The following is a 62620-nucleotide window of genomic DNA, read 5'->3' on the forward strand; positions in this document are numbered from 1 at the left end:
ATTATTAGTAGCCACTTTCCTCCTCCTCTTCCCCGTGTATTTTGGGACATTATTTCTAGTAATGTAAACTTGAGCAGCTTTCATTTTACTTTCTTTTTTTTTTTTTTTTTTTTTCTCAACAGTTGTACCAGGAGCACAATTATGAGATGGCCACAATGTGCTTTGAAAGAGCTCATGACGCCTACTGGGAAAGAAGGTCTAAAGCTGCTGGCCTTAAAGCTATGGCTGATCGTATGCGCATTTCAAATCCTGAAGAAGCCAATTCAATCCTCAGGGAAGCTGCTGAAATATTTGAAGCTATAGGCAAGGCAGATTCTGCTGCCAGATGTTTTTCTGATTTGGGGGAGTATGAAAGAGCAGGTATGGCTTTTTTATATGAACTAGTTCGGGAACCTGCTTCTCACGTGTTACCGTGTGGGAGGAACCTGAGCAACATATTATTTACTGCGTGCTGAATTTATTTATTTATAAATTTAGGTGTCTTGAGTTTATTTTAAAATCATTGAAACGAACTCATTTTGATTTTAATACAACAACAAAAACAAACAACAACAAGAAGCCTTAATCCCAACTCATTTTGGTTTTAATCATTGGCAATAAAATAGACTGACTCTTCTATATAGGCATAGGTTCAAAAAATAGATAGAAAATAAGGGGTACATTTGAGAAATAATATTTGAGAGGCTTGCAATAAATAGACGTTTAAGTAAAAAAATGTAAAAACTAACAATATAACAATATAAGATTTCAAAAAAAAAAAAAAAAAAAAAAAAAAAAAAAAAAAAGAAAAAAAAAAAAAAGGTAAAAACTAGACGTACCATAATGCACTGTTCAATCAAAACGTATGTTTCGGTCGAATATTATACACACAGATAAATGGAGCGTAGTTAAGAATATTATATTTTGATTAGGACAAATAAAACATAAAACTAAATAGGGTCTACATATGAGAAAGAGAAAGATAAAGATAAAGATGTTTAAGTAGGGGCATCTTTAAGCAAATTATTCATGTGGAGGAAAAAAAAAGTGTATATCAAGGGTTACATTTGACAATAGTATATTTTACAGTATTGTAGGAAAACATATTCAAGTTAGTAATAAAATCATTTGGTTCCCTATGTTATTCCAAAACATCTCGAAGGTACCCTATCTTTTTGAATTAATCAGGCAGAAATGTATATTAATCAGCATATATTAAAATATATGAAATTGAGATCAAGTCGAAATGGTATGGATGAAATTGAGAGTACGCATTCACGCTTTAGATAAATATTTTGAAATGAACAAATTAAAAAGAAAACTAATTAACGTGTACCTCTTAAAAGGAGAATGTTTAAGTAAAGCCATATTTGGGAAAATTATTTCAGTGGGGTATTTATAAAGGTCTTTTTTGACCAAACAATTTTTTAGACGATTGTAAAAGAATATTTAAGTTGGGACGTATTTGAGAAAAATCATTTTAATAGGGCTAAATTAAAAGAAAAGTGCTTTAGGAAAAGACGTATTAAAATGTAAGATTATTAAGAAAAAAAAAAAACGAAAAAAGGAAATATAGACAGTATAAAAACAGAGGGAAGAACAAAAAAAAAGATGAAATTCAAACCATATAAAAAAATTAATTACGGCTACAATGAGAAGGATAAGGGCATATATAAGAAAAATTATTTCAGTAGGTCAATTAGAAAGAAAAAAAAAGTTACTTATAGATAATATAACATATTAGGAAAAATAAGGAAACGAATACTTAAATGTGGCCGTATATCAAATTGACTATTATATATTAGAGAGGAAAAAATATTTTGATTAAAATAAAAGAGAGAATATTTAAACAAAAAAAAAAAAAAAACAAACAAACAAAGATAAGCAAGAAGACCAAAAAAGGTGGGGAGAAAAAAAAAACCTCAACACAAGACAAGACCAAAAAAAAAAGAAAGAAAAAGAAAATTTTCTTCCATTGAAGATGAAACACCAAGTCTCCTGTGACTCTTTTATATGTGTGTAGAGATAGAGAGGTAGCCATAAAGATAAGATTAAGATTAATGTCAAGTATAAAAGATAATTTGAGAAAAAATAAATTTAAAAATAGGAGAATTTGTTAATTATAAAATAGTAATTTGAAGTAATCAAAATTGAGCAGAAACTTCGAGAGTAATATGAAAAAATTGTGAAAATATTAAAGTTACATTTAAAGTTTTAGATAATGAATGGAAATAATTAAAACGATATTAAAAAATCTTAGAATTATATGCGTCAGCTTTTTGTATTATTATAAAGGGAGAATATAGTAAATAACAAAATTAAGTAAATATTAGATTTTAATACTATTTGAAGTAAATAGCAGTTTACAGCGTAAATATTTCATTTACAACTAGTAAAAAGATTTTTTTCATGTAAATTTTCTTTTAGGACAAAAAAAAAAAAAATTTCCACGTAAATAAAGATTTTTTTACCACAAATTATTTTTTGCCAGTCGTAAATGAACCATTTACACAATGAACTGCTATTTACTCCAACTAATTTTAAAATATGTTATTTACTTAATTTAGTACTAAAAAATCTACTATTTACTACAATTTCCAGTTTTTTTTTAAGTATTATAAAATAAAAACGACCATATTTATAAAAACGTCACATTTTGATCGAAATCCAAGAGGTGAGATTCGCACTTCTATATAGTTAGATTATATTAGTGAAGTCATCACAGTTCTTTTAAAGAAATTTAATACAGTTTTACTCATTAAATTAAGTGGACCCATCATCCTTGCAATCTATATGATAATTAATAATATAAAAAGTGCAAGAAACGTTTTAAAAGAATACAGAAGTATGTAGGCCCCAAACCATTTTCTACAAAATTAACTAGAAAGAGTGAAAAGCTCAGAGCAAAGCAAAGGAAAAAACAATGAAGGAAAGAAAGAAAAATGATGAACAACACGTGGATGCATGTGAAGGAGGGGAGAGAGAAGCTTTGCTCATTTATGTATGTTAGAGATTAAAAATAAAAATTAAAGATTACAGATTAAAGATTCACCATAGCTCTGTTGCAATGTTCACAATGTCATGTAACAACAATGTGCACAGTAACCCTGCGTATAGTTTTGAGTCTCGCGGCATGGTTTTGTTGCGACTGGAGTTTCTATTTTTTTTTTTTTAATCATGTCTAGAATTTTTTAAATAAGTTTTAATCTGCCTTATTTCAACTTTTCTATTTTCTGAGATTTAATTTTTATTTCCACCAAGTCACTATGCTTTTATATGTATGCAGGTCGCATTTATTTGGAAAAGTTCGGAGAATCTGAGCTGGTAAGAGCTGGCGAATGCTTTTCTTTGGCAGGGTGCCATGAGCTTGCGGCTGAGGTTTATGCCAGGGGCAATTATTTCTCGGAATGTCTGACTGCTTGTGCCACAGGAAAATTATTTGACATGGGTTTGGAATACATTCAATATTGGAAACAACAGTCAACAAAGGAGGATGGCGTTGCAAAGAGAAGCGACGAAATAGAGAAAATTGAGCAGGTGTTCTTGGAGAACTGTGCGTTGCATTACCATGAGATCAAAGATTATAGATCTATGATGAAATTTGTTAGAGCTTTTAATTCCATGAATTCAATACGGAACTTCCTGAGACCATTGGGTTGCTTCGATGAACTCATGTTATTGGAAGAAGAAGCAGGGAATTTTGTGGAAGCTGCAGACATTGCTAAGCTAAAAGGTGATATACTGCTCATGGCGGATCTGCTTGGTAAAGCTGGGAAGTTCAAAGAAGGAGCTAATCTTATTCTGTTTCATGTGCTTGGGAACTCCCTCTGGTCAGCAGGTAGCAGGGGCTGGCCCTTAAAGCATTCTAAACTGAAGTGCGAGCTCTTAACGAAAGCGAAATCATTTGCCGTGAATGATACAGACACCTTCTCTGAGTTTGTTTGCACAGAGGCTGATATCATGGAAAATGAACACAGTGACCTGGTGACCATGATGAACCAAATGATCGCTTCTCGGAGACATAAGAGTGTTAGAGGTGAGATTCTATCTGCTAGAAAAATTCTGGACGTTCACCTTTCTTCGAAAGCCGACAAGTATTTCTTCGAAAAGGAATTGGTGTTTGATCTTAGCAAGCATTCTGAAGATGTGATTTCCAACACCCTGGTCTCGGCAGAATCACTAGTCTACTTTTGGAATTTTTGGAAGGACAAGATCATTAGCATTTTTGAATATCTGGGATGTCTTGAGACCCAAGATGCCAGTGAATTTAGAAATTATGGAGAATTCTGTCTCAACTTTTTGGGTGTTTGGAGGCAGTTTACTAATGCGAATCCGATATATCTTTTGCTCAGTTCTGAGGCTGATTGGGCTAGAGATGTGGAGAAAAGACCAAGTAGTGGAAAACTGGTTTCTCTTGATGTTCACCAGTTGGTTTCTGCTGCTCGGAGGTATTGGTGTTCGGAGGTGCTCTCTGTCGGATTTATGGTACTAGAAAAGCTCACAGCTCTCTATTCCTGCCCTCAGATCACAGATTTACTATTCTGCAGAAGCAGGATTCTTACCCTCATCCATGAGGTTGCAAAATTTATTTTGGAGTCGACATTTCTGAAGCTGAGACATCATGATTCTGAAAACCTGTTAAAATATATCAGAATGGCAACTGACAGTATTGTTGGTTACATATTCCCCATGTGTTTTCAGAAATCATTGAGAGGGAACATGATTTTCCTCCGAAGAACAGACGCTTGTAAGAATTTGCTGAAACAAGTCGCGGCTGAACATGTCAAGAAGCCTAAAAATACGTTATCTTATGGGGAAATTGGCAGTATTGCAATGATTATTCTCGGATCAGGAGAAATCAATAATGAACTACATGAGCAGATTTCGAAAGTGTTGGACGGAAATTCACCATGGAAGGCATTCTTTGAGAATCTATACCGGTTGAGAGGATCAAACTATCAAGGCGATTCGACACACGCCTCTGAACCTAGAGTTGCAAGTGAAATAACAAGCGAGGCACATCTTGCTTGGAGCTTTCGAGAAGCTTTATCAGAAGTGTTCAATGTCAATTGGAGGATGGCACATGACTACATTTCTCCCGGCTGTTTCTTGTATCTTGTTGAGCGCCTATTGATTTGGTCATCTGTTTTTGCTGGTTCCTTTGTGGCCACCAAGTCCTTGTTTGTTGAATGGCTAATGTTCCATGAGGAACATACTAGCAGCACCAAGTCTATTCCCTCGTCAGGAGCTGATTCGCAAGCGTCTACACTCGAGTTCATGAGCAGTGTAGTTCACCAATGCCTTCACAACAAGCGGGATATGATTGACTGGATAAGAAAATCTACCACAAGGGTGACTGGGTACTACTCTGTACTTGTGTTGAGATTGGTTGTCGTAACATGTCTACTTTATGCCAATTTTGGTCCGTGTATAGATTCGCTTCTCGGTTCGTTGAAAAAAGACTACATAATGGAGCAACTACCATGGGAGCTTTCTGTTGCCCTGCAGAAAATAAGGAAAAACCGGCCTCCAGATTTAAATGTGAAGTTGATCGCTGAAGCTCTTAAGAGTATCGGTAACCCTTTGGTTATTGTGAGCTTGGGGGGGTATTGTTCATTCAGCTCGTGTCCGGATGCAATATGTCTAAACATGAAGGGAGATTATTGCAAGAATGACATCTTAAGAACACTATTTCCGGAAAATGTTGAGTCTCAAAAGGTTCCAAGTGGAGCTTCCGCTGTCAAATCCGTTGACAAGGGCGAGTCGTCAAAGGTTTTCCAAGCTACTGGTGCTCCTCAAACACAAAAGAGCAGTCAAAATATTGAAAACAAGGAAGAGGACAACAGGAACTCCGAGTCCAAGGACAACAAAAATGGTCAAGAAGTTGGTGCTGCTCAAAGTTCTCAGAGCAAGGGAAAAGGAAATAACAAGCCAAAGAAAAACAAAAAGGGCAAAGGGGGACGTCAAAGAAGTAAATAATTGTTTCTTGAACTGCTTGCTAGTTATAAGTTTATCTGTAATATGAATATTTGCCTTCAGACTTCTACAAGAGATATTTATGTTTTGTGTATGCCATTATCTGTTATTTCCTTAGTCTTGGCTTACATTTTCACCTGTTCAGTTTTTAAGTGGGAAATCAAAAAGTCTTTCACAACAGAAGAATAGACCTAAGGCAGGAGGCGTGGATTTCTTGAAGATCCACTTGAATACGTTTTCATCAATTTTTTTCCTTAATCTTTCGTTCCATCCATTTTAGTTATGTAGAAGGTATATTAAGCTGTCTTTTTAATAAACAAAGTGTATTCCTCAATAAATAAATAAATAAATCACCTTTTTTAAGCATCTCTAAGTAACTATCTAAATTTTAGGTAAATTTTAGTAAAAATAACTAAAAAGTTAAAAGTAGCTAAAATTTAGCTAAAATAACTAAGAAGTAATTTTAATTAGTAACTTTTGGGTGTACTACTCCAACTTACTCCTTATTTTAGTTGAACATAGAATTAGGGTTGTTCATGGGTTGGGTTGGTGCAGGGTATGACTTTTTCTTCCCCTGCCCCAAAAGGTGCAGGTTGCACATATTTGGCCCCAACGATGTTAGAAAAATTTCACAACCCAATGATGTTTGGGTTGAGTTGGGCCGATGCGGGGTGGGTTGGATGGTCAGTTTCAACATTCAAAGAATGAAAGACTCTGTAATGACTGAGAAAATCTCAGACCTTAAATAATACAATTTACGTATTTAAGCAAACGATTTTCCTAGAAAATATTATGTGACTGAAGGATTTATGAAATTAATATCTGTATTCCTAAATTCTGTAGCAGATTTCATGCTAAGTTCATGTTTTCGATCAAGTAAATTCGATCAATAAATTCTCACCGTACTTTAAGGCGGAATAATTTTCAGTATAAGTATAGTTTGAGAACCTTAATTTTAAGAATCTCCAAACACAGCATGATGTTAGCAGCGTACAAAAAAACGCACTGACATTTTAAAGAAGAGAAAATCCTTAATTGCCAGACAGCTAGGTTAAAGTCACAAGATAAATACCCATAATAGAAGGGTACAATGTGAGCTCGGGAGTTGACATTGTCAGAAACAACGTCATTCCCGGGATAGAATGCAGAAAAGTTAAATTTAGAATTTGTTCAGTCTAGAATTAATTTCAAGACTTTAAACAGTTCAAGATATTACGCGAGTAAGAATTTAATGTGATCTCAAAGTAGTCGAGGATTTAACATTGAACTGTAAATAAGCAGTAGGAAAGGAACCGTCAGAAACTAGAATTCATGTCGGCTAAGTACTTCCTTACTGTCAGTATGATTTTTATCTGACTCAAAGGAAACTTAAGAGAGTAGACAAAAGTACTCAGATTTATTTTTCTCTCTCCTTCTCCACTTTGGCCGGCCATGAATAGCAAATTAGAGCCAAAAACTTAGCTAGTTGAGTGTGCAAGTGGATGACATGGTAAGGTGATGGGATAGTAGTTGTTGAAGGGAAAATCATGGCAAAATTGCTTCTTCTTTTCTCCATACACAACTGGCCAAAATTGGGGGATTTGAACCAAAAATTTGGTTGAATAAAGGAGTGGAATTGGAGTTAAATGATGATCACAAAGTTGGTTATAAAAGGAACCAACACATGATAGGTCTCATTTTTTTCCTCCTTGCTTTTCTCTCCACCTCCATATCCGGCCACACCCCTTCTCTCCCTCTCAAATATTTTCTTCCACTCTCCCAATCTTGAGCCACTAGCAAACCATAGAAGAAGAAGGAGGAGATCAAGGGATTCTAGGAGGAGACTAGTCAAGCATTCCTCCAAGGGTAAAAAAAACTCTAAATCCTCTCTTTTTCATGTTTTAGTAAAGTTTGAAATGTAGAGATATTCCTCTCAAATTTCCTTATACTTTCTAGTTTCAAACCATTAACAAATCTTAGAAGAGTTCAAAGGTATTTCAAGAGAGAGAGAGAGAGTTCCTCAAGAGTAAGTTCTTGAACTCTTCTCCATTAACTTCTAACCAACTTTAAGCTTGAATTTATGGATGTAAATTTGTGGTTTTTAAGGAAGATAAGTTATAATAAGGGTGTGTGAGTTTTATGTTGGTTTTATGTGCCTTGAGGTTAGTTGATGTGGTATGCTTATGTTTGATTTAAGTTGCTTAGTTTGGGTTGAAGGAAAAACTTTTCGGTTACTTTGAACGAAAAAACGAGGACCCTAGAGCGAGGTTTTTTGATGTTTCAAAGCTTGAACTTATAGAACTCGATGTTTTGAACATTTTCTATGACTATGACAAAACCCAATTTTAACTCTAAAAGTAAGTTTGAAGCCAGTTTACGAAAATGGACAGGCTGTCCAACACAGTTTCGGAAAAGAAAAAAAAGGGGATTGCTGTAGCAATCCTACGGCATTTTAAAAGAAGAATTGCTGCAGCAATCTTGCAGCATTTTAAAAAGATTACTCCAGCATTATTAAAAGATTATTACTGCAATCCGATAGCCTTTTTAAAAGATTGCTACAGCAATCCTACAACATTTTAAAAGATTGTTGTAGCATTCCCACAGCAAAAGAAAAAAAACAGCAGCCATTGTTTTTAACCAAACGAGGCCTTTAGATGATGAATTTCAACTTTCTTCAAAAATGAGAATTTTAGATCTCAACAAGACGAAGAATTGTCACGAAGAAAAAAATTTTGAAATCCGATCCTAAGATGCAGTAAAATGCAGAATTCAGAAACTACACAGTTTTAACGAAACAAAACTAACATAGAGTTGGTTTTAACAAAAAGTTATCAAAGAACCCGAGATGTGATCTCAGTAAAATACTATGGTGTTAAACCTCATTTTAACAAAAGTATTCATAAAGAAAGTTTCCAAGAAAAAAATGCTTTCTTTTAAAGAACTTGGTGGTTTATTGAGCAAACCATCCCGACGGGCATCTACGAGCCAATACGATAGGTCCTTAGAATTTTGAAGGTTTGATGTGGGTCCAATGCCCGCATTAATTTAAGAGACTCTGTTAGAGTATAAATTTCAGCGGGCTAAGTGTTAGAATGTCATGTATAAGTTCTAGGCCGAATTGAGCCTTAATATCATAATAAGCCCAATGAGGAAAATTATGAAGAATAAGTTACTAGATTGGGTAAATGATTTTCAATTTAGACATAAGTACGTTAAGGGCAATTAAGGAAAATAAGATTTTGAGGATTTAATAAATTGATCATTATAGTAAATTATCCTTCAGTAAATGAAAGGAATACATGCCTCAAGTAAAGGGCTAGATTTCCTTCATAAGTTGTTAAAATAGAATAGCAAACGAAGGATAATCTCACACTCTCAATGGGTGTTCATTTTCAGAAGTAACCAAGTAAGAGAATAGGCTGTTTGGCGAAGAGTGGATTCCAGCTCTGTAAATCAGGTAAGTAGGAATCTCGCCTACAGTATGAATAGATTTTAAAGAAAAAGTTACACATGTTATATATGCATGTTTATGCTTTAAGTATTATATGCGATGCTATGTCATGCTGCATACACTTAAGCAGTGCACATGAATTATATGTGTTTGAGTACATTTCATGTTATAGTAGGCTATGCTATGTCATATTGCATACACCTTAATAAGTCAAGAAGAACTTATAAGAATAATCTAAGTTGAGTGACATACTAGCCTCCGACTCAAGGGAGGTAACTCAAGCTCTGACTCAATGGAGAAAAGAAAAAAAAAATAATAATGTCCTCCAACTCAAGGGATGCATTTAAGTTATAATCACGGTGTCGTGGGGACCTTGCAAACTGTCACGTCCCAATGATTGCGCGTAAGTGGTATGCGAGCACTCGGGCCCACAAGAAAGAAAGAAAAGATCAGATAAGATAATAAGACTATGATAAGACATCATAATTAAGCATAATCAGGTCATGCATATTTATTCATGTGTATACAATTATTTTGCGAGAGATAATTCCTACTTGCTGAGCGAAAGCTCAATCAGATATGTTCATGTTGTAGGTGAGAAACCTGTCAGCAATTCTTGAAGGGCATTGGCGAGCGACAGACGAATGGTGGAGATGGGAATGGATACCACTCACACTTAAATCTTCTGCAGTAAGTTAAAGTAAAATCATGTATATATATATATGATGTAATACTCGAGATTTAATTAAGCCGTAAGTCAATAATAAATAAATTTAGTAAATTAAAATCATGCACCACATTTACTATTTATTCTAAAGTTATTTGTTGACATTATATTTTATTATTATAGCTATCGTATGATTTTATTAAACTTATAGCTTTGCTAATCAAGTTTTCAGTTTTAATGTGCAGTGCAACTAGCTCGATGTGGGAACTCAATGTGCTAAACTTATGAAGAAAAAGAATTATATTTATTATGATTATTTGATATGATATTTTACCTCTATTATGATTGCTTTAATGATGAATAATTATTTTATATTTTTATTATATGGTTTTATGTAAATATGTTGAGGACTTAGTTGCTATTTTGAGTTTTTTGTGAGAGAAGGTTATGTTAGCAAATTGAGTGAACTTTAGGCACCTAATTAAAGAAGAAAAATAAAGGCTTTAGAGCTGATTTTATGAGGTTAGGACAATGTTAGAGGCTTAGAAAAACTTAGACACTTGTCCTACTATAAGGTCAATTTATTTTTACTTGGTCTCTATTATGTTTACACTTCATTTTTTGGTCCATTTCAGCAAAAAAAGCCTAGAACTCCGACCCTAACATTTTCTTCTCTCTTCTCACTCCTTTTCTCACCCAAAACTCAGAAGCAAACCTAGGTTTTCAAGAGAGAATGAGCTAAAACTCAACCAGCCCATTTCAACTCGTTTTCAACCTAGAACAAAAAATAACCACCAAGAATTTGAGCTTCTATTCACTTGGAAACATGTTTTTCTTTGAGGTAACTTCTTTCTTATGTTAGAAACTAAGATTTCAGAGATTAAAATGTTGAAATCCTACTTGAGATTCAGATTTTTGATGGGATTTATCATGCATGTTGGTTGTAGACTCTTAAAAATGGGTTTCTTGAGGTTTTGGCTCAAATATTAGTTACTGGGTGAAATTAATGATTTTAGCTTGATATTATTGATCATTATTTGAAGATAAACTCTTATTAAGATGATGATTCATGCAATTGAGAGTGGTCTTTGAAGATTAAGATCTGCATGCTAGGTATTTGATGAAATGTTTAAATATGAGTCCTCTGTACAGCCTACGTAGATTCTGTTTTCATGCTATATCTATAATTATGATTTTGACTGATCTTATATTTTTCTATTAAAGTATACATCTCAAGCTTTACGTGAGTTTTTGAATCACTCTAAACGGATTTTTCTACATTTAGTTATGAATTTTATAAGTTCAGTTAAAAAACTTCCATTTTCTTGACGAGATTATACTTCAATCTGGATTTCGGGCTGTTTTTGATTAGTTTGAAAAATCCGAAACCTATTATGTAGTAGCTCTAAAAAGAGTGTTTTGAGTCTACTTTTATTTGCCACTGGTCTCATAATATTTTGAGTTTTGATGAATTTTTTATGAATATTTTCGTAACAATGCATAGTTATGTGTTTTGTTAAATGATGATATGAATGTGATTTTTAAAAGCTATGGTTTTTAAAGGTTAATTAGCACATTGAAGGCTCCCCACAACCAGCTAGTTTGTGCTTGCAAAGTGGTGATCAAAATTCAGGTAAGTAGAGTTTAAGCATTTTCAAAACTGCATCACAAGACCTATTTGATGAAATAACTTGTTCAGAATTGTGATTATGCAAATTTATTCTCTTATTAAATTCTTATATGATTATGTTTAAAGAGTATTCATGATTAATTATTTTGAAAGATATTATGATTTATGCTTATTATGTTTTTATGTTGTAAGAGATTTTATGGTATGGTATATGGATGAGAGGCTGGGTAAGCATGGGTGCGAGCGACCGGTACCCCAAATTAGAGAAACTATCTCTCTGAGACAACTAGAGAAAAATACTAGTGGGAATTCTCCTGTTGATCACAAGAGAAAGAGGTTCTAAAAATCCCGCTAAGTGTTTAAGAAAAGAAAATTTGCCAAAATTAGATAAAGTCCTGTATAAAGAGGCTTACTTGGAACTGAAGTTCTGTATCATACCTAAACTAAGAATAAGTATGAAAGTTTATGAACAATGTTTAACAAAGAGATTTCAACCATGGAGATTTTAGATACTTACTTTATTTGAAATCTACTTACTGAGTTATTTTTACTCATTAGTGTTACCTTGTGATGCAGATGATGTTGTTGTTACTGAAGAATAAAAAAAAAGAAAATGATTTCCAAGGTTGGCTGAGTACTCCAAGTCCTATATCTAGCATCTTGTTTATATGTACTTCTAAACAATAGATGGGCTCAAAATATATATATATTTTTTGTTACTACGTCGCTTTTGAATGACTGTTTAATGTCTAAGATTTGTGGTTGTAATCATTTTGCGCACTGACTCATTTTGTTCAAAAACCTTTACAGAAAATCTTCTGATGAAATCAACCACAAGTTTTCGCATCTTAAAAATGACATTGTTTTAAGTATAGAAAGTATGTTTTAAGTAGCACCACCTCGCTAAATTCGGCCTTAGACTGGTTTAGTGATGGAGGCGCTACACATGATTCAAAAGTTTCAAGCACGTATGTTTAAAAGTATATGTACATATGTATGTTAAAAGAACCAAGGTTGTAGCTAACAACCTTAGTCTTGAGTTTTTAAGTTTTAGAACGTTACAACAGTTTATGCAACAAATAAACGAATCTTAAACATGACGATTTAAATGATTGATTCTAAAAGGACTTTAAGATGTACTTGAATTTATGATTTCTCACGAAATCCGTTTTAAAGTCAAATTAGATGGCCAGATTGAATTGGCTAGTTTTAGATTGGCTTTTAAAGAGTGTTTGAAACAAGAGTTCAAACGCTGCCCAGTTTGAAGGATATTTCTAGAAGGTTTTATATTAGTTAAAATTAAGAAAAGCTTTAAGAAATTTAGTGATTCATTCTTTTGCAATTATAGTTACGAGTTATGAAATCATTCCTTCTTATATTTAAAAAAAAATATTCCGTAAATTTTAAGAAACCCCAGTAAGTACAAGTTAAAATTTAAGTTACGGTGACGGCCACCTAGGAGGGTCGCCACAGTTGGTATCAAAGCCGGTATCCTGCCATCCTACTCCACGTCGTCACGCATATGCTTCACCATGGTCCAAGTAAGTTAAAGTATGTTTATGCTAATTAGATTATAGTAGTTAATAGACGCAAACGCTTATTTAACGAGCAACTAAAATTTAATATGTTTGCGCGATTAAGATCATCCTATCAAGGACCATTCGAGTCTAAATGCCCCAACAGTTACGGTGTTGTAATCCTTTGGGCTGGCAAGATGATATCTAGAGAAGTGCAATCGTTTAAGGTCACTCCTTTAATGATCGTTGCTGGACTATGAAGCCAAGCAAAGTATTGAAGCCAAGCGAAGTATTGGAGCCACATACAGCAGTTTGAAAAGAAACTACCACCGACACTCCCTTCGAGGAAGCCAGTATGACTGCATCGCTAGTAGCGGTTTTTCAGCCTGGATCCATAAAGAGGATCTGAATATGTAGCATGAAGGTGATGCTAATAAGGAGATGGATGATGTAACACCGCCAAGTTAGATGTAGGTCACGTTCAATGACTATCTATGTATATCCAGATACGGTATAGGAAATAGAGCTTCAACATTAAGCAATACCAACTTATGGTAGATGTTAAGTGACCCACTTAAGATATAATACACAATGATTTCTAGCCTTAAAATATTAGTGATCTCATAGAAAGCACCTATATGTATAAATGTGTTGATAAGTAACTCACAAAAACTATAAGTTAAGACAAATGCGAAAGAGGTTCGAGATGTTGAGAACCTCATTCGGATATAGGCATAAGAACTAATGCAATGAGTTTAGATGTAAGTAGCAGTTTAAGTGATAAGAAAAGAAACCGAAGGTCATGAACATATTGAGGGAGGTTGTTCTAGGTTAGTTTCTAACTAAACCAATCCCTCTACAACAACCTCAAGAGGAGATATTCTCACTCTATTTATGATTGAAGAATATAGTTACGGATTTGTTTAAAATCCGCTAAAAGAATTAAGATTGCATTAGGTAAAGATGATAAAGGTAAAAGTTACCTTTACGGTGAAAGTATTGATTGACAGAAAATAAGTCATTCCACAATGTAGTAGGCAATTAAGGTATGACAATACACTACCATAAACTTATCTATTAGAAAATCATGGATTAGATGTGCTAAGTTGACACGATACTAGGGTGTCCACGAATAAAGATATGTGATCTAAATTAAGTGATTAGAAGAAGAATAGAATAGTATGAAATTCTCTAATAAAATGGCTAAACTTTTCTTATGACACAGTTTTTACCCAGTCATCGATATGCATAGAACCCAACTTATGGTGATTTATTATTCTCGTGAATAGTAATTCTCAAATAAAATAATAAATGTGCTCATCTATGTATCTACTCAATGAGATTAACTTGGGTAGGTGAAATCTCTTGATAAACGGGATTATAGCTTAAGAAAAATAAGAAACCTCATAATCAAAGTGTGAATCATTATAAGATATTATGAAGTCACAAAATTATAAATCAAACTCTTAATGGAGGATATGAAATGTAATCCTTTTAAAGAGTCAAAAAAAAGAGGGAGAAAATCTCTTGCATAAGTAAAGGAACAATAAGGACTAACAACTTAGTCAATATGATAAGTACGTTAAAAGTAAGATATTGGGGTATCCAACGTAGCAATGATTTAAGGATTTTATTTTATATATACCTCACCCGATAATAAATAGGGGAACTTTATTATCAATTTAGGAATATAAAGAAAATGAAAGAATTTTTTTTTTGTGTAATCATTTTTACACTAAAAGGATGACCTTATTGAGTTTAGAGGTCGAGGATTAGGTTAAGAATGATGGGTGTATAACCATTAAGACTATGATCTATGCTCTGAGAGGTACAGGGATCGAAAGATGGATGATCCTACCTAAGAATAAGGATGTCAACATAAGGTAATACTTCAAAATATACCTATTTTAAGGAGAAATTACTTGAATTTTTCTAGAGTCATAAGTTTAAGATAATTATTCTTTGAGAAAAGTAAACATGAGATGGAATGAGCTTAAGAGCTTGATTATATAAAAAGTAATTTAGAAGAAGAATACTAAAGTACGGAGATGGTATCTCCTTAAATGAGTTCATACTCTTGAGAGTAGTTTAAACTCGACACCAAATAAGAATGAAAATGGTAGACCCGTTCGAAAGACTCATAAAGCCTAAGACATAACAATTGAGTGAGTGTCACATCGTTAAAGGTTACATTAGTAACCCCAAAGGAAAAGATGATGTAGCTAGTTGCGTAAGCAATAACTATCCTTCCAAGAATTGAAGGAGAGTTATGAATGTTTGTGATAGAAACATAAACAGTTAAAGCTCCAGAAAAAAAAAGTATAGGTTATGTCAAATGAGACCGATACACGTATTCCTTAAGGAATTAATTATTTGAGGAAACCAGTTATTAAGTCTAAAAGAGAAATATAAGGTCTGTAAACCTCAAGTAGTCATTTACAGAACTCAGGAAACAACACAACCTTATCTTGTAGAAGTATGTGTTACAATCAATAGTACCAAATCTGGACTCATAAGGGTCTCGTTACCCTATAAAACAAGGTCTAGACAGGGAAGATGCCCAAATATTCGTGACATGATATGTTGTTCTGTCTTGAATTCTACAATAAGTTAGAACAAGAAAGTATTACAATACAGTTTTTGCACGTAAGAAGGGATTCAATGTACCTCTGAGTTAGTACGTCACGTGAACTATCTGTTAGAGGAAAGGTAAAGCTCCAAATTAAGTATATATATATACACATATGGAGAATAGTTAAATTGAGGCACCACAGTTTTGATAAGATACTGCTTAGTGATTATGACTAACAAAGTAGAAGTGAGGATAGTCCATAATCAATGGGGAAAACTATTAGAACAAAGTAGAGAGCCTCTAGAAATATTGACAGTAAGATTGCTCCTTCTTCACTCATACTCCAAGAGAAGGGTGGAGTACCCAGAAGAAAAATAGAATAAGTTAAATTGAGAGAAGATAGGTTCCCCAAAGTATTAGAACAAGTATATATAAATAAGCTATAGTTACTACTATTGCTAATGATAATGATTTGGATAATGGAAACCCATTAAGAAAATGTTAAGATGACATATTCTTGAGCCATTCCATATATCAAATCATGATCCAGATAAAGAAATGCAAGAATTAAGAGTAGAAAGCAAGTTGAGATCATGGATTAGTAGGAAAGATACCTCATAGAAAGTAAGGTCAATAATCTTAGTAAGATCCTCAGGAAGGAACGAAAACATTACAAACCTCGACTTCATCCTAATTTTAAAGATAAAATTTTTATAAGTCTAGTGAATTGTAATGTCGAGGAGAATTATTAGATAAATAAGTATACTTATTTATGGAGTTTTCCATAAATAAGTATACTTATTTATGGAGTTTTTCATAAATAAGCTGTGCATTCTACAGGTTTAAAACCTTTAAGTACACGTGCTCATATTAGAATGACGTGTAAAATCTTAGTATGACAAGATATACTAGGAAAAGCATAATAAGTATATCTGAGTATGTTTAAGAGTACCGTGAGACATGAAAGAAATGACATAATGGCACACCAGTCAGATGAGAATATTGGCTATGAGAGTGCAAAGTTTCAAGTAAACTATTTGACTTCAGATAAGTCGTCACGTTCTTAACGGTTCGGACAAATTGACGAGCCAATAAGTAAGCACTCAATTAGTAATAACCAGGAATATTTTAAGATCTAAGCAATATTATGAGTGTAGAATTATAGAATTATGAAATAATCCCATGATTCAATATGTAGTATTACATTTTGTACTACATAGTACCCCCAGAAACCACAACGATGAACATTTTAATCCAAATTATATAAAAGTAGTACAGCACCCTAAGGATTAGGGAGTTTTTCACGACAATTATATCGAAAGGATATTACTATAACCCAAGGACCAAGATCAGATAGATCTGATAATGGAGTCTCAGTCGAATCAAGGATAGAAATGTATAGTCTAAGTTTATGTTAAAAAAAATAGTTTCGAGATCAATCACGACTTATGCTAGGCAATTGATTGACTAATCCTAAAGATTGATTCGGCTGAAGATTGAACTGACAATTGAGACTAAGAAGAGTGATTAGTCATTTTAGAGATAAATGATCTCATCCAAACCACTAGTTACCCTAACAGAAGAAGGATGTTGCTGAAATTGCCTTGATTGATAGGAAGTTAAAGTAGAAGAACAACATCCAGCAGGAGAATTGTAAAAGATCTACATTCTAGAATATAAGTGTGATTAAATCACGACAGAATTCGTGGTAGGGATGCCTAGAATATCCGATAGCAACAATGCGATTTGGATAATCGGAGACCGATTGACAAGATCTGCACATTTTTACCAATCAAACTCAGTTATTCTATTGAGAGACAGCCATTTCATGAGTGTACATGGCATAATGGGGTCAAGTTAAAGTTTAGTACAGCTTCCCACCGCGGACAGATGGCCAATCTGAGAGGACCATCCAGACCCTAAAAGATATGTTGAGAGCATGTGTCATGGATTTTAAAGGGAACTGGGATAGGAAGTTACCTTTGATAGAGTTTTCCTATAACAACAGCTATCACACGTCAATAGGAATGACACCTTTCGAAGCTCTATACAGAAGAAAATACAGGTCCCCAATCCATTATTATGAACCTGGGGAGAAGCATATAGAAATAGTATACTTTATCAGGAGAACCACAGAGGATGTGAGACTTATCACAAGGAGGTTCGATACAGCTCACAGTCGCCAGAAGAGCTATGCGGATAAACGCCGTAGACATATAGAGTTTCGGGTAGGAGACTTAATTCCCCTGAAGGTGGCACGGATGAAAGGAGTAATGAAATTCGGTAAGAGAGGGAGACTAAGCCCAAAATACATCTGACCAGTTAAAATCCTAGAGAGGATCTGTAAGGTCGCGTACAGACTAGCTTTGCCGCTAGAAGTGGCTATGGTACGCAACGTCTTTCACGTATTGATATCGAAGAAGTATACGATAGATCCATCACATGTAATGCACCAGGAACCTATCGAAGTGCACGCAGTTCAGATCCTAGCTCGCGAGGAGAAAACCTTAAGGAATAAAGTAATTCCTCGGGTTAAAGTCTTGTAGTGAAATCATAATATTGAGGAAGCTACTTGAGAACGCGAACATAATATAAGGAAAAGCTACCCCGAGTTGTTCTAATTTTTAGGATGAAAATTCTTAAGGGGGTAGATAGTAATGACTGAGAAAATCCCAAACCTTAAATAATACAATTTACGAATTAATATCTGTATTCCTAAATTCTGTAGTAGATTTCATGTTAAGTTCATGTTTTCGATCAAGTAAATTCGATCGACAAATTCTCGCCGTACTTTAAGGTGGAATAATTTTCAGTACAAGTATAGTTCAAGAATCTTAATTCTAAGAATCTACAAACACAACATGATGTTAGCAGCGTACAAAAAAAAATGCACTGACATTTTAAAGAAGAGAAAATCCTTAATTACCAGACAGAAGGGTACAATGTGAGCTCGGGAGTTGACACCATCAGAAACAACGTCATTCTCAGGATAGAATGCAGAAAAGTTAAATTTAGAATTTGTTCAGTCTAGAATTAATTTCAAGACTTTAAACAGTTCAAGATATTACGCGAGTAAGAATTTAATGTGATCTCAAAGTAGTCGAGGATTTAACATTGAACTGTAAATAAGCAGTAGGAAAGGAACGGTCAGAAACTAGAATTCATGTCGGCTAAGTACTTCCTTACAGTCAGTATGATTTTTATCTGACTCAAAAAAAACTAAGAGAGTGGACAAAAGTACAAGGGGTAGGATTTATTTTTCTCTCTCCTTCTCCACTTTGGCCGGCCATGAATAGCAAATTAGAGCCAAAACTTAGCTAGTTGAGTGTGCAAGTGGATGGCATGGTAAGGTGATGGGATAGTAGTGGTTGAAGGGGAAATCATGGTAAAATTGATTCTTCTTTTCTCCATACACAACCGGCCAAAATTGGGGGATTTGAACCAAAAATTTGGTTGAATAATGGAGTGGAATTGGAGTTAAATGATGATCACAAAGTTGGCTATAAAAGGAACCAACATATGATAGGTCTCATTTTTTTTCCTCCTTGCTTTTCTCTCCACCTCCAAATCCGGCCACACCCCTTCACTCCCTCTCAAATATTTTCTTCCACTCTCCCAATCTTGAGCCACTAGCAAACCATAGAAGAAGAAGAAGGAGATCAAGGGATTCTAGGAGGAGACTAGTCAAGCATTCCTCTAAGGGTAAAAAAAACTCTAAATCCTCTCTTTTTCATGTTTTGGTAAAGTTTAAAATGTAGAGATATTCCTCTCAAACTTCCTTATACTTTCTAGTTCCAAGCCATTAACAAATCTTAGAGGAGTTCAAAGGTTTTTCAAGAGAGAGAAAGAGTTCTTCAAGAGTAAGTTCTTGAACTCTTCTCCATTAACTTCTAGCCAACTTTAAGCTTGGATTTATGGATGTAAATTTGTGATTTTTAAGGAAGATAAGTTGTAATAAGGGTGTGTGAGTTTTATGTTGGTTTTATGTGCCTTGAGGTTAGTTGATGTGGTATGCTTATGTTTGATTTATGTTGCTTAGTTTGGGTTGAAGGAAAAAATTTTCGGTTAATTTGAATGCAAAAACGATGACCCTAGAGTGAGATTTTTTGATGTTTCAAAGTTTGAACTTATAGATCTCGATGTTTTGAACGTTTTCTATGACTATGAGAAAACCCAATTTTAACTCTAAAAGCAAGTTTGAGGCCAGTTTGTAAAAATGGACAGGCTGTCCAACACAGTTTCAGAAAAGAAAAAAAGGGGATTGCTACAGCAATCCTATGGCATTTTAAAAGAAGAATTGCTGCAGCAATCCTGCAGCATTTTAAAAAGATTGCTCCAGCATTATTAAAAGATTGCTACAGCAATCCGATAGCCTTTTTAAAAGATTGCTACAGCAATCCTACAGCATTTTAAAAGATTGATGCAGCATTCCCACAGCAAAAGAAAAAAAAACAGCAGCCACTGTTTTTAACCAAACGAGGCCTTTAAAAGATGAATTTCAACTTTCTCTAAACATGAGTATTTTAGATCTCAATGAGACGAAGAATTGTCATGAAAAACAAATTTTCAAAATCCGACCCTATGATGCAGTAAAATACAGATTTCAGAAACTACACAGTTTTAACGAAACAAAACTAACATAGAGTTGGTTTTAATAAAAAGTTATCAAAGAACCCGAGATGTGATTTCAGTAAAATACTATGGTGTTAAACCTCGTTTTAACGGAAGTATTCATAAAGAAAGTTTTCAAGAAAAAAATGCTTTCTTTTAAAGAACTTAGTGGTTTATCGAGCAAACCACCCCGGCGTGCACTTCCGAGCCAATACGATAGGTCCTTAGAATTTTGAAGGTTTGATGTGGGTCCAATGCCCGCATTAATTTAAGAGACTCTGTTAGAGTATAAATTTCAGCGGCATAAGAGTTAGAATGCCATGTATAAGTTCTAGGCCGAATTGGGCCTTAATATCATAATAAGCCCAATAAGGAAAATTATGGAGAATAAGTTACTAGATTGGGTAAATGATTTTCAATCTAGACATAAGTACGTTAAGGGCAATTAAGGAAAATAAGATTTTGAGAATTTAATAAATTGATCCTTATAGTAAATTATCCTTCAGTAAATGAAAGGAATACATTCCTAAAGTAAACGGCTAGATTTCCTTCATAAGTTGCTAAAATAGAATAGCAAATGACAGATAATCTCACACTCTCAATGGGTGTTCATTTCAGAAGTAAGCAAGTAAGAGAATAGGCTGTTTGGCGAAGAGTGGATTCCAGCTCTGTAAATCAGGTAAGTAGGAATCTCGCCTACAGTATGAATAGATTTTAAAGAAAAAGTTACACATGTTATATATGCATGTTTATGCTTTAAGTATTATATGCGATGTTATGTCATGCTGCATACACTTACGCAGTGCACATAAATTATATGTGTTTGAGTACATTTCATGTTATAGTATGCTATGTTATGTCATATTGCATACACCTTAATAAGTCAAGAAGAACTTATAAGAATAATCTAAGTTGAGTGCCGTACTAGCCTCCGACTCAAAGGAGGTAACTCAAGCTCCGACTCAAGGGAGAAAAGAAAAAATAATAATAATGTCCTCCGACTCAAGGGAGGCATTCAAGTTATAATCACAGTGTCGTGGGGGACCTTGCAAACCCTCACGTCCCGATGATTGCGCACAAGCGGAACGCGAGCACTCAGGCCCACAAGAAAGAAAGAAAAGATAAGATAAGATAATAAGACTATGATAAGACATCATAATTAAGCATAATCAGCTCATGCATATTTATTCATGTGTACTTACAGTTATTTTGCGATAGATGATTCCTACTTGCTGAGTGAAAGCTCAATCAGATATGTTCATGCTGTAGGTAAGAAACCTGTCAGCAATTCTTGAAGGGCAATGGCGAGCGGCGGACGAATGGTGGAGATGAGAATGGATACCACTCACACTTAAATCTTCCACAGTAAGTTAAAGTAAAATCATGTATATGTATATATGATTCAAAGGTTTCAAGCACGTATAAAAAATATCTAACAATTTAGTTAATAGTTGGAGTAGAAAAATGTATTAAAAAAAAATAGAGAGAGTTAATCATAAGTTATTTTAGTTAAAAATAGGAAATAGTTAATATATTAAAGATGTTCTTTTGTTGGTTTCTTATCACTGTTAGCCCATGAACATTGGACATTATGACAATTTAGTCCCTTGACTTTTAATTTTAGTATATTATTTGCTGCCCTTTCATTTATTTATTTATCTTCACTTTCATTTATTTATTTATTTATTTATTTATTGGAGTTTTAATCTTTGCACTATAATTTACCAATGATTTCTAAAATCTAACAGTGCTAATGTGTGTGTTGCGTTAACTTAAAATTGTATAAAAATATAGTTACGTTATGTGCAAAATGTTCGATTCAGTTATGTTGAAATCCATTGAGAATTAGAACATTTTGCAATTTACATCATTTTTAGATAAACAATTCAATTATTTTGAGATGCGAGTAGAATTATTTATATATCCTTGTCAATTTTAATGTCAAAGATCAAAATTTTGAAAAATAAAAATTTCCGCACTAATTTTCGTAAATTAAAAGTTCAAAAATCAGAGTGTCACAGTGCTCAAAGTTTAGGATCTAATAGCGTTAATAATCCTAAATTAAATGCAATAATTAATAGTATACTTTTGCAACAATTAAAAATCAAAGGTGTAGCTCGTGAATTACTTTAAAGTGGAGGGTTATATTGAAAAACCCAATATATAAAATAAATGAAGAATAAGATAAGACTTAGAAGGTCAAGGGACGTACGGATTCACCTTTCGGAGGAGCTGCTAAGGTAATATCATCTGACCAAACAAACATAATAAAATAAATTTATCCTGACGCTACATAATACTACATAGTACATGGTACATATTATAAAAACATTAACGAAATTATTCCTAGTCTAGTGGCTCTCTTTGCTTTTTTCATTGTCTGCTTCGTAAAGTAAAGAAAATTCTCACTCTTTAAACTTTACTTTTCTCTCTCTAGCTGCTACAAAACTTTGTTGCTAAGAAACCCATTTCCATTTTCTTCTCATCTCTCTTTCAAAAGGGTTGTGAGGGTGTACGGATATTCACAAGTAAGAAGAGGATCAAGCTGTTTGTGTAGTGTGATATGATGAGAGTTATTGTGTAAGGAAGAGAAGAAGAAATATGGAGAAAGGAGAAGCTTCACACAAGAAGAAGAAAACTGCCGCTGACCGCTTTACTGATATTGTGTTTTCTTGGTCTCTGGAAGACGTCTTCAATGAAAATCTTTTCAAGGACAAGGTTCTCTCTCTCTCTCTCTCTCTCTCTAGCTATTAGTTCGTTCTTTGTAGTTTACATTTCTCATCATGTGGTAGTCATGATCAGTACTAGGTTTGTTTCGTTTTATTTTGTGGCGCTTTTTTTTTAAAATGAACATTTCTCTTAGTCCGACAGCTATTGAAACTGTTATTTTTTTTTTCTTTCATCCAAATAATGTAAAAGAAAAACCATTATGTTGGGCTCCTCTTTTTGTTTAAAACATAGTTTTACATAGTATTTCACAAAGATCGATTTTTTTTTCTTCATCCAAATAATGTCAAAGAAAAACATAGTTTTACATAGTATAACATTTTTGTCGCTTGATACAAGAACAGTTGCTACTTTCTTCGCTGAGAAAAACCCATAACGGTAATATTAGTTTTTTAAGGTTTCCATACATACGAGACTATTAGCTTTTTCAAAACGCTAGTGAGATTGTGTAGTCATATGTCCGCCTAGTAATTGGTAAATACATCAAGTCAATTTCGAGAACTATATATATATATATATATAGGGAGGAATTGTCCCCAATTCGGTATCAGATTAGAACGACACATGTATATTTCTTCTAAAAATATGTATATTTCTTCTTCGGCACATGTATATATTTTTTTAAAACATGTATAATGTAAGAAGACATCTATAATTTGTCTAAACACCTATATAGATGTTTTTAGAGGAAATATACATGTGTCGAAAAGGAAATATATATTTTAAAAAAAAATATACACGTGCCGCTCTAATCCGGTACCGGATTGGAGACTTTACCCATATTATATATGTGTGTGTGTGTGTGTGTGTGTGGAATGTTGTATTGGATTCGTACGTAGTTGAAAATCAGTTTTGATGTCTAGTGTCTTAAAAATATTTTTGATGTTTAATTTTCAGTTTTATAACCACGTAAAAGGATTTTCGTACACATTAAACCACAAACAACACTAATTAGATAAGAAAATACTTAAAGTGAGCGTACACGATTTACGTATGCATACCAAGTGTAGACTAAAGTTAGATATGAAAAGGCTTTTATGGTTGCCATGATTGTTATGGTTCCGGATGCAAATCAAGTTTTCAAATGCATGATTTTCCTATTATTTTGTGGTGTATTTGAATGAAGTAGATTTTGAGGTTTAAAATGGTATTGACTGAAATAAATGATGTTTGATCATTATAGTCATGAAAATAGGGTAAGAGGTTTTAGTTCGTTTATCATTAAACAGTTAGAAGTTCAAAGGTTTCTATTTTAGCAAAAACACAGCTTTTCCTTAGGTGCATTTCAAAACTTCTTTTGATGCATTTTGGGGCTCATAGACTCGCTGTTCGACTGAACTCGTTGACTCCGCACTCTATTTACCATATTACAAACTTCAAATTATCATTCATGAACTAACAATGTTCCTTTTGTAGGTGGAAAAGATTCCAGAATCGTTTCGATCGGTTAGGCAGTACTTCGCTTCTTATGTCAACCCTTTATTGGAAGAAACTCGAGCCGAGTTGCATTCAAGTATGGAAACGCTATATAGAGCACCATTTGCTGAGGTTATCTCTTTTGAAGAAGCTAAACCATATGGGACAAAAGTATATCAAGTTAAAGTTAATTACTGGAGAAGCAAGTTCAACAATGGCCGCGGCAAGGAACCTTACAAAACTTTGCCCGGCGATATCCTTGTTTTGGCACATTGTAAACCAGAAACTGTTTCTGATTTACAAAGCTTAGGAAAGTCGTGGGCCTTTCTGTCACTCATTGATATCAGAGGGGATGGTGGTACTAATTTCAAGGTCAAGGCATCAAAAGAGTTTGAAAACAACGTTAAGACGAAGAGTCCGTTGTATGTCATTTTCTTGGTGAATGTAATCCCCCAGAAAAGGATATGGGAAGCATTGCATATGTTCAGCAATCTGCAGATAATAACTGAAACTCTGTGCAACAATTCTGCGGTAAGCCTGTCAATGACAAATTTTCACACTTTTCTCTTCTTTTAGAATTTGATTTACCAACATGGATTCTTTACATACAACTGCAAATTATTCATCTTTTTTCTAATTAATGAGCAATCATGGTCATAAGTTAAAAGAATTGCAAAGACTAGGTAGCCACTCGCAGTTTCTTTCCGACTCTCTCAGTTAACTTTCTAAATACCTTTTGTTTCAAAAAGTTTCGTGCCCCACATATTTCATATAATTTCCGAAACAGATCAAATAATGGGGCATTCAGGGTTGAACTATTATTACCGTGTTCGCATTTCTTGGACTTTGAAAATCTCAATTCTGCATAACAGGTTAAGAAAAAGTGTGATGGCCGTTGCAAGAAAAATAATGGCGTCGGGGATGAGAAGATGGTGAAGAGTTTATCTTCCGAACTCAATGAGTCCCAGACAGGAGCAGTTGTTTCCTGTCTTCATATGATGCAGTGCAAGAAGAAATCTGCCGTGGAACTTATATGGGGTCCACCAGGGACGGGAAAAACTAAAACTACTAGTACTCTTCTCGTTACCCTCTTGAGAAGGAACTATAAAATCCTCATTTGTGCTCCCACAAATGTTGCAATTACTGAACTGGCTTCTCGGGTCCTGAAGATGGTATTGGATGCGCAGTCTGACGACTTGTTTTGTTCATTGGGAGATATTCTTCTCTTTGGTATCAAGGAGAGGCTCAACATTGGTTCAGATATGGAAGAAATATACTTGGATTATCGAGTCGAACAGCTCGCGGAGTGCTTTGGACCACTCGGTTGGAATTATTGTTTCACTAACATGATAAATTTTCTCACATATTGTGTTTCTGAGTACCATATTATCTTGGAAAATGAGTTAACTGAAGGAGAACAAGGCGGTGAAAGTAGCATTGAGAAGGGAAGTGTGAGTAAGAGTGAAGTTGCCAAGAAAAAATTCAAGTCATTTCTAGAATTTGGGAGAGCGAGATTTGGTTTTAACTTCTTGGAGCTCAAAAGATGCATCTCTAATATCTGCAAACATACAACAAAAAGTTACATTCTGAAAAAAAAATTTAAAAGCATGGTGTCCCTTATGGGCTTACTTGATTCTTTCCAATCATTGTTGTCTCAACCTGATGTAGTCTCTGAAGAACTGGAAGAGCTCTTTTCTCATTCAGAAGTAGTTGGAGAGCTTCCTCATTCATCTGGAGAGAAACCGTCTTTCTTGCTGTTTCAGAAGAGAAACGAATGTCTCTCTCTTTTGAGAACTCTTCGCGGTTCCCTCGCAGAACTTGATATGTCAAGTTTTAAGAGCCGAAAAGCAATTAAGAAATTCTGTTTTGATAGAGCTTCATTAATATTCTGTACTGTGTCGTGTTCTTTTAAGCTGCATAATATGGAAATTAAGCCAACCATTTTGGTTATTGATGAAGCTGCACAGTTGAAAGAGTGCGAATCAACAATACCTCTTCAACTTCCAGGTCTCAAGCATGCCGTTCTTGTTGGTGATGAATGGCAATTACCAGCAACTGTTAAAAGCAAAGTATGTTTGATCATTTCATTAATTTCTTTACACTTGTGCAGTAAATTTTTACGCTTTCTTTTCTTTGGTTAGTGATTCAAATCTTATTTTTCTAAAAATAGGTTTCTGAGGACGCTGGATTTGGAAGAAGTTTGTTTGAGAGGTTGAGCTCACAAAATCATCCGAGGCACCTCCTGAGTGTGCAATACAGAATGCATCCATCCATAAGTATTTTCCCAAATTCAGAATTCTATCATAACCAGATCCAGGATTCAGCTATTGTGAAAAGGGAAAGCCATGGAAAGAATTATCTTCCTAGACCAATGTTTGGTCCCTATGCTTTTATCAATATTATCGGTGGAAGAGAGGAAAAGGATGATGACGGACATAGTCGAAAAAATATGGTGGAGGTAGCTGTTATCTTGAAAATACTGCAGAACTTGTACAAAGGTATCCACACGATGTTGCTTTTTGGGTGCACTAATATGTGAAAACTACATTGCTTTTACTACTGGGAAAACAAACATTATGTCCTCATTAAGTGTTTCTTGTAGATCATTAGTCTCTTTTTCTTTGCTATGTAGAATTATGATGAAAGTTTTCAGCACATAGAGAATACAGTTGGCTAAAATGCATCCAAATTTTCTGTTTTTCGTGGTTTTTGAGATGGTGCTCTAAAGGTAAGAAATTGTGATCTCTAAAAAGATTGTGTTTCTTATTCTTTTTCCTTTTCTTTTGTGTACAGTATGGCGTAAGTCACAACATGAGCTCAGTATTGGTATAGTGTCTCCCTACGCTGCTCAAGTAGTTGCAGTTCACGGAAAACTTGGGAAGAAGTATGATAAAATTTGTGGCTTTCAAGTAAAGGTGAAAACAGTTGATGGGTTCCAGGGTGGGGAAGAAGACATAATAATAATGTCGACTGTGCGCAGTAGCGGCAGTCATTCGTTGGATTTCGTCTCCAAACCTCAGAGAACTAATGTTGCTCTTACAAGGGCAAGGTATGGCATTATGTTAAACCATGTCGAATATGTTCTTGCATGCTTTTTATAAAGTTTGGGTTTGGCAAATAACAACCGGCCCTTTTCATGTTTACAGGCACTGCCTCTGGATTTTGGGCAACGAAAAAATTTTAGCCAATAGTCAATCCGTCTGGGCGGCTATTGTCCTTGATGCAAAAAAACGCGGATGCTTCTTTAATGCCGACCATGACGGAGACTTGGCCAAGTCTATAACAGAGGTCAAGAAAGAATTTGGCCAATTTGAAGACATGCTTAATCCTGACAGTATACTTTTCAAGAGTTCTAAGTGGAAGGTATATTTTTCGGTAGTCAAATGTATATATACTGGTTTTAGTCTGTATTTACCAACTTTTAACCACTTGCAATTGCTCTTTTAGATTCAAGAGTTTTATCTAATACATTCTTTTTTTTTTAAATCCCTTTCTATCCCGAATTCTTAGGTCTTTTTCAGTGACAACTTTCTGAACTCATTCAGAAAATTGACATCAGTTGAAACAAAGAAGTCAGTTATAAACCTTCTACTTAGACTCTCTGATGGCTGGAGACCTAGGAGGCAAGTTATAGCATTTTGTGAAAGCCCTTTGCAGATAAATAGTTTTAAGGTTGTAGGTTTGAGTGTTGTCTGCACTGTCGACATAGTATCAACAGATTCGGGGCACATGCAAGTTTTGAAGATCTGGGACCTGCTGCCTCCTGAGAATATTCCGGAATTCGTAAAATGCCTAACCTGTACTTTTGAGAAGTGCACAGAAGCTTTCATCAACCTGTGCAATGAAAAATGCTTGGAAGGGTATGTTGCTTTGTGTTTGAAGTGATTCTGAGCACATGTTCCTAAAATTTAAAGCCTTCTTTATCTGGATAAGTGATCATGAATACACAAGCCGTCTTCCTTTATTGCTTTCCTAATGCTTTCTCTATTTTCGTGTTTGATTGTTTATCCTCAGAAAGATACCGAAAGTTTGGCCAACCTCTTTGGACATTGTCCGTTTCAAGCATCTTTCCATGAATGAAACTGGAAGTGATTTTGTTGGTGTTCCTGATGGTAGAGGTTATACTGAGAATTCAAGAGTTGGTGAGAGTTCACTGCCAATGAAATTCTACTCCCTGTCAAATTGTGTAGTGAATCACATGTTATCTGATCGCGATGCCAGAGAATTGGATCTTCCTTTCCAAGTATCGGACCAAGAAAAGGAGATAATCCTTTTTCATAGAAGTACATTCATTCTTGGACGGTCAGGAACGGGAAAAACTACCGTCTTAACCATGAAGTTGTTTCATAAAGAATACTTGCATCACCAGACTATGGAAGGACTTTATGGAGTCAAGAGCAATGTATTTGGACATGTTAATCAAAATAGTGTGGTTGAGAAGAACTCAGAAAAAACTAGGGGAAATGTTCTGCGCCAACTTTTTGTAACGAGTCCTAAACAATGCAATGCTGTGAAACAGCGGTTTTCCTACTTGAGAAGGTATGCAAGATATTCATGAAATGCTACTTTTAATATTAATTTAGAAGTCTTAATTTCCATCACTCATGTAGAGAAGTAGGAAAAAATTCTGACCAATAAATCTTGGACGCTTTAGGATCTACAATCTCTATCCTCAAAGTTTTGTTTAACCTATACAATCTTACTATTTAGTGTTCTAATTTTTCTTGAGTGTGGTGTTATAAATCTCAGATAAAGTTTCATTCTGTCGAAAGCCATAAAGTTAATTCTTTTCAAGTATGAATAGACACCCACTATTCAATTCTAGTGAACTCTGTAAGCTATTTCCGACTATTAGATTTGATAAATTATATTCTCTTGTGGTTATACACTAAGAATATGGTGCATAAAGATTTGATTTCCAACTCTTTTTTTTTTTTTTTGGTTCTGCAGCTTTTCTTGCAGCGGCAGCCATTCATCCGAAAGCAGTCTGATTCATATGGATGACATTGATGCTGAAGAAACTGAATCTAAGAAAATTCCTGATTCTTTTCATGGTATTCCCGCTAATCATTACCCTCTTATCATAACATTCCATCAATTCTTGATGATGCTCGATCGAACATTGGGCAACTCCTTCTTCGAAAGTTTCATTAATATGGCAGAACTTTCTAGGAGCCAAATGTGCACATCAAGATCATGCGTGCTTCAGTCGTTCATAAGAGCCAAAGAAGTCAATTTTCAGAGGTTTTGTTCACAATACTGGCCTCATTTTGACTGTCACCTGACAAAGGAGCTTGATCCTTCTGGAGTTTTTACTGAGATAATTTCTCATATCAAAGGTGGACTGAAATCCATGGAAGCAATCGATGGTAAACTTGCTAGGGAGGACTATGTTGTACTGTCAGAAGGATGTGCCTCTAGTTTGATCGGTAGGAAGAAAAGGGAGAGAATATATGATATATTTCAGATTTATGAAAATATTAAGATGGAAAAAGGTGAATTTGATTTGGCTGATTTTGTGAATGATCTCCATCGTCGACTCAAACGTGAAAGATATCAGGGTGAAGGAATGAATTTCCTATATGTTGATGAGGTGCAAGATCTTACAATGAGTCAAGTTGCTTTGTTTCGACATGTATGCAATAATGTTGAAGAAGGTTTCACTTTTTCTGGTGACACTGTTGAAACAATTGCAAGAGGTATTGATTTCAGAATCCAAGACATACGATCATTGTTCGACAAGAGCTTTGTATTGGAACCCAAAAGGGAACACAAGGAAAGGAAAGATGATGGTCGAATGACGAACATTTTCCATTTGACTCGAAATTTTCGGTCCAATGCTGGTATCCTAAAGCTGTCACAGAGCATTATTGAATTACTCTATCATTTCTTTCCTCTATCTATTGATATTATGGAACCTGGAACCACAACTGTAATCGGTGAAACTCCATTTTTGCTTGAATCCCGGAGCAATGAAAGTCCAGCCTTCACCCTCTTTGGAAAGAGTGAGAACACAAGTAGAAATGTTATCAGTTTCGGCGCACAGCAGGTGATTTTGGTAAGAGATGAAAGCGCTAGACAGAAAATAAAGGACTATGTTGGGAAACAAGCTCTTATCTTAACCATAATGGAATGCAAGGACCTGGAGTTTCAGGTGACTGCTATAGTTGATCTTTAGACAGTATTTTACTTTTATATTAAACATGTTATTTCCAATGAGGGTTTTTGATTTTCTAGTCTGGTGATATCTTTTATTCCACTCTTCTTCTGCCACTTCCTATGTTTGCGCCGACCGTAACAATGTATTTTTCGCAGGATGTATTATTGTACAACTTTTTTGGATCATCCCCTCTGGGAAAACGGTGGAGAGCCATATATAATTATATGAAAGAGCAAGATTTGTTTGATGATATGTCACGTAGTTTTCCACTTTTTGATGAGTCCAAACATAGCATTTTATTGTCCGAGCTGAAGCAATTATATGTTGCTGTTGCAAGCACAAAGCGGAGGTTGTGGATTTGTGATAACACAGAACTATCCAAACCTATGTTTGACTATTGGAAGAAGAAGCTTCTTGTACAAGTAAGGGTACTCGATAATTCTCTTGCACAGGCGATGCAAGTTACAAGCAGTCCCGAGGAGTGGAGATCACAGGGCCTCGAGGTTTGCTTTTCTTTTTCTTTCCTCTTCAGCAACAAGAATAATGATTCTAAGATTATGGCCACAATATGTTTACTCCTAGCATAATTGCGTAATTTAGGATTTATTAGGAGTAAGATCTTTAAATAGACTTTTAGAAACTGCATTTTTACTGTGTACCTTAATGATTATTATTGAGTATACAGATTTCCTATCAATTGTTCTCTCTTCTTCCTATATTCTTCTTCTCTCTCTTTCTTTAATCTATGTTAAGTCATACACCACATTATGTTTTGATCACTCCTTCCCACCTTAAGCAACATGTACCATAGTTTTAAACAACGCAAACTTATCAAAAATTCAATCTGCTTGTCTACAGTTGTATTATAAGGACAGCTATGAAATGGCCACAATATGCTTTGAAAAAGCTGGTGATGCATTTTGGGAAAGCAAGTCTAAAGCTGCTGGCCTTGAAGCAATGGCCGACCAAATTCGTTCTTCCAATCCCAAAGAAGCCAATTCAGCCCTCAGAGAAGCCGCCGAAATATTCAAAGCCATCGACAAGGCCGATTCCGCTGCAAGGTGTTTTTATAATGCAGGGGAGTATGAGAGAGCAGGTATAACTTTCTAACACAAACTTTTGTAGCATTTCATTGTTCAAAGCCGTTGATATTGTTTAAAATGAATCTTATTCAAACTTAAAAGTAAAATTTAGCACTCAAAATATTTAATACTTCCCTTTTAACTTCAATTCCAAGGAACAAAAAAAAAAAAAAAAAAAAAAAAAATCCTCGACGTTTTAACTTAAATTGAAATTACAGAAATTTTAAGATCCAGAAATATCTTTGGGGTTAAAAATTTTCAGAAAAAATTTCACTTAAATTTCAGTAATATTGGTACATTTATCTATTTTGGTGAGATCGTAGTGTATTTTTTTGCAAAATTTAAGCAAATATTGAAAACATCCAAAAAAAATTGCAAAATTAAGCAAACATATGTATATTTTTTTTGCGTCACTTTATCAGTGTTCGATTAGCTGAATAAAAGATTTTCATCACATAAGCATGCTTGTACACTTTGCAGAAAAGCGTGTCATAGTGCCAATGTTGCTTGAATCATCATGAATCGTGTTTGAGCCTTATAGGACTTTATTTTGGTTTAGAGATTTCTATCTAATATCTATGAAGTTGTTTACGTAAAACTTGTTTATTTATATATTCTTTTCAAGGTTAATCATGTCCTAAAATAGATAGAGAAATATTAGGCTTTAAAGCAAATATCCATAGTTTCTATAAATTTTTCACGAAATTTCCAACAATATTAATATAGTTTCACCAAAACTGATATCTCCATCCATATCGATATTTCAAATTCATCATCCGTTCATGGTTTGAGATAACATTTCAGCTCTAGTATTGTGTTAAGTAACTTATCACAACTTATCCATGCAGGTCAAATTTATTTGGAAATATATGGCGACACTGAGCTGCGAAGAGCGGCGGAATGCTTTTCTCTGGCAGGTCTCTACAATCTTGCTGCTAATGTTTATGCTAGAGGCAATCTTTTCCCAGAGTGTGTGACTGTTTGTGCCAAAGGAAAATTATTTGACCTGGGTCTGGCGCACATAGAGCGCTGGAAACAACAGGATAAGAAAGAGAGTGATGTGACCAGGAAACAACCAGAAATAGAAAAAATTGAACAGGAGTTTCTGGAATGCTCTGCTCTTCACTATTATGAGGTCAAAGATCATACGTCCATGATGAAAGTTGTCAAAGGTTTTAATTCCATGAATTCGATTCGTATTTTTCTGAATTCATTGGGCTGCTTTGACGAACTTGCGACATTCGAAGAAAAATCAGGAAATTTTGTGGAAGCTGCAGAAATTGCAAAGCTGAAAGGAGATGAACTACTTGCGGCAGATCTTCTTGGAAAGGCTGGTAAATACAAAGAAGCAGCTACTCTACTTCTTTCCTATGTACTTGCCAACTCACTCTGGTCGTCTGGTAAAAACGGCTGGCCCTTAAAGCTGTTTAAAAAAAAGGATAATCTTCTAATGAAGACCAAGTTATTTGCCAAGAATGAGACGGAAAGCTTTTACGAGTTTGTATGCACAGAGGCTGACATTTTGGAAAACAAGAAGAGTGACTTGTTGATGAAAAAATGTCAATTGAATGCTTCCAGGAGACACAAGAGTCTTGGAGGTGAAATCTTATCTGCTCGAAAAATTCTGGACGATCATCTTGCGTCGATGTTCATGCAGTATCTCTGTGAGGAGGATTCGGTGCTTGATCTTGAGAAGCATTCTGAAGACGTGATATCTGAAAACCAAGTCTCAGTTGAATCACTGGTCTATTTCTGGAAGTTTTGGAAAGAGAAGGTTGTGGGTATTTTTGAATATCTTGAACGTCTAGAGACCGAGGATGTTTGTGACTTCAGAAGCTATGGAGAATTTTGTTTGAGCTTCTTGGGTGTTCAGAGGCAGTTCCATGACCAAAATATAATCTACATCTTGCTCAACCCTGATGCTGATTGGGCGAGAAATGTGGAGAAAAGATGTGTTTGCAGTGATGGAACGTTGGTTTCTATCGATGTTTGCCAGTTTGTTTCTGCTGCTCAGATTTACTGGTGTTCGGAAGTACTCTCGGTTGGCTTCAAGGTACTACACAAGCTAGGAGACCTCTACAGCATCGTGACCGAGAATTCTGATATCATTTTCAGGAAATGCAGGAATCTTACCCTAATCTATGAGGTTGTGGGTTCTCTTTTAGACTCCAAATTCCTAAAGATGTCGTGTCAAGAATCAGAGGATCTCCAGAAATTTATTAGACTATCAACTGATGAATTTTGCAGCCACATATTCCCTTTAGATTGGAGGAAATCATTGATGGAGAACCTTACTCTCTTCAGAGAAACTGACTTTTGTAAGAATTTTCTGAGGCAAGTCCTAATTGAATACACCAACCCGAGGAATAATCTTTCAGGGAAAATTGGAAGTATAGTCATGGTTATTCTCGGGTCTGGCAAGCTCAATGCTGAGCTGCTCGAGAGGATTTTCGAGAGTATGGGCCGGAATCCACGGTGGACGGCATTCTTTGAGATTCTATCCAGGTCTAGAGGATCATACTTTCCAAGTCAGTCTCTGATCAGTAGATTTCATGAAGCTTTGGAAGATGCATACAATGCTAATTACAGGGTAGAGTTTAACTGTATATCCCCCGGAAGTTTCTTGTATCTAGTTGATCGCCTTCTGATTTGGGCATCTTCCCATCAAGGTTACGTGGTTACTACAAAGGCATCCTTTGTTGAATGGCTTATCCACCAAGAAATACATGCCAATAATACCTGGTCAAGATCCAATGCATCGGTAGATTTCCAACTGTCCCTTCTAGCCGTCCTTAAGTTTGTGATCAGTGTCATCAAAACATGCCTCTGCAATAAGGGATATCTGATTAAATGGATCAGGAGATATACCTCAAGGGAGAACGAGTACTACTCGATACTCGTGTCTAGGATGGTTGTGATAATATGCTTGCTTCATGCGAATTTCAATATGTGTTTGGATCTACTTTTTGATTTGCTAGGGAGGAGCTACATCACTGAACAACTGCCATGGGAATTTTCTGATGCCCTTAAGTCACATATTTTAAGCTTGAATCTAAATGTGCTTGCTGAAGCATTTCAAAAGATTGATAACTCGTTGGTGATTGTGACTTTTGGGGCAGATTATACAAAGCATTCATTTCCAAGTGCTATAGTTGTTGATATGGGGGTACACCATTCCAAAAGTGACATAATGAGACAACTCTTCTCGAAAAGCGGTGAAGCTTCAGAAGGTGTAAGCCGAGCTGCTACAGTCGAAGCAAGCTATTCTCCCAGAGAAACAGTTTCTACAGGCAGTTCTGCTGCAGGAAAGAAGAGTTCTGATATTCTGCATTCTGACTTTGAGTTGGCAGCAGAGCAGGTCGATCACACTCAGGACAAGCATGAAAGTAACTTGTTAATGGATTACGTGTGCTTTTGGGAAATATTTGAAGGGATAAACTCTCAAGAAAATGGAAGAGATGAAAGAAACTTCACATCAAGTGCTCAAACAATCAAGGTAGCCTACATTTGTTTCACATGAGATTTTAAATCAAACAAAAAATTAAACGAGCGTTGAAAATGATTTTTCCTCATTGTCTACCATCATTTTTAGGTGGAAGTGGAGAAATATATCCGCCTTTTAACCGCTGCAATGAATGGAAATCTTCCAAAAAATCTTGGCTATGAAGAAAAAACCTCACGCGGGGATGTGGTCAACATGGTATACGAATTGAAACACCTTTCAGCTGCATTGAATGCAAGGTCAGTTTATAGACTTCTTTCCCTGCTGGGATTAGCTTTATAGAATTGCTTTTCTTCGAAATCTCAACTCTGCTCCAACTCAAAGAGGGGGAAGGAGTATTATAATTGTTTTTTCATGAATAAGTAATATGTTTCATTTTTCCCTTTCCTCTTTCCCCACTGGGTACCAACTTCAACTTTTTCTCTTTCCCTGTCTCCCTTTATTCCCTTATTAGGAACATGCCTCTAGTGAAAGAACTTTCTAAGAAGTTGCAATTGAAAAGGCCGAGAATGGAGCATGTGTTGGGTCAGCTATTTCACCAGCATAAAACAGATGAGGAAAATACGACAGCGAAGGAGGCTGTTTCATCAAGTCATCAATGTGAAAAGAAAGATATCAGCGCCACGCCTGAGAAGATTAGCGAGTCTGACAAGGGCAAGTCGAAGGTTTCTCAAGCTAGCACTGTTCTGGAAAACAAAGCGGAAGTTGCAGCACCGAAACCAAAGGATAGCTGTCACATTCTCTAATGTGGGGAACCAATTATGGAAGCTGCCTTCTCTTTTGACAAGTGTTAGAGAGGTTACTAATGCTCTAAATATGAGAATCCAGGTCTATAAGCCTCTAAGAAACTCCTGAAATATCAATATTTATTGTAAATGAACATTAAGTTTACTTGGTTTGTTTTGAAGTCTAAAAATCACAATCTTCCAGCTAAAAGTAATACATTGAAACGAATTCTGTGTGTTGAAAGTCTGTAATTCAAGAATCCCCAGCAGTAACCATTTCTGCATACAGGGGCATATATATTTATGTTATTAAACAGACAAAATTAAAGCTATCACTATTCTTTTTATTTCTAACAATTTCTCATAGAAAAATGCAAACTATGTTGCAAGACTGGTCCTTTCTTATCATTTCAAACTCTGAAAAAGACTAACCAAATAGGCAGCCTCGAATCTCCAGAGATTCAGATTCAATTCTCATCGGTCCCGAATAGCTTCATCCTCGATAATGGACTCCGCAAGTAGCCTTCCACTTCGAACTTATTCGGAGAAAGCTCGCGGTATTTCCCGAACTGCTCTCGCGCCTCCGCATTCCTATCCAACAAGCTGTAGATCATCCCCCGACAGAAATACGGCCGGAAATCGGTCGGGTCCTCCTTGGTCAACTCCTGGTAGATCCTCAAAGCCTCCTCCACGTTCTTCTGCAAGAACTGTATCTGCGCCATAATCAACTTCACATCCCGAGCTTCCTTCGCCTTGTTCTCATCCTCTGCAATCCTCAGAGCCTCCTCCAACCGCCCGATCACCGCCTGTCCTTCGCCGTTCCGGTCCATCAGCAAAGCGTTCTCAAACAGCGCCTCGAACGACAGAGGATTCGCGGCGAGAATTTCTTCAAACACCTGGCGTGCACTCTGAATTTCACCACTTTCAGCCAGCAGCCTCGCCATCAGAAACTTCCACTCGTTCTCGGCCGGCTGCGCCGCGACCAGCCGCTTCAATATCGTCAACGCCTCGTCGTCCTCGCCGCCCTCGAGCTTCTGCTGCAGAAGCGACTTCAGGGCTTCAATGGCTTCCGAATTCGACTCCAAAAACTCCGAAAGCGGAGACGACGACGATTCGGCACCTCCGTCTTGGGCTTGGTCTTGTTCGACGATGGTTACCGGAATTTCGGCTCTGGCGGGCAAGTGGGTCGATTTGAGGACGACCATGGAAGCAGTAGCGCCGAAGAGAATGGCGGTTTTGGCGAAGCGTGTGAGTGTTTGGGTGATGGGAATTGTGGGTTTGTTGTCGTTAGATGGGACATGGATTGAGGAAGCTTTGATTCGGAGATGGGAAGAAGAAGAAGAAGAAGAAGGGACTAGTGGTTTGAGTTTTGTGGAGTTGAAAAGAAAGAGAGACGATAAGGAAGAAGAGGATGAATATGATAATGTGGTCAACATGGAGATGCTCATGATGATGATGATGATGATGATGATGGACAAGTGCTTAGTTGGAGAGTAGAGGCAAGAAATGGGGGCGGAGATGCTTAGGAGGAGAAAGAGGATGTGGGTTTAGTTTTAGTTCAGGAAGCCACAGAACAGTTTTGGGGTTCTGAGAGGTTTTTAAAGCTAAAAAACGTTCGTTGCTTTAGAATTTAAGTTTTGTTACAGTAAGGGTTCATTTGGTACGATAATTTAAATTAGAGTGACTCTAATCATGATTATAAAATTAGAATCATGATTTATAATTTTAGATTCAAATCATGATTCTAAAATCATGAATCAGAATTAAGGATTTGAATTACCTTGAATTAAGATGGGGTGGTTTTAAAATCACGATTTGAGCTAGTTTAAAACATCACATCAAATTTTAAATCACAATTCAGAATCATCTAAATTAAACACTGATTCTGAATTTAAGTTTTGTTACAGTAAGGGTTCATTTAGTACGAGAATTTAAATTAGAGTAACTCTAATCATGATTATAGAATCAGAATCATGATTCATGATTTTAGATTCAAATCATGATTCTAAAATCATGAATCAGAATTAAGGATTTGAATTACTTTAAATTAAGATGGGGTGGTTTTAAAATCACGATTTGAGCTAGTTTAAAACATCACATCAAATTCTAAATCACAATTCAGAATCATCTAAATTAGACACTGATTCTGAATTTAAGTTTTATTACAGTAAGGGTTCATTTAGTACGAAAATTTAAATTAGAGTAACTCTAATCATGATTATAGAATCATAATCATGATTCATGATTTTAGATTCAAATCATGATTCTAAAATCATGATTCAGAATTAAGGATTTGAATTACCTTAAATTAAGATGGGGTGGTTTTAGAATCACGATTTGAGCTAGTTTAAAACATCACATCAATTCAGAATCACGATTCAGAATCAGCCAAACCAAACACTGATTTTGAATCATGATTCAGAATCATAATTCAGAATTACTGTAAACAAATATTGATTCTGAATCAGGATTATGAATCCATCTACCAAACACACCATAAAAAGCTCTCAGAAATAATCACATTTAACCATTTTGTTACAGTAAAAAGTTCTCACATAAAGTCACATCTCAACTCGAATTAAAAACTCGAATCAGCGAACTAAACAGGCCTAACGAGTTTCGAAAGGCCTAGTCATTTTGTAGATTCAAGTTTTTAATTCGAATTGAGATTCGAGTTTTTAATTCGAATTGATATGTGACATTTTTTTAGAACTTTTAATTGTAGTAAAAAAAAGTTAGATGTAACATTTTCTAAAAAATTTTAACAATAAAAACTTACAACTGAAAATTCGAATCGGTAAAATGAATAAGGCCGAAGAAAAAATAAATTACTTAACAAAGTTTATTTGTGAGCCTAATGTATCAATAATATCAGTTTTTCACAGTTGAATTAGATTAAAAAATACATAAAAATAAAAATAAAAAAAATTACAATAGATAATTTTTAATATAAATTTCACTATTAAAAATAAAAAAATACTAATAATTTTTTTTAATCATATTAGAGAAACTCTCGTAAATTAACGTAGATGGGGATAAGAAAAAAATGTTGAAATTATTCCATTAAAAAAAATGTGTTGAAATTGTGATTGGATTTGGAGAAGTACTTTTTTTCTTTTTCCTTTTTAGAAAAGTTATAAATATAACTTTTTGATCAGATGGAAAGTATCCTGCCCTAAACACTCCAGTTTATAAAATAGGATCCTCTCATTTTTTATGACAACCGCGACAAGTGTATGGTAATTTCTATGATTTTCACGTTTAAAATTTATAAATATATTGTTTAAAAGTGCATGTTATGGTTTTTTTTTTCTTTTTGAAAGGTACAGGACTTATTGTTTTGTGTTATTTAAGTTATGACTTAAATTGTGTATGTAAGAGAAAAATATTATAATAAAAAAGTTAAATTTAAATTGTTGAGAGAAAACACTATAGTAATATGACTTGAATCTTAAAATGAACATATTTATAGTATTTTATTTAGATTATGTTTGGTAGGAGAGATAGAAAAAGATGGATGGAAAGAGAGATAAAATCTCTTGTTTGGTAAGGAGAAGAAAAAAGAGAAAGAAACTCTCTCATGCACTTTGCCACGCTATTCTAAAATTATCAGCTTAGAGTTTTCATTCAATCTTTTTCTCTCTCTCTTCTCGTTTCTCCCACACACTTTGGCTGGCAAATGGAGATGAGGCACGAAAAAACACTGCGACAAGCTCGTCTACACTTGGCTGGCCGCTGTTGCGATGAGCTTGTCAGCATCATGTGTCAAAGATCTACATCTTGTGGGCATAGAGGAGTAGAGCATCTAGAAGATCAAAGGCTCCGTTTATTTCACCGATTCGAATTTAAAATTTGAATTTTGTTACAGTAAAAAACTCTCATAAACAGTTATATTTAATTTTTTTATTACAGTAAAAAACTCTCATATAGAGTCACATCTCAACTCGAATTACTCACACTCAATTTCATTACAAAGATTTTAGAAAGAATGCCTTATTTTTGGTCGCAAAATCTTGGTCACCAAAAGCCGGTGGCAAAATATTTTGGCGACTAAAAACACTTTGGCTTTAGAGATTTTGCAACCAAATTTTGACAGCAAATTTAAGCTCTTGGTCGCAAAAAAATGAGATCATGCATGTTGTTTCATGACCAAATTTTACGAGTGGAACTTTTTGGTCGCAAAAAGGTAAGAATTTGCTACTAAAGTCTTTGTTGTAAAACGTTTTAACTACCAAATATTTTAGAAGCATAAATCTTTCTCTGCTAAATATTTCGATCGTTGAAATTCTTTAGTCGCCTATACGCAAGAATCATATTAAAATCTCACATTAGCTGGAGATATTGACATAATCTACTCAATAAGGTGAGAGTAATCCTTCCTTAACAGGTCATTTTTGTTAGGTTGAGTTCGGCCCAATATCCTTTGATTTCTGTAAAATGGTATCAGAGCAGGCACAATTTTACAATGTTAGGTCCCCTAATATCGACTTATTCACAGCGGTTTAGCATGGTCCACGCTATGCGTGAGGAGGCGTATTAGAATCTCACATTAATTAGAGATATTGGCATGGTCCACTTAATAAGGTGAGGGCAATCCTTCCCTAACAAGCCGGTTTTGTTAGATTAAGTTATGCCCAATATCCTTTGATTTCTGTAAAAAAATCATGATACAAAACTTTTGGTCAAAAAAGCAGATTGGGTGCTTAATTTAGCGGAGGACATGCCGGGTTAAGGTGACCTTTGTGCTTAGATTTAAAGAGCATGTGCAACTAAAGACTCTCATTAACCATTGATGTAAAAGGAGTAGTAGTAAATTGGTGCTTAAAAAAAATGAAATTCTGCAACAAATAAAAAACGACATTACACAAGAAAGAAGATAAAACCGATATATTTTTCATATGTTTGTCAAAAGACTACATGGATACATTTTTTGAGAGACTTCAATGTTCCAAAATGATGTGGATCTTTCCTCAAATTTCTGGAAATTTCTTGAGAAAATCATAAAAAACAGCTTCAAATTTAAATAATTGATATTTTCATAAATATCGATAAAGTATATCCTTGATTCTACAAAAGTATTCACCCAAATCATGCATTTATGTTATGCGTGTACATGAGCTAAGGAGAAGACTAGGAGATTTATATATAATGACTCCAAAAACTTGATGATCATTTTGGTTCTAATTGAAAATAATTATTTGTGATGCATTTGTCAAACTTTTTCTCAAAACACAAAGAAAATTCTCTATGATACTCCATTAACACCTTTAATTTTCTTTTATGTTTTAGTTCCTTTTTGCATTCTTTACTAGACTTCCATATGCACCTGGTGATTGACGTCACCAACTTGCCTAGCTTCATCTGAGGAGGATGAGAATCTGCATTGACAATATCTTCCAAAAACATACTTGATAACATTATCACTAAAATTAATCCTTTTACATAATTTTTGCCCATCTCCTTCTTTCTTCTTTCTCTTTCTTCTTTCCATTTGTGCAAATTATTATCAAAAGACAAACATCTTTATATATTCCTCAATCTCATCGCACTTTCATTTATTATTCGTTCATTGTTTTGGTTTTTATACAAACAAGAAAAAGATGTTAACATTACCATACAACGAAATGTAAACTTTGATTAAAATGAAAGGTTGCTCTACTTTGTTCCAGTTTTTATGAATTAATTAAGTAAACTTGGTGAAACTTTTGCACATTAACGAGTCAAGTTGAGCCATTAATTAAAGAATATATCCTATATGAGTGGCGAGTGATTATTGAGGTATTTAATAAGTTGAAAATATATTTTAAATTATATTTTTGAAGTTCAATGATCGTGAATGTTAAAATAATATGACTTCAGTTTGAGGAAAGATCATTTGTTAAAAGAATAGATTATTGAACTTACTATATCTTACCACATTAATATCAATAATTCGAATAATGATGTGGTTTTTAAAAATGAAAGAAGAAAATAAAAAGAAAAAGAGAAAACAATATTAACGTAGTTCAATAATGTGCTTATATTTATAGATTATAAAAATTGAGAGAATTACAAGTTACAATGACAGTATCATGTAAATTACATAAATAATCTAGAGATTATCGTAAAATTAGATAAATATAACCAAAGACAAAATAATAATGAACGTGACAATATATGAAATATTAACTTTTCCTAATAGTTATTTGTTTGAAAGCGATGAAGCGAAAACATAGAGTCACAATCGACAGAATACTTGCAGCCCCATTTGAATGGTGGTTAGTGATGAAGAAGTAGATTAGAATTTTGAATTAAACATTATACAGTTATTTATTTAGATATATACTCGCTTCAATATTTAGTTTACAATTAGGATTATTTAAAATTAAGTTATGTTTATCTTTTTTTCTATCAATATTTCAGTGATTGTAATTCTTAAACCGAGTGGATGATTGTTAATAAATACTTAATTAGTTTCAATAATTTCTCCTACTAAGTTCTGTGGCTTTCTTTCTTTTATGTTTTTTTTTTTTTTTATCTAAATTCTCTCAAAAACAAGATATTTAAAAAATAAAATTGCGTGATTGATGAATACTCGTATGACTTTACCGAATTTGTGCACGTATACTAGTAAAAGTTAATGCAGAATTAAAATAAATAAACACAAAAAATTGTTAAGCTTGGAGGTTTCAATATAGAGCAAAAAGTATGGACAAGGTGTTTTAGAATGCAAAATGAAAACTAGGATTTCTTGAGCCCGAAAGGCCTATTTGTATAGCCTTCAATATAATAAACACAAAGAAATAAATATTCTGGAATTATTCCTAGAACAGTTTTGGGGTTCTGAGAGGTTTTTAAAGCTAAAAAACGTTCGTTGCTTTAGAATTTAAGTTTTGTTACAGTAAGGGTTCATTTGGTACGATAATTTAAATTAGAGTGACTCTAATCATGATTATAAAATTAGAATCATGATTTATAATTTTAGATTCAAATCATGATTCTAAAATCATGAATCAGAATTAAGGATTTGAATTACCTTGAATTAAGATGGGGTGGTTTTAAAATCACGATTTGAGCTAGTTTAAAACATCACATCAAATTCTAAATCACAATTCAGAATCATCTAAATTAGACACTGATTCTGAATTTAAGTTTTGTTACAGTAAGGGTTCATTTAGTACGAGAATTTAAATTAGAGTAACTCTAATCATGATTATAGAATCAGAATCATGATTCATGATTTTAGATTCAAATCATGATTCTAAAATCATGAATCAGAATTAAGGATTTGAATTACTTTAAATTAAGATGGGGTGGTTTTAAAATCACGATTTGAGCTAGTTTAAAACATCACATCAAATTCTAAATCACAATTCAGAATCATCTAAATTAGACACTGATTCTGAATTTAAGTTTTATTACAGTAAGGGTTCATTTAGTACGAAAATTTAAATTAGAGTAACTCTAATCATGATTATAGAATCATAATCATGATTCATGATTTTAGATTCAAATCATGATTCTAAAATCATGATTCAGAATTAAGGATTTGAATTACCTTAAATTAAGATGGGGTGGTTTTAGAATCACGATTTGAGCTAGTTTAAAACATCACATCAATTCAGAATCACGATTCAGAATCAGCCAAACCAAACACTGATTTTGAATCATGATTCAGAATCATAATTCAGAATTACTGTAAACAAATATTGATTCTGAATCAGGATTATGAATCCATCTACCAAACACACCATAAAAAGCTCTCAGAAATAATCACATTTAACCATTTTGTTACAGTAAAAAGTTCTCACATAAAGTCACATCTCAACTCGAATTAAAAACTCGAATCAGCGAACTAAACAGGCCTAACGAGTTTCGAAAGGCCTAGTCATTTTGTAGATTCAAGTTTTTAATTCGAATTGAGATTCGAGTTTTTAATTCGAATTGATATGTGACATTTTTTTAGAACTTTTAATTGTAGTAAAAAAAAGTTAGATGTAACATTTTCTAAAAAATTTTAACAATAAAAACTTACAACTGAAAATTCGAATCGGTAAAATGAATAAGGCCGAAGAAAAAATAAATTACTTAACAAAGTTTATTTGTGAGCCTAATGTATCAATAATATCAGTTTTTCACAGTTGAATTAGATTAAAAAATACATAAAAATAAAAATAAAAAAAATTACAATAGATAATTTTTAATATAAATTTCACTATTAAAAATAAAAAAATACTAATAATTTTTTTTAATCATATTAGAGAAACTCTCGTAAATTAACGTAGATGGGGATAAGAAAAAAATGTTGAAATTATTCCATTAAAAAAAATGTGTTGAAATTGTGATTGGATTTGGAGAAGTACTTTTTTTCTTTTTCCTTTTTAGAAAAGTTATAAATATAACTTTTTGATCAGATGGAAAGTATCCTGCCCTAAACACTCCAGTTTATAAAATAGGATCCTCTCATTTTTTATGACAACCGCGACAAGTGTATGGTAATTTCTATGATTTTCACGTTTAAAATTTATAAATATATTGTTTAAAAGTGCATGTTATGGTTTTTTTTTTCTTTTTGAAAGGTACAGGACTTATTGTTTTGTGTTATTTAAGTTATGACTTAAATTGTGTATGTAAGAGAAAAATATTATAATAAAAAAGTTAAATTTAAATTGTTGAGAGAAAACACTATAGTAATATGACTTGAATCTTAAAATGAACATATTTATAGTATTTTATTTAGATTATGTTTGGTAGGAGAGATAGAAAAAGATGGATGGAAAGAGAGATAAAATCTCTTGTTTGGTAAGGAGAAGAAAAAAGAGAAAGAAACTCTCTCATGCACTTTGCCACGCTATTCTAAAATTATCAGCTTAGAGTTTTCATTCAATCTTTTTCTCTCTCTCTTCTCGTTTCTCCCACACACTTTGGCTGGCAAATGGAGATGAGGCACGAAAAAACACTGCGACAAGCTCGTCTACACTTGGCTGGCCGCTGTTGCGATGAGCTTGTCAGCATCATGTGTCAAAGATCTACATCTTGTGGGCATAGAGGAGTAGAGCATCTAGAAGATCAAAGGCTCCGTTTATTTCACCGATTCGAATTTAAAATTTGAATTTTGTTACAGTAAAAAACTCTCATAAACAGTTATATTTAATTTTTTTATTACAGTAAAAAACTCTCATATAGAGTCACATCTCAACTCGAATTACTCACACTCAATTTCATTACAAAGATTTTAGAAAGAATGCCTTATTTTTGGTCGCAAAATCTTGGTCACCAAAAGCCGGTGGCAAAATATTTTGGCGACTAAAAACACTTTGGCTTTAGAGATTTTGCAACCAAATTTTGACAGCAAATTTAAGCTCTTGGTCGCAAAAAAATGAGATCATGCATGTTGTTTCATGACCAAATTTTACGAGTGGAACTTTTTGGTCGCAAAAAGGTAAGAATTTGCTACTAAAGTCTTTGTTGTAAAACGTTTTAACTACCAAATATTTTAGAAGCATAAATCTTTCTCTGCTAAATATTTCGATCGTTGAAATTCTTTAGTCGCCTATACGCAAGAATCATATTAAAATCTCACATTAGCTGGAGATATTGACATAATCTACTCAATAAGGTGAGAGTAATCCTTCCTTAACAGGTCATTTTTGTTAGGTTGAGTTCGGCCCAATATCCTTTGATTTCTGTAAAATGGTATCAGAGCAGGCACAATTTTACAATGTTAGGTCCCCTAATATCGACTTATTCACAGCGGTTTAGCATGGTCCACGCTATGCGTGAGGAGGCGTATTAGAATCTCACATTAATTAGAGATATTGGCATGGTCCACTTAATAAGGTGAGGGCAATCCTTCCCTAACAAGCCGGTTTTGTTAGATTAAGTTATGCCCAATATCCTTTGATTTCTGTAAAAAAATCATGATACAAAACTTTTGGTCAAAAAAGCAGATTGGGTGCTTAATTTAGCGGAGGACATGCCGGGTTAAGGTGACCTTTGTGCTTAGATTTAAAGAGCATGTGCAACTAAAGACTCTCATTAACCATTGATGTAAAAGGAGTAGTAGTAAATTGGTGCTTAAAAAAAATGAAATTCTGCAACAAATAAAAAACGACATTACACAAGAAAGAAGATAAAACCGATATATTTTTCATATGTTTGTCAAAAGACTACATGGATACATTTTTTGAGAGACTTCAATGTTCCAAAATGATGTGGATCTTTCCTCAAATTTCTGGAAATTTCTTGAGAAAATCATAAAAAACAGCTTCAAATTTAAATAATTGATATTTTCATAAATATCGATAAAGTATATCCTTGATTCTACAAAAGTATTCACCCAAATCATGCATTTATGTTATGCGTGTACATGAGCTAAGGAGAAGACTAGGAGATTTATATATAATGACTCCAAAAACTTGATGATCATTTTGGTTCTAATTGAAAATAATTATTTGTGATGCATTTGTCAAACTTTTTCTCAAAACACAAAGAAAATTCTCTATGATACTCCATTAACACCTTTAATTTTCTTTTATGTTTTAGTTCCTTTTTGCATTCTTTACTAGACTTCCATATGCACCTGGTGATTGACGTCACCAACTTGCCTAGCTTCATCTGAGGAGGATGAGAATCTGCATTGACAATATCTTCCAAAAACATACTTGATAACATTATCACTAAAATTAATCCTTTTACATAATTTTTGCCCATCTCCTTCTTTCTTCTTTCTCTTTCTTCTTTCCATTTGTGCAAATTATTATCAAAAGACAAACATCTTTATATATTCCTCAATCTCATCGCACTTTCATTTATTATTCGTTCATTGTTTTGGTTTTTATACAAACAAGAAAAAGATGTTAACATTACCATACAACGAAATGTAAACTTTGATTAAAATGAAAGGTTGCTCTACTTTGTTCCAGTTTTTATGAATTAATTAAGTAAACTTGGTGAAACTTTTGCACATTAACGAGTCAAGTTGAGCCATTAATTAAAGAATATATCCTATATGAGTGGCGAGTGATTATTGAGGTATTTAATAAGTTGAAAATATATTTTAAATTATATTTTTGAAGTTCAATGATCGTGAATGTTAAAATAATATGACTTCAGTTTGAGGAAAGATCATTTGTTAAAAGAATAGATTATTGAACTTACTATATCTTACCACATTAATATCAATAATTCGAATAATGATGTGGTTTTTAAAAATGAAAGAAGAAAATAAAAAGAAAAAGAGAAAACAATATTAACGTAGTTCAATAATGTGCTTATATTTATAGATTATAAAAATTGAGAGAATTACAAGTTACAATGACAGTATCATGTAAATTACATAAATAATCTAGAGATTATCGTAAAATTAGATAAATATAACCAAAGACAAAATAATAATGAACGTGACAATATATGAAATATTAACTTTTCCTAATAGTTATTTGTTTGAAAGCGATGAAGCGAAAACATAGAGTCACAATCGACAGAATACTTGCAGCCCCATTTGAATGGTGGTTAGTGATGAAGAAGTAGATTAGAATTTTGAATTAAACATTATACAGTTATTTATTTAGATATATACTCGCTTCAATATTTAGTTTACAATTAGGATTATTTAAAATTAAGTTATGTTTATCTTTTTTTCTATCAATATTTCAGTGATTGTAATTCTTAAACCGAGTGGATGATTGTTAATAAATACTTAATTAGTTTCAATAATTTCTCCTACTAAGTTCTGTGGCTTTCTTTCTTTTATGTTTTTTTTTTTTTTATCTAAATTCTCTCAAAAACAAGATATTTAAAAAATAAAATTGCGTGATTGATGAATACTCGTATGACTTTACCGAATTTGTGCACGTATACTAGTAAAAGTTAATGCAGAATTAAAATAAATAAACACAAAAAATTGTTAAGCTTGGAGGTTTCAATATAGAGCAAAAAGTATGGACAAGGTGTTTTAGAATGCAAAATGAAAACTAGGATTTCTTGAGCCCGAAAGGCCTATTTGTATAGCCTTCAATATAATAAACACAAAGAAATAAATATTCTGGAATTATTCCTAGTATCCAGCTATCCTTGAAGTCTTTAGTTGGCTCTTAAATTATCAAACCTAATTTTCATATAATTATGATAATGTACTTTAAAATTTCAACACTCATAATATGCGGTCATGTAATCAACGAAATGTCATCTTTCTAACACGTAAACACTCATAGCACAGAACATTCAATCATAACAAAGCATATATCGTGAGAGAAAATTCTAGATTAAATTCACATTAAAAAGTTTCTGAATTAGAATTTTCTTGGGTTTCACTCCGACGGATTTCCCATTTAACAAATATATTTAAACTCGTGATTCTAATTCTGTTATAGTGTTTTCCTTTCACAAAAAATTTGAATTCAAAAATTTTTCACTAATGGTTCTCTCACAAAATTTCCGTCAATAAATTAGAATTACTGATTTGACCGCGTAAACTAAGAGGGTTAAGGTTATTGCTCGAGACTTTTCCTGGCACGCCATTAGTTGCTTGGACGAGGTTCCATTAATCAGCGACATCTGCTATCGAAGCCGAGCTGCTTGCACTCAAGAGAGCCATGGATTTAGTAGCAAGTCAAACAATGGAAGAAGATTAAGATTGAAGGAGATTGAAAGATCTTGCTTAATGTTTTGGCGTAGGGAGATATTTGTTCATATAGGCGTTTGTCTGCAATCTTTTTAGGTGTCACTCGGTTAATTTCTATTTTTCATTGTGTTTCCTTTTCTTCTTTATAGGTTCCTAGAGAATGTAATAGAACGGCTCAAAGCTTATGTGGTTGGGATAGTCACCTCTATTGTGGTGTCTATTTTTTATTGACAAGAGTTTTGTTAAAGAATTAGATGCCTAATTCTATGAAACCGGGAGCACTAAAAACGTGGAAAACTAAATCAAGCAAAATTGATACACAAAATTTATGTAGGTTCACTTTAATGTGAAATTATGTCCTTTTCAAGTGTTGTAATTTTTCACTATGATTGAGAAGTTATAAGAGAAATAACGCACACCTTACAACTCTTTTTTTTTTTTTTTTTTGCTCTACCTCTCTAATAAATCTCAAAATGACGCCTCTTTTTATAATAAAAATTAGGACAATCGAATTTTAAAAGTGTGAAATCTTCAAACTACCTTTAATAAAATTTTGCAACTCTATTAATCATTTGGGATTTAGGTTACTACATAAAGGGACAACACATACAATCTAGAGTTGATTCATTAAACAAAATTATTGTCGAATTATTATTATGATGGCCTATTCCAATGTATGATAAATCTATTAATGTCTCTCATATTGTCTAAAACATCTTCTTTATAAGTTTACGAGAATACAAACAATCATGAATCTATCAAATTTCATCAAATAATTTTTGTACATATTTATCATCTTCTCCAAAGAAAACATTATAAATTTGTAGAATCAAATTCATGAACAAAGTTACCCCTTGTATTTGTTTGTTCAACTCGTTCTTGAACAAAAACTGCTTTTCAGAAATATCCATCACTTTAAGCGTTAATGCAAAACGAAATTAAGTGTTTTTAATTACAAAACAAAGGCACTAATAAAGGGATTTTGATATTGTTAAGTTGTGTAGCCTAATTATTATCTTGACGACTGTGACCAGATATTTGTTATACGGCCAGTATCATAAGTCGATTTTAGTCGAATCTTAGATCGAGGTACTTGTTGGCAGTCAAGCATACACTCTAAGATAAGTCAAATCCTAGATCGAGGTACTTGTTGGCAGTCAAGCATACACTCTAGTATCTTAAGAGAATGAGAGATTACACTCCAGTATCTTCAGAGAAAATCTGGCCTAATTTGCAGGGCTCGACGTTTGTGATTTATATAAGCTTTTCTGATTGAAAAAGGGCTCAATTTAGAACTAATGAAAGAAATGTAAAATTTCAAATCCAAACTGACGAATTCAATCGGCAAAACTTGAAAGGGAAACTGGAAAGACCCGGTGAAGTTTTTTTTTTTTTTTTTTTTAAGGATGCAAATTAATTCTACTTTAAAATCTATGCACCTTATACTTGTCTACCATTTTATGTAAAACCCACGGCTTATAATCCGGGTATCATGAATAACGTAAAAAAAAGTGTGGTATTAATATTAAATAATAAACTTTACATTCAAAATTTGATTTTAAATATAAAAGATTATCAACATATTCCTACAATGTCACGTATTATTACCTGATGACATGTTAATTTCCAGTAGGGAAGTTAAGAGAAGGGTTTTTTTATTATTATTTGGTTAGCTATTTGCTTTTCAGGGAACCAATATCACGTTGAAAAATAATATTTTATCCCGATAGTGGATCCCACTAAAATGAGTCTCACCTACCCACTTAGCGAAATCCACCTGTGAGTAGCGGGCTTTTACTCTCATTAGAATGAATAGAGGTGCTCTTTAAAATTTAGGAGGCTAGGTTTTACACAGGTCTAAGAGAATTTTTGTAAGGGAGAAAGAGAAAAATATGTCAATACTTGAGATGAATTAAAATTAATAGGCCAATAATTTACATAAATAAATAAATAGACTAAATTACTATTTTTGTCTATAACTTATCTGGTTATAAACCATAACTTAACAAGTTATTGTCTATAATTGTCCATAACTTATCTAGCTATGAACTATAACTTAAAAAGTTTGTCCATAATTTATCTGGTTATGAACCATAACTTGACAAGTTATAGTCTATTAATTTATATAACTAAAAATTGACCTATATACTTTCTTAAACTTTTTATATTGGCTTATTTTCTACTATTTTCCCTTTTTGTAATTGATCCTCACATTTAACAAAAAGGTTACATATCCCAGCATAATTCTGTTCTCCAATCCAGGCTTTTATATGAAAAGCTAAATGCTACTTCTATAACGTAACGTTTTTCTCTCTTCTCGTCTTTTGAGCAAAGGTTCTACTTTCTATTAGATTGATAATTTACATTTTTAAACATACAGATAACTCATTCACCTAAGGTCAAATTTGTCGTTCAGCGTTTAAAAGCCTGCACGAGAGGAGCCTCATAAAGAAACAAATCCCACCTCAGAAAGAAGGAGAAAATCCCATCATATTCCCAACCTCTTAGCGCCACATTCTGAGCAGAACTTCGATGTTTCTCTCAAATAAGGGGCCCCACATTGATCACAGAACTTTGCCGGACTGGACGGCTGAAATTCAGTAACTTGTTAGTGCTAGGAAAAAGGGGAAGGTAACACCAATAAAAGCCACATCAACCCACAAACAAAACTTTATCCGAAGAAAATATTTGTATAGAATCAATTAGATCTTTGGACTTGCTTTTAGATTTAAAGTTGGTGCTTAAGTCTATCACTTATAGTGAAGTTAACGCCCAAAAAAAAACAAAAACAGAGAGAGAGAACGAATCGAAACGAAACAAATAAAGGACAAGCAACAAACCTTCTAGTCTACGTGAAAATTCAGTGGATGTGCGAGTCTTACACTGTAAAGTACGGGTCTATTAAAAAGTTTCTTAGACGGTTTTGTTATGATTGGTTATTTCTGTTAGCTGGTTGTGTAGGGGCATAAATGATGGAATTAGAGGGAAGTGGGGACTGGAAAGATTTAATAGGGAAATAACACATTTCTGAGTTGAGGAGAGGGGCAGGCTCTCGAAACTTTGCCATTTTGCATAGGCTTGTAATTGATTCTTTCCCTCATTTGTACAGGATTTGATGTAACACAAACTAATTTCATGTAGTCTCCAACAAGGCATTGTTTATTTACTTATTAACATGTCGGATTGCAATATTGAACTAATATCAAAGCACGATTGTTACAGCAGCAAATCTAGAGATTGTTTATCCACTAATATATATGTGTGTGCGCGTGCGCGCGTGTCTAGAGATTGTTTACAAAAATCTGCTTTCTTCAAAGTTCAGCTTGCATAATGCAAGCAAAGTAACGTAGCTCCCACTACGTTATTAAAATGAAACAAGTGCTCAAATTGTTAACGTTAAAAGGAAAAGCAAGTCAACTAAGATAACCTTACCAGTACATGTAAACGTCCCCCAACGTAGCCTCCTGTAAGGGGTTGTAAGCAAGCTATGTGTTGTGACATGGTCGGCGAATGATGAGCATGACCAAGTTCAGGCAGGTGTGATGGTGGAGCGCATTGATGGCTTTGAGAGTACTGGGCAGCATGTTGACTTTGGTGCATTGGTTGATGATGATTCTGGTGAACAGGATGAAACTGCGGTTGGTGCAACAGTGGTTGCACATGATGTTTGCAAGGAGTATGCTGCTGAGTTTGTGTCTGCCAAAGAAACAAAGGGCAAATATTAACCAACTCCATGGAATAATAACAATGCTAATAATTTCTAACTCTATAATTTTTCTTAAACAAGGAGCTCAAACATAGTGGCATAAGAAAGACGTGATAAGACTTTTCTATGAGAACTAAAAAACCCTTCCAAGAATGCCAATACCCATAGCATAATGTTGTCTACATCTTCAACTACCAGTCTCTTATTAAAGAACACATATATTTTCACCGTAAATAAGCATGTGTCAAAAAAAAATGGTATTATAAAAACCAGAGTGAACTAATAAGTTCTGAATAATTTTATTGATGAATACGTTTCTCTTTAAATAGATTACAATAGGAATAATAATCCCAAAAAATAAGGAACTGATAAGGAACTGATACTCTAATCCTAAGTTTAAAATCCTAACAGAAAATAAGATTGATGTTATCCAAAGTTTGACTTAATCCAATAAGATTTCGTCCACACTCCCCCTCAAGCTTGGCTGTAGATGTTGATGAGGCCAAACTTGCTTACAAGTATCTCAAGAGTTTGTTCGGATAGACCTTTTGTGAGTAGATCAGCTAGTTGATGAGATGTAGGCACGTATTCAATTCTGATAACGTCTCCATCAAGTTTTTCTTTAATAAAGTGTCGATCCACTTCCACATGTTTAGTCCTATCATAATGAACAGGATTATGAGCTATACTGATAGTTGACTGATTATCAGAGTAAAGCCGCATAGGTTCTTCAAAGTCAATCTTCAACTCTTTCATCACTCTTCTTATCCAAACAAGTTCACAAACTCCATGAGCCATAGCCCTATACTCAGCTTCTGCACTGCTTCTAGCAACAACTGACTGTTTTTTGCTGCGCCAAGTCACTAGATTCCCCCACAATAAGGTACAATATCCAGATGTTGATTTTCGATCATTGATTGATCCAGTCCAATCTGCATCAATGAATGCTTTTACTCTTCGATCATCAGTCTTTGCAAAAAATAAGCCTTTTCCAGGTGTCTGCTTCAAGTATCTCAAGATTCTATACACTGAATTAAGATGTCCTTGACACGGTGCGTGCATATACTGACTTACTAAACTCACTGCAAAGGCAATATCTGGTCTCGTATGTGAGAGGTAGATGAGCTTTTCAACAAGACGTTGATAATTTCCCTTTCGACTGGTCCTCCTTCAAGCATTTTTGCTTTATTACCAAGTTCAATCGGCGTTTTACTAGGCTTGTATCCCAGCATGCCGGTTTCTTCCAAAAGATCTAAGGTGTACTTCCTTTGAGAGACAAAAATACCCTTTTTACTCCCTGCAAATTCCATCCCTAGAAAATATCTCAGGGCTCCAAGGTCTTTAACTTCGAATTCCTTTGCCATTATTTTCTTGATTCTCTCCACCTCTTCACTATCATTTCCAGTGATAATAATATCATCAACATATACTATAAAAATAGTAATTTTCTCTTTTTCAGAATGTTTAACGAATAGTGTATGATTGGCTTGTCCCTGAATGTAGCCAAACTTCCTGATTACCTTCGAGAATCTGTCGAACCAAGCTCGTGGAGACTGTTTTAAACCATAGAGAGACTTGTTGAGTTTACAGACAGTTTGTCTCCCTAATTCCTCTTCAAATCCCAGAGGTTGACACATATAAATCTCCTCTTCAAGTTCACCATTTAGGAATGCATTTTTAATATCAAGTTGATGTAAGGGCCAATCAGAATTAGCTGCCAATGAGAGAAGAATTCGGACAGTATTGAGTTTGGCAACAGGGGCAAAGGTTTCAGTGTAGTCGATTCCATAGGTTTGAGTAAAACCTTTGGCCACTAGTCACGCCTTGTGTCCTTATACTTAACTGTGAATACCCATTTGCACCCTACTATGCTTTTCCCTTGGGGCAATTCTACCAAGCTCCATGTATTATTCTGTTTAAGGGCACGTAGTTCTTCAAGAACAGCAGCTTTCCACTCAGGAACATCCAACGCCTCTTTAATAGACCTGGGAATCATTATACTAGACAGTCTTGAGGTAAAAGCACGGAATGAAGGTGATAGATTTGAATAGGAGATGAATTTGGAAAAGGATGTTGAGTACAAGATCTAACACCCTTTCTAACTGCTATTGGCTTGTCTAGATTAAGAATAGGACTAGATGTACCTGACTCATTTTGTAGGTGAGAATCTACCATCGGTTCGTCTTCTTGACTGTGAGTAGGATTCATGATTTTTTTATTTCCTTGAGAGTTTTTCCTTCTAGAGTAGACCTGTAACTCTTGTTGTTTAGGCTCGGGCAGTGTTGCTTCTCCCCCTGTTTTTAGTATCGGTCCATAATCAGGTGGATTTGGCTCATTTGGAGGGCTGGTTTGAATTGACTCAGGTGTAAAAACAGTCGTGATGTCCGAATTAACATCAAGTAACGGTAGGTCAAGAATATCCCAGGAACAACAAGCTTCATCCTGTTTCTCCCTCTGAAGCGAAGTTGGAGAGAAGTAAGGGATATCTTCAAAGAATGTGACATCACAGGAAACATATGTTTTTCTAGTTTGTGGATAGTAACAACGATAACCTTTCTGAGTTGGAGAGTAGCCAATGAAGACAGTTTTGAGAGCTTGGGGATCAAGTTTACTTCTATTGTGCTCATGAATATGAACAAATGCTGTACAGCCAAAGGTTTTTAATGGAAGAGCATTGGATTTAGAAACTTGCGGATAGGTTTTGGAAAGAACAGACAAAGGGGGTTTAAAGTTGATAGGACGACTTGGTAAGTGGTTCATGAGATAGGTAGCAGTTAGGATAGCGTCCCCCCATAAGTATTTTGGAACATTCATTGTAAACATGAGAGCACGGGCTACTTCCAACAGATGACGATTTTTCCTTTCGGATACTCCATTTTGTTGTGGAGTATCAACACATGAACTTTGGTGTATAATCCCATTTTCCAACAAATAATCACCTAGGATGGAATTGAAGTATTCTTTTCCATTGTTGGTTCTAAGAGTTCGGACATTGGTTTGAAACTGGGTTTGAACCATCTTGTGAAAGAATTTGAATTTTGATTGGTTTCAGATTTGTCATGAAGAAGATGACCCATGTAACACGTGTGTGATCATCAATAAATGTAAGAAACCATTTTTTACGGTGAGATGTAGTGATTTTTGAAGGTCCCCATATGTCACTATGGATCAAAGAGAACGGTGTGGACGGTGTGTATGGTTTTGGAGAAAATGAAATGCGAGTGTGTTTGGCTAGTTGACAAATTTCACAATCAAGAGAAACAATATTTTTATTATTAAATAAGGATGGAAACAAACGTTTAAGATATGAAAAACTGGGATGGCCAAGTCTATGATGCCATAACATTATTTTCCTAGTACTAGAAACAGACATAGAAGCAACGCTAGACACAAAAGTTTGTCGACTCTTCGATTGTTCACTTTCAAAGTAATAAAGACCATCATGAATCCTAGCAGTGCCAATCATCTTCCCCGATAGTAGGTCCTGAAATTGACATGACAAAGGCAAGAATTTAGCAACACAATGATTATCACGTGTAATTTTACTAACAGAGATGAGGTTGCATTTTAAGGCATGGACATAGAAGACAGATTCAAGGATAAGGTTCCGAGATAATCTAATATTACCGATTCCAGCAACTGGAGTCAAAGACCCATCAGCAATTGTAACAGTGGTGTGATTAGAACAAGGAACATAAGAGCAAAAAAGATTAGAACCACCTGTCATATGATTGGAGGCCCCTGAATCAATGATCCAAGGATCTTTAGGGTGAATAGAAGATTTTAAAGCTGAGTATAGTTTACCAGATTGAGTCACCGAACATAACCCAGTAGTGGAACTGGAAGAGGGATTGACTGATTGAGAAGTATTGACGGATGGCTGATTGAGAAGCCTACGGAGTTGTTCAATCTGTTCCTTGCTGAATGGAATAAACGCGCCTGAGTTGCCTGATTTGTCTTGGTCGGATTGAGTTTGGTATGCACGTCCATCATTTTTCTTCTAAGGCTGCCAATTTGCTGGTTTTCCATGAATCTCCCAACACTTGTCCCGAGTATGGCCAGGACAATTACAGTGATCACACCATGGTCGCTTGCTTGGGCGCTGATCAGAATGATGTTGTCCTTGTGAGTGGGATTTATTTGACACTAAGGCAGACCCTTCTGGTGCAGATGGAGCAACTGGTATGTCATCTGTGAGCATTACCTTCCGATGGACTTCCTCACGACGAACTTCAGCAAAGGCAGCTTCTGTAGAGGGGAAAGGATCCCGTGCCACCACTCGGCCTCGTACCTCATCCAGATTTTGATTAAGGCCAGCAAGGAAATCAAACTCTCTTTCTTTTTCAAGATTACGCCTCTGCTTGATCTTCTTCAAAAAACAAATAGAGTTCTTGCCAAAGATCAGATAAATACTAAGTCACCGAATTTGAGCCCTGTTTCATCTCCTTCAGCTTCAAACGGATCTCGAAAATTTGAGAAGCATTCCCGAGATCAGAGTACATCCGGCGGGCTGCATCCCACACCTCCTTGGCCGTTTTGAACCAGAGATAGCGACGGCTGATTTTTGGGTCCATCAAATTGATAAGCCAAGCGAGAACAATAGAATTCTCCGCCAGTCATGTCTTGTACGATGGATCAGTTGGGCTGGGAGCAGGAAGTTCTCCAGTAAGATAGCCCAATTTGCCGCGGCCACAAATCACAATTTTCACGGATTGTGCCCACTGCAGATAATTTTTTCCATCTAATTTGTGGGCTATAATATGGAGGAGGTATCGCTCCCGGAAAGAGAAGCAATACGATTAGAGTTTCTTTCAGCCATGAATTGGCTAGATGTTGTTGATCCGGTATTATCACCGGAGGATATGGCTGTATCGTGTTCAGCCATGAGAGAGAAAAAAAATAGCCCTTTGGCTCTGATACCATATAAAAACCAGAGCGAACTAATAAGTTCTGAATTATTTTATTGATGAATACGTTTCTCTTTAAATAGATTACAATAGGAATAATAATCCCAAAAAATAAGGAACTGATAAGGAACTGATACTCTAATCCTAAGTTTAAAATCCTAACAGAAAATAAGGTTGATGTTATCCAAAGTTTGACTTAATCCAATAAGATTTGAATTTCGTCCACAGGTATCAATCATACTTCATACATGTTTGGCTCCATGTAAAAATTATATCACGTGTTTCAAAATATCAGGACTAGAAAACAAATCTTACTTCACTCACTGCACGGAATCCTTGAGTAGTGCCCAACACGGAAGAATTATCACTTGTAGGAAAACTCTGGAAAGTTTAGTTAGCAAGGATAAACCGTTAGAGAGCGTTCACAAAGGTAAAACAAATAAATTCCTTTATTTTGTTTTCAGTAATAGACCATGATTAGATATGTCCATCACTATGGATCTAGAAAATAAAATATTACTTAGTACTTCTTGCCAACTTAAGAACAATCTTAAAATACCAATTTACCTTAAATAAATTCCTTTATTTTGTTTCAGTAATTGACCATGATTAGATATGTCCATCACTATGGATCTAGAAAATAAAATATTACTTAATACTTACCAACGTAAGAAAAATCTTAAAATACCATAAATCTTGGAGATTTAAAAAATGACAACCCATTGTATACGGTAGAAACTATTTTTTTTTTTTATAAGAAATATGGCAGAAACTAATTTTGAGTACAATAAACAAAGAAATGTAAAAAGATAAAAAAGTGGATTTTAATTTGTTATGGTTGATAAATAAGTACTGTGTTAAAATAAGGCATGTAGCTTACAGGTAAACCAGGAATGTTAGATACAGAACTTGAAGCAACACGCCTATACTTGTGTCTTGGAGAATAGAACTTATAGTCTCGAGTAGACACAGCAACTTCATCCCGACCTGTCAATCGTTTAAACCTGCAAGTAGTTTATGAGAACAATAATAGCTTAGAAGGATGTATTAGGCCAGTGATTCACTGAACAATAATAGCTTAAGTTAAAACATCCAATCCTTACTCTCAATGTGAAAATAAACATCACAATGTAAACTGATACTGATCCGGTAATCTATGAGATTTGCACTATGAGGCAAATGGAATTGAGATTATTCTAGATTTAGGGTTATTTTTGTCATAAGGCATTGACTTTATTGAGATAATTCTAGATTTAAGGGTCATTAGCGATCAGACTTCAATTCTTTCTCATGCCATAAGTAATTTACAATATCTTGTAACTCATTATCCTACAACCAAAAGCCTCAAAACAAGAAAATTTTTAAATCTTAAAAGACACTAACATGCATATCAGACAGATTTTTGTACCTATCCATTCTTGACAATCCGTACAATGTAAATATTTTTATGCTTTCTAACTCACCACTCTGCATCGTCCATCGGCATGCTATTAGGTTTTTCAACAATATCTAACCCATTGACCACTACAAACCGAACACGCTTCTCTTCTTGAATAACTAGTTCTGGAAATCTTGTCCTTGTTTCAAGAGAAGTTGCCAATTCTCTTCTTCTGAACGTGCATGTTCCTAATAAAAAGATGTAGATAATAAATTGTATATGATATTTAATTTGATGCAAAGAAAATAATTCATAATACTAGATATATAGTTTCCATTACAAACATAAAAGGTGAGCAGGGCGGGGAATAAAATGAATTCACGGCGCAGAAATGGGATTAGACAATAAAGTAAGTAAATGGATTACCCTTTTTGGGAAATTTCTTAGCTAGCCTTCTATACAAACCACCAGCTGCTTCGAGGGCTACCCCAATTGTCTTGTCACGAATACCATTTAAGGAAGCAAGTCTAATATTTACATCATTAACTAAAGTTTCGTACATGTTTGCCATGTACATTAAGGGCAAAGCAAACCTTGGATCGCCTTCATACTGGACCTCTCTAGCCTTCCTCTTATTCAGTTTGTCTTGACTAGATTGACCGTTATAATCAGCCTCTGACTCAGCAACTTCAATCACATGATCACGGATAAAATGATCCACAATAATTTGCAGAAATCTTGCTCTGGCTGATTCAATAGGCGAGACATCTGTTTCGATGTTCATGCCAGATCAGTTAACCCACTCATGAGGCGGCCATAAAATCAAATCCAGAAAGCAACAGAAAATTACATTCAAAACAAAGTCCAAACACTTTAAGAAAATTAGATTTGACCTTCAATAGTCAACAAATCGAAGGCACCCCGCGAAGGCCCATTATTCTCAAGGCTGGAGCGCTCTTCATCAACTCCTACACTGTGAAGTGGTAAAGAATTCCTATACGACTCATGCATGCAGTCCTAAAAGAGCAAAGCTCATTCTTAAGAATTAATAAACAAGTCTCCTTCAACAATTTCGGCAGAACATAAGGAAATAATCAGGACAACATATCATTTGTTTATTAAGAAGAAGAGAAGGAGAAGGAGAAGAAGAAGAAGAAAGTGGATTGATTTAGTTCTTTTCGTCAGTGTAGTTGTTTATGTTATTTTTACAAACGTTAATGCATTTGATTCATAAACACTATCAACTGAGAAATTCTTCTGCAATTACGCAAATTTAAAAGCAGTTCCTCTTTTTCCTCTAAAATTCTCAAAGAAACCAAACGAAGACCAATTTCTTAACCAAAAAACAAAACCGAACATTGAGTGAAAACTCGGGGCATACACTAACAACGGCATTGGAGTCATCGTCGTTGTCGAGGCTATCCTCGGTGACGCCGTCGCGGTCAACGTCGCTGATGGATTCGATGTCCGCCGCCGGCGGATCGACGGTGTTGAGATCGTGCAAAGGGCTTCCGATGTACGAATTCGCCGCCGATCTCATACCAAAGTGCTGCAACGGAACCCTAGCCGCCATTCTTTCCCAAATTCGTTCCAAGACCGTCGAGTTCACACATCAAAACCAAACCGCCATGGCCGTCGAATTCGATTCTCTCGCCCTTATTCTCCCTCGTCCTCCTTCTTCGAGGAATGAGAATCCTCGCCTGTGAAGCAGAGGAAGACATTGAAACGAAGTTAAGATATATGAGAGTTTCAAAATAGGCGTTTTTATAGGTTTTTTTTAACGGCTATACTAGAGAGAGTCCAAGCCTTAAAACGTACCGGAGCTTTCGGGGACGAAAAGGAGTTGCCGAGCCTGACTCCGATCTCCACACCAGATTCCAAACCAAAGTAAGGCCTCTTTTCTCGGCAGGCTTTACTTTAATTTAAAGATCACATGTGAATGTGATGGTGTAGTGATCATGTAATACCATGCCCACAGTTTGCTATGGTGAGCCTTTGTACGCTACGCTCCACTTGTACAGATGGCAACAGGACGGGTTTGAGAAGTTTGGCCTCCCCGCATTCCTCCCTGTTATGGAGCATCTCGCCCTAGTGTGGACGTTTAGTTCATGAATTTAGAATTATAATTTAAAATTATTTTTAATTTACGTGTGTTTTTTATGAGAGAAAATATTGTAGTGAACTACGAACCATAATTCAAATCATGACAGGAATTCACTAACCAAACGCAATAAATCTGCTAAGAGAAAAAGAGAAATATTCTTTAAGATGTATGAGTCTGAATTTTTACTCATTACTTTTGACTAATATCAATTTTAATTAAATAATTATACTAATTAAAAGGGTAGTAATAAGTAGGGATTAAAAATTCAAATCGTGCACTATGATGATAGTGTTCAGTAATTTTCTCATTCTTCTTCTTCTGCTAACCCATTTACAGCAATCAAAACAAAAGGATTATGCTCTGCTAACCATGCCCTCACCATCTTGAGCGGTCTTTTATAGATCAGAAGATATTTTGAATGCTTTTAAATAATTTGGGGGCATTGTGAAAAAGAACCCATATTTTTGGGGCATGTATGAAAATAATTTATTTGTTAAAAACAATTTGTTACCACTTTAAATAAATATGAGGATTTTTTTCCTAGAAAACACGTTCGCTACTCTCTTTTGTTTTTCATTTTCAAGTTGTTAATTTTTTTATTTAAGATTTGAGGAAAATTTTTTGTTTTCTAAAAAAATTTTTAGAATAATTTGTATTATTGGTCTCTAAAACTTTGTATCATGTGATAACTTGGTTATGATTCTTTCGATTTTGTCAAAACGATCCCTCAAAACACATAAAACTTTGACAATTAAAGCCTTAACGACTAGCTCAGGTAAAATAGAGCAGTTTAGCAATTAAATCCTTTATTTTCAAAACTGGCCCTAAGCCTGCAGCCACGATTTTAGCGTCATTGACAAGCATTACTGTTCTACACCTAATGGAGGTTGGCATGGAATGTTCGCTAGACTGTGCCTGCAATCACGCTTTAGCACTTCTTTGCATATTGTATACATATGCCGAGGTCCACAATTAATCAAAACCAGGCCTTTCAAATGTTAAAGGTTGCAAAAGGCCAAAGATTCCTGTACAACGGAAATGCTTTTACTTGATTTACTCGCATTGAAAGTACTATAAATTTGAACAAGTAGTGGTTTGGAGTCAAACACTTGAACGTGCTCGTGCTCGTGCTCGTGTGTGTCGTGATGAGGACGAAACATATGCAAACATATCAACGACGCAGACAAGGAAACAAGGAAAACACTTTAACTGCATAAAGGGATACACTTCAAAGGCACCAATTCCAACAGGACAATAAGGAAGGGATACGACCAGTTCTGCGAATATATTCTGCTTGCTGCTCTGTTCTTGCGGCCTGCTGGTTTCTCTTCGCTTCTGCTGCTGCTCGTTTTTCTTCGGCCCTGTGCCTCGCAGCTGCGAGCTTATTCATAAGCTTGTCATGAGCTCGCCCCCTCATCCTTTCAACGTCTACCTGAAAACCGTGAGAAGTAGAATCAGATTAGCTCAAGCTTTAAAATTAGATAATCTTTTTATCATTTTTTTCACAATCCAGCCACCACGCAACAACATTAATAAAAATAAAAAAAATGGCCCTTTGAAAACATTTTATCATTTTCCCAACGGCCAAAACTATCTCATACTAGTCTAGCACAATCCTGAATATTAATATTTCTTTTTACCAAGAATTTCCATTCTGTTCTTTTTTTTTTTTTTCCTTTTCTTTTTTTGGTTTTATCCTTTGTAACGTATTGAAAAAGGAGAAATATTCGAAGATGTAGCCTTGCAATTTATTGGCCGTCCCGAAGGAAACAAGCTCGTTTTTGAGCTCCCTACTCACCATCTATTGAGTAGACTGCATACAAACTTGGAGCAAGAACAAATGGAGAATGCAGAAAATAAGCATTGAACAAAAGACTACACCACACAGGACAACAATATTGAAAAGAAAAAAAAAAAAAATATATAT

The 62620-nt window shown here is 34.6% G+C and overlaps 5 protein-coding genes across 7 annotated transcripts in view; 2 read left to right on the plus strand and 3 right to left on the minus strand.

The window, feature by feature from the left end:
* Positions 1–6128, plus strand: part of LOC21386025 — a 14911-nt gene extending 8783 nt beyond the window's left edge. Inside the window, exons 12-13 of the mRNA XM_010103095.2 lie at positions 123–360; positions 3266–6128. Coding sequence (XP_010101397.1) covers positions 123–360; positions 3266–5958 — 2931 coding nt within the window. The 3' untranslated portion in view covers positions 5959–6128. The remainder of the gene's footprint in view (positions 1–122; positions 361–3265) is intronic.
* Positions 6129–22896: 16768 nt separating this feature from the next.
* On the plus strand, positions 22897–36317 carry LOC21386026. The gene is made up of 14 exons (XM_010103096.2): positions 22897–23100; positions 24526–25056; positions 25398–26594; positions 26696–27023; positions 27319–27574; positions 27672–27888; positions 28036–28385; positions 28540–29064; positions 29476–30679; positions 30841–31188; positions 31544–31781; positions 32616–35263; positions 35360–35508; positions 35724–36317. Exons 1-14 carry the CDS (start codon positions 22984–22986, stop codon positions 36013–36015), a joined length of 8400 nt encoding a protein of 2799 aa, XP_010101398.2. The 5' UTR covers positions 22897–22983; the 3' UTR covers positions 36016–36317.
* LOC21386028 (protein SLOW GREEN 1, chloroplastic) lies at positions 26536–37570 on the minus strand. 2 transcript variants are annotated; one of them, XM_024168894.1, is made up of 2 exons: positions 36427–37570; positions 26536–26580 (listed from the first exon to the last, which is right to left on the minus strand). In XM_024168894.1, the coding sequence occupies exon 1, from the start codon at positions 37440–37442 to the stop codon at positions 36462–36464; it is 981 nt and encodes a 326-aa protein (XP_024024662.1). In that variant the 5' UTR covers positions 37443–37570; the 3' UTR covers positions 26536–26580; positions 36427–36461. The 2 variants fall into 2 exon arrangements, with proteins under 2 accessions (XP_024024662.1, XP_010101400.2); XM_010103098.2 differs by lacking the exon at positions 26536–26580 and adding an exon at positions 36116–36273.
* Positions 37571–50774: 13204 nt separating this feature from the next.
* LOC21386029 (uncharacterized protein At2g02148) lies at positions 50775–60484 on the minus strand. Its single transcript, XM_024168893.1, has 9 exons — positions 60408–60484; positions 59971–60289; positions 59483–59606; positions 59016–59357; positions 58675–58837; positions 58092–58215; positions 57527–57592; positions 52031–52294; positions 50775–51188 (listed from the first exon to the last, which is right to left on the minus strand). The coding sequence occupies exons 2-9, from the start codon at positions 60160–60162 to the stop codon at positions 51087–51089; spliced, it is 1377 nt and encodes a 458-aa protein (XP_024024661.1). The 5' UTR covers positions 60163–60289; positions 60408–60484; the 3' UTR covers positions 50775–51086.
* A 1037-nt stretch (positions 60485–61521) lies between these two features.
* The window catches only part of LOC21386031, a 6885-nt gene continuing 5786 nt past the window's right edge, over positions 61522–62620 (minus strand). For both annotated transcript variants that reach the window (XM_010103101.2, XM_024168892.1), the window contains one exon: positions 61522–62125. In XM_010103101.2, coding sequence (XP_010101403.1) covers positions 61922–62125 — 204 coding nt within the window. In that variant the 3' untranslated portion in view covers positions 61522–61921. The remainder of the gene's footprint in view (positions 62126–62620) is intronic.

The sequence above is a fragment of the Morus notabilis genome, unplaced genomic scaffold, assembly GCF_000414095.1.
Source record: "Morus notabilis unplaced genomic scaffold, ASM41409v2 Scaffold893, whole genome shotgun sequence".
In the NCBI taxonomy this organism is placed as follows: domain Eukaryota; kingdom Viridiplantae; phylum Streptophyta; class Magnoliopsida; order Rosales; family Moraceae; genus Morus; species Morus notabilis.

Bases quoted from the DNA above. Each gene is read 5' to 3' on its own strand.
- LOC21386028 (XM_024168894.1), bottom strand. From the start codon at position 37,442: ATGAGCATCTCCATGTTGACCACATTATCATATTCATCCTCTTCTTCC.
- LOC21386029 (XM_024168893.1), bottom strand. From the start codon at position 60,162: ATGGCGGCTAGGGTTCCGTTGCAGCACTTTGGTATGAGATCGGCGGCG. The intron at 59,358-59,482 runs GTCAAATCTAAT...ACATCGAAACAG, and splicing joins CGATTTGTTGACTATTGAAG to ATGTCTCGCCTATTGAATCA. The intron at 57,593-58,091 runs GTAAGCTACATG...TAAACTTTCCAG, and splicing joins CTAACATTCCTGGTTTACCT to AGTTTTCCTACAAGTGATAA.
- LOC21386026 (XM_010103096.2), top strand. From the start codon at position 22,984: ATGGAGAAAGGAGAAGCTTCACACAAGAAGAAGAAAACTGCCGCTGAC. The intron at 27,889-28,035 runs GTATATTTTTCG...CCGAATTCTTAG, and splicing joins TCAAGAGTTCTAAGTGGAAG to GTCTTTTTCAGTGACAACTT. The intron at 35,264-35,359 runs GTAGCCTACATT...CATCATTTTTAG, and splicing joins CAAGTGCTCAAACAATCAAG to GTGGAAGTGGAGAAATATAT.